The 71313-nt window shown below is 49.0% G+C and overlaps 1 protein-coding gene across 4 annotated transcripts; it reads right to left on the bottom strand.

Annotated features, from left to right (window-relative positions):
- Positions 1-17338: 17338 nt before the first annotated feature.
- On the bottom strand, positions 17339-61346 carry JDP2 (Jun dimerization protein 2). 4 transcript variants are annotated; one of them, XR_016392223.1, is made up of 6 exons: positions 61179-61346; positions 50529-50752; positions 30102-30206; positions 21331-22594; positions 19683-19744; positions 18110-19105 (listed from the first exon to the last, which is right to left on the bottom strand). XR_016392223.1 is itself a non-coding variant. In XM_022576516.3 (4 exons), exons 1-4 carry the CDS (start codon positions 61183-61185, stop codon positions 22409-22411), a joined length of 522 nt encoding a protein of 173 aa, XP_022432224.1. In that variant the 5' UTR covers positions 61186-61346; the 3' UTR covers positions 17339-22408. The 4 variants fall into 4 exon arrangements, 2 of the variants coding, with proteins under 2 accessions (XP_022432224.1, XP_022432225.1); XR_016392222.1 differs by having other exon boundaries at positions 17346-19105; positions 19683-22594; XM_022576516.3 differs by having other exon boundaries at positions 17339-22594.
- Between the last annotated feature and the right edge of the window lie 9967 nt (positions 61347-71313).

The following is a 71313-nucleotide window of genomic DNA, read 5'->3' as shown; positions in this document are numbered from 1 at the left end:
GAGGCACATTGATGTTAAGTAAGGCATTCAAGTGATAAGTGGTAGAGCAGGGGTTTAAATCCAGACAGGCGTGGTCACAATTCCCTTGTTACAGATGAAGGAACAGAGAAGTGACACAATTTGCTTAAAGCCACACAATCTCAACGAGTCCCAGGTTGGGGCCCTGGAACCAGCCATTACTTACTGTGATTCCGTGGGAGTACAGGGCGTTCTCGGACCGTGAGAAGCACCATCCTTTTGCGTTTCAGCAGGTGTGCCGGTGGCTTTACAGTAATGATACTGACCAAAACCAAATACTGCTTTGATCGACTGTTAGAAAGCAGCAGGTGAGTGCGCACCAGGGCCCTTCAAATGATGTAGCTCAAGCCCTCTGGCTGTGCAATCAAGGCTGAGGGGGCTTTGGTCTTGACAAGAATGACATTTTCACAAGAGCTTTAAAGAAGCTTGCACTGGAGCAAATCTCATTCAGTTTAATAAGGATGCTCAACCTCAGGGGGTAAAAAACAGTTATAAGAAATGGGACTTGGGCTTCCCTGGTGGCACAGTGGTTAAGAATCAGCCTGCCAACGCAGGGGACGCGGGTTCAAGCCCTGGTCCGGGAAGATCCCGCATGCCGTGGAGCACCTAAGCCCATGTGCCACAACTACTGAGCCTGTGTGCCGCAGCTACTGAAGCCCGCGCACCTAGAGCCCGTGCTCCGCAACAAGAGAAGCCACCGCAATGAGAAGCCTGCGCATCGCAACGAAAAGTAGCCCCCGCTCGCCGCAACCAGAGAAGAGCCTGCGCGCAGCAACGAAGACCCAACGCAACCAAAAATAAAAAGAAATTAAAAAAAAAAAAGAAATGGGACTTAGGAAGGCAAACTTGGTTATTGGACTTGCTGAGGTCTCAAATGACCACCAGAGGGCAGCAAAGACATTGGTCAGAGGCAGGGAACTTCTGTTTGAGGTTCTGCCTAGAACCGTCCTCCAAGGATGGGAGGTGGACAAGAAGAGAAAAGGCCTCTTCTTTCACGCAGAAAGCATCCCCTAGACTTGGAATCCCAGCCTTTTAAAAGAGGATGGGCTTTGAACTTGTTCTTCAGATCATGTAACTAATGCATGATAATAGTAGAAAAATTGGAAAATACAGAGACATGTCAATCAAGCCATTATAATCCCACCATCTAGAGAAAACTGCCATCAGTTAGTATTTCAATGAATATCCTTCTGGATAGATGTAGAGTTACATATATATACATATAAAGGTATACATTTACACATATTTTGGCTTCATGAAACTATTGGTCAGCATACTGGCATACCTTGGAGATATTGTGGGTTCAGTTCCAGACCACTGCAATAAAGTGAGTACTATACATACTTTGGTGATTGACTTTTAAACCCAACAAGAAAAAAAATGTGTGTATGTATATGTATATATGTGTCGTTCTTTTGTCCAAGTGTCTCTCATTTGCTCACCTGTGAGCTCCTTTGAAACCCAGTCCCCACTGCACCCAGCACGGGGATGAGAGATGGCTGGAACAGGAGCAGTGTCCTCTGAGCCTCACTGGTCACTCTGCTTTGTCTCTTCACAGTCTGGGTCTAAGCTTCCTGAATCTTGGGGGAGGGGAATCGTGGAGATTTCTAGCTAAAAAAGACTCTACTTGGTAAGCAGGTGCTCAGAGTTCGCTGAATTTCATCAAAATGAGTCACACTGAAGATGTGAAGCAGTGACAAGGTTTAAGGAGTTACCACTTCCTGGATCCACAGCAGCACATCATGCTTTTACCCCGACACAGGCACCATGATGGTGGGAATCCAGGCAGCAGCCACAGGTGTGCCTGTTCTCCCCCAATGCAGAGCCTCCACACCATTTCTTTGTCTTTGGGTATGACCATCTCTCCCTAGAGAAACGCATCAGCGACACACTCTGCGACCCCCTTGATCACTATGAGGTGAACGTCAAATCTAAAAAAACCCACTGAAAGTACAGCGGTGCTTGAATTGAGTCTTAAATGAGACACAAGTGTTCACCAGGTGAAGGGAGGGAGTATCACACCGCCTGGATTTCTAACACTTGCTTCATTCACAGGAATAGATGGTACACCACTGAGCCCCCAAGAGAATTCTCTTTGGCAAGTGCTTCGGAGTGAGACCGATCTGGTTTTGAATCAACTCCATCACTTCCTGATTGTGTGTTCTTGGGCATGTCATCATATAACCCTGGGCGTTCTAGGGAAGGACCAAGGTAAGAATGTCGGAATAGTTTTGGGGGGAGCATCTGCTCTTCAGTCTGGCTGGAGTCCAGGATGAGAGGAGCCAGAGCAGGAGGGAGCCAGGAGGATGGCCTTGATTGCCACACCAGGCAAGGCCACCAGGAGCTATGGCCGGATTTTAAGTAAAGGCTAAATCATGCAATAATATATATATTACCAATTGTAAAGCACTGGAGAATTTAAAGAATCTTTCATTCCATTTAAAAAATATATATTTAGGGAATTCCCTGACGGCCTAGTGGTTAGAACTCCATGCTTCCACTGCAGAGGGCCGGGGTTCAATCCCTGGTTGGGGAACTAAGATTCCACAAGCCACACAGCATGGCCAAAAAATAAAAATAAAAATAAGAAAAAATATTTTTATATATTTAATAAATCAATATTTGTTTATTAATATTTATATATAAATATGCATTTAATATATTACCTGTTTTACCAATCTCACAAGGGTCTTGGTAAAAACCAACAAAATGCATTGGAGGAAGAGCTTTGTAAACTAGAAATATACTTGTCACTGGCATTGTTCTCTTATTTGAGTGACCATTATTGGCTCCCAGGTGCAGCCTGGAGGGTCCCCACCCTGACTCTCCATCCTAGTCACGCCCATGAAACACTTCCAGTGTATGTGTTTCCTGCCCTCTCAGATCCACTGCGGTCACGGTTCACAGCTCAGAGGGTGTTTCTTAACCTTTTTCAGTCCTGCTTAAGCCTAGTCAAGTTGGTGTGGCAGAGCGGGGAGGTAAGCCAGAGGGAGGAAAGGAAAGAGGCTTCCTGCCTGGCATTTGGGGACATCTGGGCACTGAACAGAGAGATGATGGTCAGGGGCAGTTTCCCCCAGATCTAAGTGCACCCAGGCCTCTCCCCATGCTCTGTCGGCACCCATCATTAAGTTGCAGCATTTCGCTGGCGCCTCTACTGCAGTGGGTCCTTCATCCTGCCTTCCCTGCTGTAGATGGGAAGCAGGGCTCCAGACAGGGAAGTATCCAGGCATGTGGTCGCAGACCTGGGTCTGAATCCTGCCCCTGTCCCTGACGAGTTCATCACTGTGGGCAAGTGATGGCAACCCTCTGGGACTCCATCTCCTTGCCTGCCAAGGGAAAAATAATGTTATTTCTTTACTAATAAATTTTGTATTTTTTATTTACTAATAAATTTTATTATTAATATAATATTTGCTAATATTATATTATTTACTAATTCTTAGGTTATTGGGAGACTTAAATGAGATAAGCAAGCACTCAATACATCTGAGCTAGAATTATTGTTAATATTAGTCATTTTGTTCTTATAGCTTCCATTGAACTGGAAGCTCCCTGGCGGTCCAGAATCATATGGTACCATACTCAGCTTGTGCGATCAGCTGTGTGGACAGGGCCTGTGGCCCACAATACTTTTAGGAGCCCCTGAAAATGTTTTACTTTCTTTTATGATCAAAAGGAAAAAAATGAATATAACCCAATCTTGGTTATATTTGTTTTTATATCAATGAGGTTGTAAACATATGATTTTTAATATATTTTTTTTAATGGAGGAAGGGGCCCACAGAGGCAAAGTGCATTCCACTCAGGAATGTCACAATGTGGTCCTGAATGCAAGGGCTTGGAGTGAGACAGATCAGGTTTGAACCCCAGCTCCACCACGTAGCTAAGAGAGAGATCTAGAGAAAGGTACTTAATTTTCCTGAGTCCCAGTTTCCTCATCCGAAGAAAGGTTCATCTGATAAATCCAACCTCCTAGGTCACTGAATTCTACTTCCCTCCTTTTCTGTCACGTCACATTTCTAATTATGTATTCCATGTCTGTCTTTCCCCACTAAGCTGTAAGCTCCGCAGAGGCGGGAATCCCGTCTAATTTCATGCTTCCTACCCACAACCTTTACAGTGCTCTACGTGCTGTGCATTGTTCTGAAGGTTTTAAATGTGTGACATCAGTTATGAAGGGTTTTAGCCCCATTTTACAGGTGAAGAAGCTAAATGGTTAAGTGACTTGTTCAAAATCACACAGTAGGAAGTGGCAGGGTGTGTGTGTGTGTGTGTGTTTGAACCCCAGAACCTGTGCTCTTAACCAGGGCCTCTAGCTGTGATATGGAGCTCAGAGCCTGGCAGACAAGACAGGGAAAGAAGCAGGTACCTGAGGATGCACGGAGGAGAGGAAACCACCCCTCAATGCGATTCTGATAAACTGAAATGAAGATTTGTTCATTTTAGTGAGTAGGTGGCTGTGAAATCGAGGAGACAGGAAATCATTAGGGAGAAGTCTTCCCCATAGACAAATGCTTTCCATTCATGAAGGGGGGGAAAGTTTAGGTAGAGAGAATAATCTGACCACATCAAGCATGATAGTGATTGTGGCCGCAGTGAATCAAAGGTTCAGTCACCCTGGGGAGCCGGTCAGTTCAGGTCTCCCCGAGGTAGGGGAACTGACAAGCCGAGACGGGGCTCCCCAGAGTTCAAGTGTGGTCCAGGCTCAACCCGAACAGAATAGGTGCTTCTCAGCTGTAACCCCACCCCTGCCTGCTCACTTTGTGCGGCTCTCACACAGAGGAATTGGCTTTTTGTTTTTTATCATCATTATTTATATTGTTTTTATTTTATCGTCTTTATTTTTATAATTTTCTTTGCTTTTATAATTATCTTTTCTGATTATAAAATAACACACATATCTTCATCTTGGAAAAATTGGATAATACAAATACACATGCACACAAAATAAGTGAAAGTCAGTGATCATCTCACCACGTAGGAATAACATGTTTAATATTTTGTATATTTCTTTCCAATCCCTTTTAATGGCATATGAATACATGTTTATTCTTGCAACATTGAGATCATAAATAATACAATTGTTTGTGTAGACAATTTTTCAGAAGCTTTAAGAAAAACAATCAATAATACAATTAGAATTATTGGTCTAAAATTTAAATATATAAAATAAAATGTAAATTTGGGTTTAGCATTCCTTACTTCCTTCTAGATATCCAAGGCTGTTGTAATGCACCTAAAACAGGCAATGAGTAGTCAAATGTGAAACCTTTTGCTCTTATCATCACCCAGGAGTTGATGGACTTGACTTTTTTTCCTGCCAAGTGGGAGAGGAATCCTGGGAGTTCCATGAAGTAATAGACACAGGTTAGCTGTTCACCACATCTATTTCTCTTTCTTCCTGGGGACACACCTAGGCTGTATTTCCCAGCCTCTCTTGCAGTTATGTGACCATGTGACTGAGTTCTAGCCAATGAAATGCAGGTGGATATGTATATTAGTTATCTATTGCTGTGTAACAAAGTATCCCCAAACTCAGCAATCTAAAGCAAGTTATTTATTTGCTCTATAAAAAATTATCCCCAAAGTTAACAGTTTAAAACAACAAATAATTACTACCTCACACAGTTTCTGAGAGTCAGGAACCCAGGAGTGGCTTACCTGGATGGTTCTGGCTGAGGGTCTCTCATCAATCTATTGGCTGGGGCTGCAGCCTCTGAAGATTTGATTGAGACTGGGGGTTCTTCCATTCCTCGCTGCATGGGCTCCCACAGAACTGCTCAAGACGGGGCTTCCTCCAGGGTGAGTGATGGTAGAGAAAGAGTGACAGCACCTGGGACGGAAGCTGCAGTCTCTTTATAACCTAATCTTGAAATTGACCTTCACTTCTGAACTCTATTTGTTAGAAGTAGGTCACTCATTAAGTCCAGCCTGCGCTCAAGGGGAAGAGAATTAAACTCCACCTCTTGAAAGAAGGTATAGCAAAGAATTTGTGGATTTTTTTTTTTGGCCACACCGTGCGGCATGTGGGATCTTAGTTCCCCAGCCAGGGATTGAACCTGTGCCCTCTGTATTGGGAGTGCAGAGTCTTAACCACTGGTCCACCAGGGAAGTCCCTGTGGATATATTTTTAAACCACCACAATCTGCTGCACATTCCGGCTTGTGTGGCTCTCCTCTCTTTCTCCATCTGCTGGCTGAGCGGAGAGGACTCTAAAGTTCTAGAGGAGGAGAAGGGCACAAAATGGAAGGAACTTGGATCCCTGAGCAGGGCGTAAAGAGCTCCCCACTCTGCAGCAGTGTGGGCTTAGAAGAGGGGCATTGAACTCTCCTGATGTTAAGCCATTGAGATTTGGAGCTTCTCTGTTACAGCAGCTAATTAGCACATAAAGTAGATTTGTTTTGCTTTGTTTTCCTTAGGCTCATGCTTGTGGGTGCAGGTTCTATCAGGAAAAGTCTACTTTCAAAATAATAGAAGTGCCTTAGAGAAACGATCCCTTTTACTGTGCAGAGAGATTGAGAGCCCTGACCTATGAGAGAAGTAATCACATTCTTTGGAGGAAAAGTGTGGGAGAATTGAGAGGCAGAAAGCCAGAGGACAGTGGGGGTCCCAGTGCAGGTGCAGAGGCTGAAGTTGAAGCTGGCTCTTTAGGGAATCTGTAGTGAGCACAGCAAAACCCTAACAGGAATGGGAACATCTGAGCCCAGCAGTGCCACACAGTGAGTCCCCATCCTCCTGAAACACAGGGAAAGAAGACAGGAGAGACAGATCAAGAAGGGCAAAGGAAAGTGACTCATTTGAGAGCTGTGTGCTGCAGAAATGAACATACGATACGTGTAGGCATATATGTATGAGAATGTTCACTGCGACCAGGTTTATGATAGCGGTTGGGGTGGGACATGGAATGGGGGAGAGGAATAGACTAAATACTCATCAACGTGGGAATGGTTGAATAGAGTATGTTCATACATACCATGGTGTATTGTGAGGGTTAATTCAAGCAGGACTGAAATTAGCGGAAGCTGATTTACTGAAATAAGAGACGTTTGTGCATAGCACAGACCCCTGGCCAAGTCATTAAATGTACTGATTGTGTTGCTTTGTAACCATGGGTCTGAGGAATTGGTACCAGCTTGTCAGCAGGGTTTATTTTTTATTTTTACTTTTACTTTGTTCATCATTGTTTGTTGACAATAGTGAAATGGATGATTTGTACCTAGTTTTGGCAAGACCCCTGAAGGTCTCTGCTGCTGGGGATGGTAAACCAGCAAGAAATATGCCTATGTGACCAGCAGGGTGTAAGAAGCCCTGGTGGAAACTCCATGTGGGGCTTCCTAGGTCTGAGGTGTTTTGTGGCACACCTGTGACCCAAAAGAGAAAGTGTCTGGTATGGCTCTTACAGAGGGAGGACAGTAGGAAATTTATACCTGGCCTCTCTGGATCCCTTGCTGTCTTACTTCAATGTTTTTAATACTTTTCCTGCAATAAACTGTAGATTTGCAAGCACTGTCTATTGGATTCTGTGAATCTTCTTTAACAGGCAAACTCTGCCTAATGACCACGGTGAGTGTCCATGAGATGGTAACAGCCGTGGTTGCCAAGAAAGAGTGAGATCTACATGCACGTCCTGGAAAGAGGTCCTTAATGTAAGTGCAATAAGCAAGCTGCAGACTAATATGTAAAACATGATTTCATCTTTTTTTTTTGATGTGTGATGCTAGATAGGTATAAATATCAATATATTTGTAGAAACTTAGGGAAAGAATCAGGAAGCATATACATCAAGTTATAAACAATGGTTACCTTATTGGGAATGTGTAGAGTGGGGAATGAAATAGGCTGGAATATCTACTTCTAACTTTATGTGATTAAAAAAGTGGAATTACAGATCTTTTTTTAAATGAATAGACTATTTTTTAGAGCAGTTTTACGTTTATAGAAAAAGTGAGCAGAGTATAGAGAGTTCCATATATTCCCTTTCCTTCCCCCAGAGTCCCTTCCAGACACTTTCCTCCATAATTAATACCTTGTACTGGTGTGGTATATTTCTTATAATTGATGAACAAATACTGATATATTATTATTAGTTAAAGCCCTTAGTTTCACATTAGGGTTCACTCTTCGTGTTGTACGGTACTTAGAGTTTTGGGGGGTTTTCTGTTTTTTTATTCTTTGTTCATTTTTTGGCCTCGCGGTGCGGCATTCGGGATCTTAGCTCCCCAGCCAGGGATCGAACCTGTACCCTCTGTATTGGGAACACAGAGTCTTAACCACTGGACCGCCAGGGAAGTGCCAGTACTTTGAGTTTTGACAAATGTATAATGTCACGTGTACACCATTACAATATCATACAGAATAGTTTTACCACCCTAATCATACCCTGGGCTCACCTATTCATCTCTCCCCACCTCCCCTCTGAATCCCTGGCAACCACTGATCTTTTTACTGTCTCTCTTGCCTTCTTCAGGATGCCCTATAACTGAAACTATATATACGTAGCCTTTTCACACTGGCTTCTTTCCGTTAGTAATATGCACCTCAGGCTCCTCAATGTCTTTTCATGGATTGAGAGCTCATTTCTTTTTATTGCTAAATAATATTCCACCGTCAGGCTGTACCGCAGTTTGTTTATCCATTCGCCCACTGAAGGACATCTGGATTGCTGTCAGTTTTTGGCAATGGTGAATAAAGCTGCCATAAACTTTTGGGTGGACATATGTTTTCAACTCATTTGGGTAAGTACCAAGGAGGGCAACTGCTGGATTGTACGGTGAGAGTATGTTTAGCTTTGTAAGAAACCACCAAACTGTCTTCCGAGAAGCTATACAATTTTGCATTCCCCCAGCACTAAATGAGAGTTCCTGTTGCTCCGCATTTTCACCAGGATTTGGTGTGGCCATTGTTTTGGAGTTTGGTCATTCTAATAGGTGTGTAGTTATATCTCATTGTTTTAATTTGTGATTCTCTAAAACATGTGGCGTGGAGCATCTTTTCATATGCTTATTTGCCGTCTGTATACCTTCTTTGATGAGGTGCCGGTTCAGATCTTTTGCCCATTTTTAATTGTTTGTTTACTTACTGTTGAGTTTTAAGAATTCTTTGTATATTCTGGATACATGTCCTTTCTCAGATACGTGTCTTGCAAATATTTTCTCCCAGTCTGTGGCTTTCATTCTCTTAATTATAAGCCATTTTTCACTTTTGTATTTTTCAAGTAAATGTTTAAATAAAGAAGAGGACAGTGAACAGGAATGACTTAGTTTAGCCTCTCTTGCCTGGTTACATGACTAGAACTAATTCCTAGTGAGGAGGAATCCACGCCTATGTGTTATACTTTTAAACAGTTTTCGTATTTCTATAACTAATTTACTAAATCCCATTCATTGTTTATCTATAGTTTATGATGAAAAAACCCTCCCCCCACTTTTTTTAGCAAGGCCTAATTAAAGAACTGCTGTCTAGTATGGGGGAGGGGTAGAAACTGTGGACCCCAGGTCACCTTTGTGGGTCAACTTCTCCTTGGTGGGGAGCCCAGTCAGGGATGGAGGGTGAGTGAGGGGCTACCTGTCCCTCCACCTACTTGATGCAGAGTGTGTGTGTGGGTACCTGACCAGGCCCCCCAAATCAGTTCCCTAAGAAGCTGAATGTTTCACTTGACCTTATTTCATGAGACCCACAGTGGTGACCTTGGACTCCCCCTCTCCTCAGGGAAGGGATTCTGTAGAGATTGGGCTGGAAGCTGCTTAGAAATGCAAAGGTTCAGCTACTTGAAGGGAAAGCATTTGATGGAAGTCTCTCCTGATTCCCCCTGTGCCTTCAAAGAGGAAGAGAACTTTTTCAGAAGCCCTGTATAAAGACGGAGAGTTCAGAGGCTCTGGTCTCTGGGCCCTGAGGAGGTTTCTTCTCAGGCAGTGTTATGCAAATCTGGCTTAATAGAAGGGTGGACTGATTCTTATTTTAAGCAAGGAAAGGAAGGGAAGGAGAGTGAATACCCTTCACCTTTGGACTATAAATACCACAGTAAATAGGACTGAAAGGGAAGGATTTGGGGCCTTTGGGGAGCTTGAGTCAGCTGTGAGACCTACAGCTGGTGTGTCAGCGGTACTTCTCACAGGAAGGACAGGAGAAGCTGGGATTGAGTGACTGGAATGGGAACCAATTAGAACATCCTCCCTGAGGACATGGCCACCACTACCAGGGGATGAAGAAAGGGTTCCTGCCCTGTTGGCTGACCATCAGGGTTCAGAGGGGCCAGGACTGCTGTCAAAGATTAAAACACTGGGGCTTCCCTGGTGGTGCAGTGGTTGAGAGTCCGCCTGCCGATGCAGGGGACATGGGTTCGTGCCCCGGTCCGGGAAGATCCCACATGCCGCGGAGCAGCTGGGCCCGTGAGCCATGGCCGCTGAGCCTGCGCGTCCAGAGCCTGTGCTCCGCAACGGGAGAGGCCACAACAGTGAGAGGCCCACGTACCGCAAAAAAAAAAAAAAAAAAAAAAAGATTAAAACACTGACATGAAAACTACATTTGGGGAAGCAAACTAAGATGGTCCCACACCAAGGTGTATGCTCAGCCAAAATGGAGTATTATTTTCCCTCAGAAGGAAAGAGCACAGGCCCGAGGGTCACCTGACCCAAGGTAGAATCTCCCTACCTTTTGCCCTAGACCTGCCCCTGCCACCTTCCCAAAGGACTGTGACCTCCTTAAAGGCAGGGATTCTGTCAGGTCCCTATTTGTCTTCCAACCTGGTTCAATAAAATGTTCTTGGACTGAATCCGGTAGTGCTACCTGCCTCAGTTTCCTCATCATTAAAATGGGACATAAAATTATAAGAACTTAGCACGTGGTACATACTCAGTAAAAATTAGTATCTGTTCTTTAGTTCATTGTGAAGTCATGCTACCTGCTGCAGTCGTGCAGTAATTTCTTTTTTGCAGCTATGGAATCGTGAGTCTGTGAAACTTTATAATCAATACCTACCCTTTAACTCAGAAAACAATGTATCAAGATATTAAAGTTTTGACTGAGACACCAAAACACAACATATGTGAGGTCACATCACCAAGTGCAGACTTCGCACAAAAAATTTTTTTAATAAATTTATGTTATTTATTTATTTTTGGCTGCATTGGGTCTTCATTGCTGCGCGTGAGCTTTCTCTAGTTGCGGCGAGCGGGGGCTACCCTTCGTTGCAGTGTGCAGGCTTCTCATTGCAGTGGCTTCTCTTGTTGCGGAGCACAGGCTCTAGGCGCGCGGGCTTCAGTAGTTGTGGCTCGCGGGCTCTAGAGAGCAGGCTCAGTAGTTGTGGCGCACGGGCTTGGCTGCTCCGCGGCATGTGGATCTTCCCAGACCAGAGATCGAACTCGTGTCCCCTGCACTGGCAGACAGATTCTTAACTACTGCACCACCAGGGAAGCCCAGACTTCACAAATTTTAAAGAACTGGTTTCAAGATGACTGGACCTTTATCCAATTTGTGAATATAAAAGGGGGTCCAGGCATGGAGAGATGGGGAAAGCATTTGTAGAATGCCATTTCTTTGAAAACAGAAAACTGTTGTGGTGCGGAGTCCTTGTTTCCACCAGGCCAGAGGGAGGGGCTGCTGCCTCCTTTTCCTACAGCCAGGTGAGAAGGGGGCTGCCATGGGGCCCCTTGAAGAACGGTTGTACCAGGCTGGGTCTATATGCCCTAGTATTTCTGGGCAGGAGATGATTGAGAGCTTCCTAAGGCCAGTGTGGGCTGGTGTGGGCCAGCTGGAGACTGTCTAATAAGGCCATCTAGAAGATCCTGGATGTGCCAGCAAGAAGCTGGAGGTGAGAGACAGTCTCCTGGGCCTCAGGAAAGGGCTCGCTGCAGATATATCTGCCCAGGTGGAGGGACATGCAGGAGAGGTCCCTGGAGACAGAACCTATGAAGAAAGAATCAGCTTTAAACATTTGCCAGGCCCAGTGCACCCAAAGCCAGCTTAGGACCCTGACAGCTCTAGGACGGTAGGCCATTCCTACCCCTTCACCAGTGCTCCAAGCTCCTGCTCCATCCCTGGGAGGGGCCAGAAACTGGCCAGTCAGCCTGGGGTGAAGGAAGGGAAAAGAGAGACAGGCGAGGGGAGAAATGGAGAAGAGACACCCAGCTGTCTCTCCCCGCTACAGGCTGTCAGCCTGAAGCAGGCCTGTGCTGGCGAGGGGAGAGGACTTGAGCAGATGAAGTTTGGCATTTCCATTTTTTTCTTTGACTGGACCTTCGTTTTTTGGGTTATTTATTTATTTATTTTTGGCTGTGGCGGGTCTTTGTTGCGGTGCGCGAGTTTCTCATTGCGGTGGCTTCTCTTGTTGCGGAGCATGGGTTCTAGGCGCGCAGGCTTCAGTAGTTGTGGTGTGTGGGCTCAGTAGTTGTGGCTCGTGGGCCCTAGAGCACGGGCTTCAGTAGCTGTGGCACACGGGCTCAGTTGCTCCGTGACATGTGGGATCTTCCCAGACCAGGGCTCGAACCCGTGTCCCCCTGCATTGGCAGGCGGATTCTTAACCAGTGCGCCACCAGGGAAGTCCTAGACTGGACCTTCTAATGAACGAGCTGAAGACTTAGAATGGCACAGGACTGTCTCTCACCTGAGAGTCAGCAGAAAAGTTCCTGACCTGCTGGAATTTTCACCTGGGGCAAGGAAAGATGATCCTCCTTGGATACATTTCAAGGAGACCGTGGGAGATAACATATTACGTTGTGAATTTAGCTTGAGTTGTGCGTTCAAAACAGCCAGCACCTTATGGTCCACGGTACCTCTTAGCCTCACTGGGTCTGCCAGGTGATATGGTGGCAGCGGCAGAGCAGCCGGTGCTGCAGCCTGGCCCTGATGCGCAGCCTTTCTTGCTCTAGGTCCCACTCAAAACTAGCAGCTTTCTAAGCCACTGAGAAGTGGGTCAGAGCAGTGTTCCCACGTGAGGTATATATATGCTGCCTCCAAAATTCCGAAGCGGCCCACTAGGCCCTGTGCCTCTTTCTCAGTAGCGGAGTGCCAGGTGCAGTTACTTATCCTTTGTCTTGAAAGGGATGCTTCCAAATGCCCTAGACCGCAGGACCACTAAAAATACCATCCATGCGGCAGGCCGCTGAATCCTCATGGGGTTTCTTTCCAATCCTCTCTCATGCTCATGTACCTTCCTAGGGTATTAGACACTTCTGCTCCGCAGGTCCTATCAACACCGTTATCAATATAATGGGAGCAGCTGGATTCTTTGGAATGTCAAGGGGATCAAAGTTCCTGTGGATTATATTCTGATGGGGGGCAAGAGAGTTAATATAGCCCTTGGGCTAGACAGTAAATGGGCACTTCTGCCTTTCTCATGTAAAAGTGAGCTGGTTCTGATTTTCTTTATGGATGGGAATTGAGTAGAACGCATTTATCAATTAATAGCTGCTTACCAAAGGCCGGGTACTGTATAACCTGTTCTAATCATGATAACACCCCAAGCATGGCAGTAGTGAGAGGGAATACCACTTGGTCAGGTCCACCATCACTCACCACTACGCATCTGATTTCACAGACATCAAATGAGTGAATTCTACAGGGAGATGATAAGGACAGCCAGCAGCCTCTTGCATCCTTTAAGCCTTTGCTGGTGGTGCTGTCCCCTGCAGCTGCACCTAGGATGCAGAGTCATTTCTGATTTGCCATCTTGGCTGGGGATGGTATAGTTTCAAGCACTTCCATTCAGCTTTTCCTACCAAAACCCTCTTATCAGTAGGAGCTGGGGAAAGAGCCACAGGGAGGGTCTGTGGGCCCATTAAACCCACTAGAGGCAGACTTGGGCCAGAACATCTTTTATCTCCTGGCCTCCTCAAACCGATCTCCAGCTACTCCGGAAGAGCATAATAGCAGGTGCCCTGGTATCAGTGTCATCTCATACCCTTAATTTTAACGGGGATGTTGGGGTTCAATGCTCCTCAAAAGATGTGAGAATTCCTTGCCCCACTATATATAGTTACCCTTTAGGGAAGGATCAGGGAAATGTTTACTGAATAAATGTATTGTTTATTAAATAATGTATTGAATACATGTGATGGTAACACAGGGGGTTTCCTCAAGGGGAGCCAGCCTATCCTTCAATCAGTGGGCTCTGGGTCTGTGAACCGACTTAGATCTAGCAAGTACATGAGGCCCTGCTGTCCATGATACCAGTTAATTGCCTTCACCTGGCCTCTACTATTCTAGAATTGCATAATCCCCATTGACACTAGGGAACCCCAGTTCTACGGTAGCAACTCCTGCTGTCCAGCCTGGCCTGCAGAGGTGGCCAGTTCAGGGCCTCTCCAAGGATCTAGTGGCCCCTCTCCAGTACCTCATCACTGCCTTAGTGACACTCTGGTTCTCCTGAGGAGCGTGGTCAGGTGATGGGGCCCCCAGTCTCACATAACAAATCCATCTAACTATGGCCTCCTCCTTGGACCATCTGACTCTTCCTTAATTCTCAGCCAAGGCAGTGCAGCATCTCCACCCCATTTACTGTATAAGTTCATATCATGGGTAAGCCTCAAGGAGCAATACTGGCCGTGTACTAAGATACATTCCAGGTGTCAATGCCATGGCATTGAACCTTGAGTCACAAGTGAGTTTTTCCATGTAAAAAACTTATCCCCTTCCCAGTTGTATTCTGGGCCCCTAAAGACCCAGTCATTCTTATATGTCTTCTGCTGCTGCTTGCTAAGATGGATCAGCCACATCCTGTAGTTCCTTCAACAGATAAGTGATTTCCCTCCGGAGCAGGGACTGTATTTCCCCTACTTGGGCTGAACTGAGATGTGACCCTATTTATCTGCCTGGCAGTAATGAGTGTGGCAGCAATGGATCTTGAGGGTAAACATCACGCTGCAGGGTACCTGCTTCGAGTGCAATCTTTCCACGGTCTCCAAGCAAGGGAAGGCTGCTTTTAAGGGGCAGGGGGCCACTTTTGCCAGTCCAGAGGGCTCAAGGGATCCTAGAGGTTCAAGTCTCATTTACACAGATGCCCCATTTTAGGTCTCAAGGTCCTACATTTTTCCCTTTTAGCATCCTGACTTTGATACTGAAAATTTGTCAAGGATGGACATTGGTTCTCCTTAATGGGTCTGCCACCCTTACAATTAGATTCTGGGCCTGATTCTCAGCACAGTGTGCCCTGGGACTGGGAGAGACAAGTGTCTCCTTAAATACTGCCAGAGATGCAGTCTGGTTTTCACAGCACATCTTGAGATTATAGTTGTCTGAACTGTTTTGCATTTTCTTTTTCTGAGGTTTCCAAAATGGTTAACAAAAGGCAACTAACTCAAGCTTTATAACTTATCCCCATACCATTCAGATGCCACAGCAATCACTTCCCTTCCCATCTGTATCACATCTCAATCCACACAGGAGAGTCTGAGTAAATACAGTAGGTCAGGGATTCTCCCCACCCCACTCGCTATCACTGCCACCCGACTGGCAAATAGACTCAGCTCTAAATATCCCATCCTAAATATCCCTGAGGGTCTGATTTCTAGGGTTACTTCTGATACCACCTCTTTTCACTTGGGTGCCCCCCCGAAGCAGAACCTGAGACAAATGCTTGTGCTCAGGTAGTTTATGTGGGAGTGAGAGGAGTGAAACAGAGAAAGAGAGGAAACCAACACAAAGTGTGTTATTGAATTGGGTACCTCTATCAGTCACTTCTGCAGGTCTTGCTTAATCCTGCCCTGCAAGACCTTTTGAGGAACCTAGGAAACGTGCCTCAGAACTCTCCACCTGGAGGATGAAAGGGGAGAGCATCTATCCGTTGATTCTTCCCCCCAATTAGTCAAAGGGGACCCTATGGGCATTGAGTCCCCCGAATTTCCAAGTTGCATATGTGTAAGTGCCAAGGGGGTAGTCATGGATGTCCCCGGGACAGAGGTGGGAGGCACAATCTGTGTGCAATCTGCACACAGATTGCACCTGTGTGAAGTTGCTCACACCTGCTCAGAACTGGTCACGTGATAGAGCTGGGGTCAGAGGACTTAACATGGGGCACAACGGGTGCCCGGTACAGTCCACCCAGGTGAGCATTGTCCTTCCGAACAGCAGAAACTGATGCTTAAGTATAACTTCACTGAAGTTGTTCCAAAGCACTGGGAGTCGTTTCTTTAGGAATAACCCACAGAGCCAGTTTAGGACCTAAATGAGAAACTCAGTCTCTTACTGTATTTAGTTTTTAAGCCAAAACAGTATGCCTGGATTAATTAACCTGATCATTAACCATAATTTAGCTCTTACCAAAGAAAGACAATTTGCCCGTATGGAGAACAAGCTCATTTCAAAGTTACAGAAATGTAATATAAAGGAATAAGATTGGCATCAATCTCATTGCTTTATACTTAGTCACACCTTATATGAAAAAATGTGTGTCTATATATCTGTGTGTTGTGTATGTAACTGTGTCTGCCTCTGCCTATATTGTGTCACATGTCTGAGTATATCTGTGGATTTGTGTGTGGTGTCTGTGTTCATTGTGTTGTGCGTGTTGACCATCCACTAAGTGCCAAGCACTGGGCATGCCTGTATAGAGACTCCATCCTTATGGCACTTACTTGGAAAACAGTCTATCTTGCCAGGGAGTGAGGAGGGCCGCCGTTAAGAATCTCCAACTCTTGGGACTTCCCTGGTGGTCCAATAGGTTAAGACTCCATGCTCCCAATGCAGGGAGCCCGGGTTTAATCCCTGGTGGGGGAACTAGATCCCACACGCATGCCACAACTGGGAGTCCACACGCTGCAACTAAAAAGATCCCGCATGCCACAACGAGGATTCCGCATGTCGCGACTAAGACCTGGCGCAGCCTAAATAAATTTTAAAAAAAAAAGGAAAAAAAAGTTTCTCCAACTCGTAAATTCCTACTGTGGTAGGCAGAATAATGGCCTTCCAAAGACGGAAACTGTGACTATGTTATGTCACGTGGCAAGGGGGAATTAAGGTTGCAGGTGGAATTAAAGTTGCTAATCAGTTGACCTTAAAATAAGATTATCCAGCGTTATTCAGGTGGGGCCAGTATAATCACAAGGGTCCTTAAAGGATGTAAGGCAGAAGAGTCAGTGTCAGAGTGATCAACAGGAGAAAGACACAAGCAGCCAGTGCTGGCTTTGAAGTTGGAAGGGGCCATGAGCCCAAGGAATGTGGGCAGCCTCCATAAACTGGAAAAGGCCAGAAAACAGATTCTCCCCCAGAGCCTGCAAAAAGGAACACAACCTGCTGGCACCTTGATTTTAACCCAGTGAGACCCATTTTGGACTTCTGACCTCCAGAACGCTAAGATATTAAAATTTGTATTGTTTTAAGCCACTAAATCTGTGGTACTTGGTTATAGTGGCAACAGGAATCCGATACACCTGTGACACCTGGGTCTTTAAAAGGTTCCCCCTTTGCTTTAAAGCTGCACTTAAAGGTGTGGTGGAGTTGCATTCTACACAGGGATTGGGTTGAATATTCAGGATGTAACAAGAAAAGGTAGAGTCGGAATTAACCTTGAACATAACTTGCATGGCTCATTATGTAGAGGGCAGGGACCAGGACCCACTGAAGTGGTACAGATAAACACTCCCCAAGGTGCCCTCACCACGGGGTACCCTCACCACCAGGCACTCGGCTTATTAACTGGAAGGACCAGCTAAACAAACCACACGTTTTGAATCATCTTTCTCTCCCTCAAGGCATGCAATTAAATTTGCATAAATTCAAAGAACGTATGCTGCAACTCTATTGTAATTTCAGATTTTGTTTTATTTTCTGAGTTTGCCAAGGAAAGGATAGAAAAACAAAACCTTCTATTTGTGGTGTTTGTGGCTTGTTCTTTTTATTAGGAAATATACCAAGCATACAGAGAAGCATGAAGAAGATAACCCGCGTCTGTGTGCATATCCCTCACCCCTGACAAATTCTAAGATTATTCTACATTTGATTCAAATTTTTAAAAATAAATGAAATGTTACACATACAGTTGAAACCCAGTGTCCTCTTTAGCCTTGCAGATACCATCCCCAAACCCCTTCCTCCCCACCCCCCAGGAGTAATTCCCTATTACTTCTTTTTTCTTTTCTTTTTTTTTTTTTTTTTTGCGGTACGCAGGCCTCTCACTGTTGTGGCCTCTCCCGTTGCGGAGCACAGGCTCCGGAAGCGCAGGCTCAGCGGCCATGGCTCACGGGCCCAGCCGCTCCACGGCACGTGGGATCTTCCCGGACCGGGGCACGAACCCGTGTCCCCTGCATCGGCAGGCAGACTCTCAACCACTGCGCCACCACGGGAGCCTCCCTATTACTTATTTTTGATGTTGACAGGATTCCTGTGCATGCTTTTGTACCTCTATTACCCAGATCTGTGTGTACCTATAAAGAATAAAGTATCAATTTCCATGTTTGGAAACACTGTATAAATGGTGTACCGCATACATGCTTCAGCAGCTGGCTCCCCATCCTCCAGTTCAACAGTGTGTTTCTGAGGTTCACCCACACTGATACCTGTAGCTCCGATTCATTCTTTATAACTGCTGAATAATACTCGATTTTATGAAAACACAATTTGTTGACCTGCTCTTCTGTTCATAGGTATTTAGGCTGTTTGCAACTTATCTTTATTACAGACGAAGATTCAGTAAACGTGCTTGTACTTTTCCTTGTGCCCCTATGCCAGGGTTCCTCCAAGGTGTATCCTTAGGAGGGAAATTGCGAGGTCAAAGATGTGTGTAGCTTTAGTGTCACCGCTTATTGCCAAGCTGCTTTACACGGTAGTCACACCAGTTTCCCACTGGCAGTGTAGGTAAGTTCCCTTTAACCTGAATCCTGACCAATACATACTAGTTGCTGTCTCTCTGATTGCTAATGGTCTTGTCCTTCTCGGGTTGCCCAGCTGATTCTCACAGCAACCCTGGGCAGATGTGGCGCAAGTCTCATATATGACCACCTGGCAGGAGGGCACAAGGAAGCCCAGGGAGAGGACGATGAGCCCAACACAGCTGGCTGTGGCGGTTCAGGAGCCGAAAGAACTCAGGAGTCTTGGATCCCGGGCATCCATCATCACAGGAACCAGATACATGGCCAGAACAGTAACTCTGCAGCCACTTTTAGAGAATAAAAGATATTCAAGTAATTAGTACTATGTGGTAAATAACAACCATCCACGCTAACAGAGGGCAAGATAATTACCATTTTGTGGAGCTTTGTATTTCACCAAACACTTTTACATGCATTCCATATTTGACCTTGACAACAACCCCATAAGGGGGTTGTCGGATTACTGTTCCTACTGTACAGATAAGGGGTTGGATTACTGTTCCTACTGTACAGATAAGAAAAGTGAGGCTCACGGCTGGTCAGTAGAAATTGGATCTTGAACCTACTTGCCTTTAAAGTTATGTCTTCTGTATGTACACTTGGAGATGGGTGTCTGAGGGTTGGGAATTCTCAACCTGTGCCATCTCTCCTGGCCCTCTGCACACAAGTTCTCCCAGTAACTGAGGTCACACCACAAACACAGAGCATTTCCCCCAGGGTGAGGCCCAGGCCAGCTTTTTACACCTGGAGTCAGACTGTAAGAACATCCTAACTCTGTCACTCAAAGGACTGTGATTTGGGGCAAGTTACTTCGTCTCTGTGCCTCGGTTTTCTCATCTGTAACATGGGAATGATGGCACCTACCTCCCAGCAAGGTCGTAGTGCGGACCGGACTGAAGTCCACATCTTCACTTTTCTCATCTAACCTGTCAGGCACACAGAAAACATGTGAACATTAGCCCTTATGAGGCAGACTGTGACTGACTTCTGGCTTCCCACAGCAGGGAGCGGTGGTCCTGATGAGGAAAGGTGGGCCGCAGCATAGCACATGCCACGGATTCCGGGAGACAGCCCGTCCTCGGAGGCGAAGGAGGGCTCTGTCCTGGAGGTACAGGCTCGCGGCACCCAGCACAGGACCAGAGGAACCACAGCCAAGGGCAGGCGGTGGTCCTGCAGGAACGTCCACCAGGTCACATGAGGGGCCTGTAAGTCCACATCTTCACTTTTCTCAAGGTTTGGTAAATGTCAAAGGATTACAGCCTGAGGGTTCGCCGTGTGCCACCACAGCTGCCAGTGAGCTGACCAGGCACTGCTTCCAAGGCAGGGCTCGGAGGGTGAGGGCTGGGTGCGGCGCACCAAGCGTGTTGGGTAGAGGGGAGCTGAGATGAGGCAGTAAGGAACCAGAGGTGTATTAATGACCTATTCTTGGTTCCTGTCCATCCCAGAAGGAATCGTTCAAGATCTGAGAAGCAACCCAGGCTCACTGCTGTCCTTGCCACGAAGCCTGACCATCAGCAACTAGTTATCTAGCCCCAGTAGTGGAGAAGAGAGAACACACAAGTCTAAGGAGGACAGTACGGTTCCGCTCCTGGGTCTGCCTGTTTACAGCTGGGCGAACGTTAATCTTCGTAAGCCTCAGTTTGCACAGCAGCGCAATGGGACTAAAACACCTGTCCCACCTGCCTCATAGAGCTGGAACATCAGAGGAGTAACCTGCATGGAAGTGCCCTGTGAACCATCACATGCCACGTAAATGGTAGCTCTTGCCTATGGCGCTGAGCTGTTCTTGTTCTTGGTGGTGGGGGGGGGGCAGGTAGTATTCATTCACGCCATTTGCTCACATCACTGGTTCACTCCATGACCGTGGCACAGCCTGGAACTCTATCCAGCCCTCCCAGAAACTAGATCTGTAACCATGGCCTCATAGGCCTCCTGTTCTAATCAGGCGAGACATTCCACCACGGGGACAATCACACAGTCAGCTGGCCACAGGTGGAGAGAGTCATGGGCCTTTGGAAGCAGAGTTCAAACGTCAGCTCTGCTCCTCACTAGCTGGGTGATCTTGGATGAGCCACTTACCCTCTCTGAGCCTCAGTTATTTTTAAAATGGGGGTAATGAGGCCTATTTTGTGCTGTTGAGAGAAGTGAATGAGACTATATATGCTGGTCACCCAGTAAGTCCTCAACAAGGCAAGTTTAAACTCCCTGGGCCTAGAATTCCCCATCTACAAATGGGGGCAACGGCTGCTCTCTGATAAGGCCGTTGTGAAGATGAACAGAGACAGTGTATGGAGCACACACAGGATTTAGCTCATGACCGTCAGCTCCATAAGCGCAGGGCCTAGGTTTGTTTTATTCCCAGGGACTACCCAGCCCCTTGTAGCGTACCTGGCACACACCCAGCTGGCACTCAGGAAACACTTGTTGAGTGAACGAGCAAAGTAAGTACTGCAGATTTAACTTCTCTGAGCCTCGACTTCCTCGTCTATAAAATGGGCATGTAAATACTTACCTGGGAGGGCTGTTGTGAAAACCAAGGGCCCACGGCAGATGCTCCAAACATTCTCCGACACCGCACACCGGGAGGTCACCAAGTGTGCCTTGCACCCCATTCCCCAGGCAGACAGCACAAGAGGCGGCTGGGTAAGTAAGAGTAACGTTTACTGAGCGATACAGGACTGAGTACTATGAAGGGTTTACCAGGATGGAAACGCACCCCACCCCCTCCCCGGACACCCCGCAACACCCAGAGACTACAGTACTTAGGAGTTACACACAACGGCCATAACTGCTGGATATCCGTTCGTAACAGACAAACCATAACATATTTATACTGTATCACATCGAGTGATTATAGAAATCCATATATATATTGCTTGTATAAAATCTTTTTTTTTGTAAAAAATATTAAAAAAAAAAAAAAGAAAGATAAAAAACATGTGCAGTTGAAAGCCCTGCCAGGACAGCCAGTCTGTAAACATTCAGTGAGTATGTGCTTTGGAAGGGCGCCCGCGCCTCGTGCCCGCAGCAAACTCCAGCAGGGCCGGCGAGGGTGCACCCGGCTGCTACTCCCCAGCAAGGCCGCACCGGGCCCCGCATCACTGCCCTCTCCGGCCTCGCATCAGGGTCAGGGGTCAGGGCTGGGGCAGGCAGATGGCAGTGTTACTCAGCTCCATCCTCAGCCGTGTTTGGTTGTAACTCATGGCTTTTCCTGGCTGCTCGGAGGTCCCTGGGGTAGGTGGCCTGGCGGAGAGGCCGGAGAAGTGCCCAAGGCTGCCTGGCTGGGCGTCTCTCCGGCCTGGGTGCCTCTGTCCTGCCTCGTTTGAGCTGGGCCCCAGCAGGACAGCCCCACCCTCAAGTCTACTTTGGTCTCAGCGCTTGGTCCTTCTGGGTTTCGTCAGCCTGCTCTTCCCCTTATGCGGCTGATCTGAGTTTCACAAAAAAGCCCCACTAATTACTGGCTGTGCTGAGCCTTGTTGTAAAGTTTTTCATGCACCAAGGAAGGGCCCTCTGGTGGCCTCCTCCTCCTCTTCCTCCTCTTCCTCCTCTTCCTCCTCTTCCTCCTCTTCCTCCTCCTCCCAAGCCCACGGTCACTTCTTCTCTAGCTGCTCAAGCAGCGGGTTGCCTTCCGACTCGGGCGTCTTGACGCTGTCCGTCCGAACGATACAGGTGGGGCGATGCCGGTTCAGCATCAGAATGAGCTGCTGTCGCTCCTGCTTTAGCTCCTCAATCTGGGTCTTTAGCTCTGCGTTCATGAGTTCCAGCCGCTCGGATTCCTGCATGCAAAACAGACACATGGCTTTAGGCTCTCATGGGGAACCAGCTCCGGGAAGAGACTCTCCCTCTGGGTAGGCACAGGGCACAGCAGGCTGGCGTTTGCCTGTTTTCTGTCTGCCAGGTTCCCACTAGAGGAAGCACAGAATCTGCTATTGAGTCCCCCGGGGTAACTGACTTTCTTTAGGCCGTGCCTGTCACACCTGTGACACTGGCCTGTGTTGCTAGTGGGATGAACCCAGGTTATATCCTGGGGCCAGCCTGGCTCATGTCCCACCTCTCTTCCCCACTCAATCCACTCCAGCCACAGTGGCTTCCTTGCTGTTTGCTCAAATACGCCAAATACTCTCCTGCCTCAGGGCCTTTGCACAAGAAACAAAGGGTGGGACAAGAACGGAGGCCAAGCGGATCCAGAACAGATGCATGGAGGGTCCACGGAGGGGTTAAAGGTGGCCCACGATGGCAGTGCAATGGCAAGGTGCTTTATGTATGATAAATGTATGTTGGGGATATATTGGCCTGTAGGGTCCACAAGCCCAGTGTGGTCACGTAATTCCTCCTAAAACATGTGCTTCCTGGTTATTAGTCTATAATTATTTAAACAGCCTCTTCCTTATCCCCTGATATCTAGAACCTCTGCCCACTGGGAGGCAATCAATAGTCATCCTTCTGGATCCAAAATGTGGCTTTAAATAGACTTCAAGTGAGATTTCCAGAGAACTTCCTGCTCAGCTGGAGAGGCTCCAGGGCAAGGAAGCAACGTTGATTTGATTTAGGGTGGCTTACCTGTTCATGATGACAGGTGATGGGCATACCAATTCAAGGCTCTGGGGGTCAACACAGGAAAATACAGAGGCACCGGAATGGTATTTCTTGGACTCTGTCTAAAAACTTATGACCAGTTTGGAGGTTGGAATTTACTCAAGGGCCAGCAAAGGTTGACCAGTGGTTCTCAACTAGAAGCAATTTTTGCCTCCCAGGAGACATTTGATAATATCTGGAGACATCTTTGTTTGTCACAACTGGGGAGGGTGGGTGCCCTTGGAATCCAGTGGGTAGGGATCAGGGATGATCCTAGATATCCTTCAATGCACAGGACCCCACAACAAGAACTATCAATCCAAAACGTCCACGGTGCCAAGGCTGGGCAACCTGCATCAGACCGAGTGTGGGCTGTGGTTGCGATGGGCTGAGCGGCCCCGCCTGGGGGCCCAGCCGGGCAGCCTCCCTCGGGGCTCTCCAGGGCCCCAGGGCTGCTGTCTTCCCCACACCAGCCAGGCTGACTGAGTTGTTCCTTTTGCTCATGTCTGCGGAGGCAGCCCAGTGCTGGGGACTCAGAACTGCTGACATATACAGTCCTCGTGACCAGACGCTGAGGGAGAACAGCCTCAAAGAAGGAAAAAGTGCTCAGGGGAAAATATTAAAAGCCAGCTAGGGTGGTTTTGGATTCAGCCGGATAAAGCGCGACAGGGAGGCCGGCCTGGTCCATGGTTCTCCAAATTCCGAGAGAAGAGCATCGCTGCGGGCCAGGAGAGACCCCACTTGAAACCATGAGTCTGGGGCAGGTAGGTGCCCATCTTAGCTGCCTGCTCACTGGGTCAACAACCTGGTGACCTTGGGAATGTCTCTGACCATGCGGTTCCCCCCAGTCAAGGTTTTAGCTCCAACTTCTAAGCCTCTGAGCCTCTTGCCTCCAGGAGTTTCGCTTCAATCCACCCACCCACAAGCGTGTGCTGAGAACCTGCTGTGTACAGTCAATGCTCTAGGGGGTCCAGAGGCCCATGAGCCCCTAACAAGAGCTTATCATGTGTCCATCAGCCATCCAGGGTCTAGAAGACCATGAGAGAGTGGGCTAAATGGCCGGATCTGACCTTGCGTTTGAATAATGGGTTGACTCTGGTTGGGCAGAGAAAGTCGGTAGGAGTGGGGGGCATTTCAAGAAGCAAGCCCTGAGTGAACAAGGAGGCAGACAGGGGAAAGCTTAAGATGTGTTTAGGAGATAAAAATCCTCCATTGTGACCATAGGTCACTTTAGGATATAGTAGGGTACAAAGCTGGGAAGGTGGATTTATAGCCAGAACCAGAAAAGCTGGTGGGGTTTGGAATCAGAGTCAAGAGTAAGTTTCCCAACTTCCCTGAGCCTCAGTTATCTCATCGGTAAAAAGATGATGATCCTGGGGATTAAATGACTGCACATGGGAAAAGCATTTTGTAAACTGAAGGGTTAGGGAGGCTTAAGGAATTTTTACTTTAAGCCATGAGCAAGGGAATATGAAGACAAGAAGGAGGAGAAGCAGAGGAGGAGGCCGTTTCCAAGAAAACTTGGCAGGTCTTGGAGACTGCCTGCATTTGCAGAATGGGCAGCTGGGAGGAGAGCTGCCCTTGAGCCTGGGGTCGGGGGGTATCCAAGGAAGCAGGGAGGTGGGAGTTGTTCTGGAGAGCAGTGGGGAGGGCAAGGAACGAGTTGGGTTGCACAGTGAATGGAAGTTACAATGGACATGCAAGGGGCAGGGTCCAGCAGCCCTGCATACGCAGCCGTGTCCTTGAAAAGACTGCACGTCAAACCCACCTTACACGTGAACACCTGTATCGCACAAAAAGACCCAGTGGGTATGTGGCGACTTGCTTCCCTGTGTGTGTATCATAGGAATGGCATGATGTTTTGCTGGTTTGAAAATGTATGGGTACCTCATAGACTATCCTGACCTCTGACAGTCTGGCTATCTGCTTTTTCATTTTATTTTCTTCTGTTTTATTAGTTGGTGCTATGTATTTATTTAATGTGTAAGTATAAGTTAAGCTCAGAGGAATTTTTTTTTTAAAACCATGATTGTAGAAGTGGTTTGTGGTTTTAGAACAGCAATTGCCTGATCTGTTTTCCTAATAAATTCAGGAACGTGGGCTAGGATCTTCGCACCTTAAGTATGAAATGAATAACCCTTCTTGCATTTTTGTTTATCGTTTTGCCTCTGGTAGATATTTACTGCCCCAGAGAAAATGAAACCATTTGTCGTTTCAGAATGGAATTAATGCAAGTGAAGGAGGTTAATGTCTCCTCCACGGTGGTCAGTGAAAGGAGCACAAAAAACACAGGGTGACGGGGCTTGCCTGGTGGCGCAGTGGTTAAGAATCCACCTGCCAATGCAGGGGACACGGGTTTGATCCCTGGTCTGGGAAGATCCCACATGCCACGGAGCAACTAAGCCCGTGCGCCACAACTGCTGAGTCTGTGCTCTAGAGCCTGTGAGCCACGACTACCGAGCCCACGTGCCACAACTACTGAAGCCCACGCGCCTAGAGCCCGTGCTCCACAACAAGAGAAGCCACCGCAATGAGAAGCCCATGCACAGCAACGAAGAGTAGCCACCACTCGCCGCAACTAGAGAAAGTCTGCGTGCAGCAACGAGGACCCAAAGCAGCCGAAAATGAAAATTAATTAATTAATTAATTAAAAAAAAAAAACCCACAGGGTGAGGGGCTGGGCATCCTTCTGTGTGCCCTTGGACTAGTCACTTCCCTTCTCCGGACCTCATTTTCCCCCTTAAAATATAATAATTGGCCCAGGGAACTTTAAGCATTAAGATTCTCTGACTCTATTATTTTAAAAAGTTACCCTAATGCACTTAAAATAGGGCTCCACTTCCCAACTCTTTCTGTTAAAAAAAAAAAAAAAAAAAAAAGCCTGGTGCAGACTTCTGAGCCCAAAAGCCCTGAGTTAAAATCTTGACTCTGCCACTGGCCAGCTACACTGCTGTGAACAAGATTCCCAAGTCCTGGAGCCTGGGCACCTGAATAGAGTGCTGGGCCACAGAGGAAGCTCTGGGCTCCCGTCCTGACTTGGCCACTGTGTGACGCTGAGCAACTTTCATCCCTCCGAACCTCAGATGCCAGTCAGTGGAATGGGGCTGCCTTGCCTCCTCCAGAGTCACTGTGACGATCAGGGAGAGAGTGGCTATGAAGAGTAAGGAACGCTGTGGGGGTGTGAGACTGTGTCACTGATGCCCACACCCAGGGAGCTGTGTCGGACACAGCAGGGTTACAGAGGCCAGTTGTACAGCCGTGGGGAGCCAAGGGGCCGCTGCTCCCGAATGCAGGCAGCGGAGGTGGCCTGGGGCCTGCAGGGCGTGGATCTGACCCCCACAAAGGCCTGCCTCCTTCAGGGATGTGGCTGGTCCTGGCAGGTGAACTCTGAGAGGCTACAGGAATCTCCCAGGGTGGCTCTGAGTGTCCAGGGGCCAAGGATGGGAGGGTAACTTTTTACATTATACGTATATGTGTGTATGCGTATATGTGTGTGTGTGTGTGTGTGTGTGCGTGTGTGCACACATACACATACATATACCTTTGTACCTTCGAGCCTTGTAAATATTTGACGTGTTCAAAATAAATTACAGAAATGCAAATCAAATCTACAGTGAGGTATCACCTCACACCAGTCAGAACGGCCATCATCAAAAAGGCTACAAACAGGGCTTCCCTGGTGGCACAGTGGTTGAGAGTCCGCCTGCCGATGCAGGGGACACGGATTCGTGCCCCGGTCCGGGAAGATCCCACGTGCCACGGAGCGGCAGGGCCCGCGAGCCAGGGCCGCTGAGTCTGCGCGTCCAGAACCTGTGCTCCGCAACGGAAGAGGCCACAACAGTGAGAGGCCCGCGTACCACAAAGGAAAAAAAAATCTAGAAACAATAAATGCTGGAGAGGGTGTGGAGAAAAGGGAACCCTCTTGCACTGTTGGTGGGAATGTAAATTGATACAGCCACTATGGAGAATAGTACGGAGGTTCCTTAAAAAACTAAAAATAGAACTACCATATGACCCAGCAATCCCACTACTGGGCATATATCCTGAGAAAACCGTAATTCAAAAAGAGTCATGTACCAAAATGTTCATTGCAGCTCTATTTACAATAGCCAGGACATGGAAGCAACCTAAGTGTCCATCAAAAGATGAATGGATAAAGAAGATGTGGCACATACATACAATGGAATATTACTCAGCCATAAAAAGAAACGAAACTGAGTTATTTGTAGTGAGGTGGATGGACCTAGAGTCTGTCATACAGAGTGAAGTAAGTCAGAAAGAGAAAAACAAATACCGTATGCTAACACATATATATGGAATCTAAGGGAAAAAAAAAAAGGTCATGAAGAACCTAGGGGTAAGACGGGAATAAAGACACAGACCTACTAGAGAATGGACTTGAGGATATGGGGGGGGGAAGGGTAAGCTGTGACAAAGTGAGAGAGTGGCATGGACATATATACACTACCAAATGTAAAATAGATAGCTAGTGGGAAGCAGCCGCATGGCACAGGGAGATCAGCTCGGTGCTTTGTGACCACCTAGAGGGGTGGGATAGGGAGGGTGGGAGGGAGAGGCAAGAGGGAGGGGATATGGGGATATATGTATACGTATAGCTGATTCACTTTGTTGTACAGCAGAAACTAACACAACATTGGAAAGCAGTTATACTCCAATAAAGATGTTAAATAAATAAATAAATAAACTAATTACTTAATTACAAGAGAATCCCCCATGTCTTCAGGTACTGACTGTGCACACAGCCATCTGCCTTCACGCCCTAAACCTCACACCTGGCCTCTGCTTCCAAGGCCAGAGGGGAGGAGGAGGTGGGCGTGGGGATGAGGGGGGCTGGACTTGAGCCCCGACAGACTTCCCGAAACCTCCCTCCTCGAGGCCTGCACTTCTCTTGGTCCACAGCTGCCTGCTCCTCTCACCAGAACAGCACCACCGCCACATAACCGGTCTTCCCACTCTACTCTCAGCTCCCCATTCCGTGCCCCGCGCTGCAGCCACAGCGACAGGGTGTATCTCTCTCCTCCCGAAACCCTCCCATAGCTCTCCATGACCAACACACTTCATCATCCTAATAGGGACACGTGAGAGAGTGAAAGAATGTGCCATTAATAATCAGGCCAGGCCAACAGGCACAAACCGGGACTGCCCCAGACAACCCAGCACAGGGATTACCTGACAGGTGAAGGCTCTGGGGCCCTATTCTCTCCATGGACTGTACACTCCAGCTACACTGGTATTTTTTTCACTCCCTTCACCACATCCTTAAACAACACCTCTTGCCTCTGGCCTTTGCTTTGGCTTTGGTGGTGACTGACCTCTCCAGCCCTGTCCTTCCACGCGTTGCCTCCCGCTCCTGTCTTATGTCTCAATCAGCAGTCTTTCCGCGGCCTAGACTCAGACAGGGCCCCTCCGTCTGTGCTCACAGCCCGCCGCGCTTGCCCAACCTAACGCTCAGCACATATCCCATCCCTGTTTCCTGCCTGCCACCCCACTGCAGCCATGGCCTGAGGGCCCACTGTGTGGCGGGCACTCACTCAGCGCTAAGGATGGACAGATGGGTCAGCGAACAGCTGGGTGAGTCCCGGCTCCACCGCACACTAGCAGTGTGACCTCAGGCAAGTAACCTGACTCTGCGCTACGGGTCCGTGTCTAAAATGGGGATCATCAATGTCTAGCTCAGTGGAATGTTGTAAGATTAAACGAGATACGGGAAATGCCTGGCACACAGTAGGTGTTCAGCCGGTGGTACTGGAATGTGCGGAGCAGCTCGTCCCGCTCACTTGGTGCTGACCATTCGCTGCACTAGTGTGTTACTGGTGTGCGTTCACTTGGCCCTTCTTGCCTGCTGGCTGGCTGACAGGCCCTTGAAGGCGGGGATGGGATGTGAGATTCTCTGTTCCCTGCTATGCCTCGCCCAACTCCACAGGCACTCAGGGCTGGAAATGAGGGGTGTGACACTCCATCTATCTTAAAGGCCTATGTGAGACCCATGTCTTAGAATTTTCTTGAAAACTTCCCTCCTGGTGTTGGTCCACCATCTCTTCCAAGGGGCTCCCAGCTCCAGGAGTCTAACTCCACCTCCACTGACCTTTCCCCTGCCCTAGATGCTCACAGCCGGAGATGTACACACTGCCCCACGCAGAGCTGACCTCTGGTCCCAGAGGCAACAGCCAAGAGCTCGGGGGTCAGCTTCGGTGGGGCTGAGGCCAGGCAGATGGGAGGCAGAGCCAGAAGAGCCTGCTGCACGTGAGGGAGGAACTTTTCTCTGCCCCATCGCTACGCCCACTGCCCACGTGCAGGGAGCTCTCACTGACTTCATCTGCACCCGCGCCAGACAACTCTGACAGCCCTCAGCGCACCGGCATGGGTAGTGCCAGTCCTGGGCCCTCTGGGCCCATTAGCATCGCGGGTCTGACCTCAGTTAGAGGCGGGGAACTTGGCTCCTCCCACCTTCTCTGGCGGTTCAGGGATCTGGGTGGGCGGAACGGCTGCTGGCTGCCCCTGGGCGTCTTGGCTCAGGGAGGGGGCATCGGAGAGAAGGCAGGGAAGGCAGAGGGGTCGAGGCTGGTTGGGCAGATGCCAAAGAGTACACATTGATTGTGCAGGCATTCGATGGCGTCTCCTGGTCTATAAGCACACTAGCCACTAAAGGACAAGGCCCGGGTCCCCCCTGGCCACTGCCCTGCTCACCCGCTGCAGAAATTCCGTCCGTTCCTTCTTCTTGTTCCGGCATCGGGCGGCCGCGACTTTGTTCTTCTCCCGACGCCTTTTCCTTCGCTCTTCTTCCTCGTCTAGCTGTGAGGGCAAAGAGCCACGGATAAGACATTGAGGCAAGCCTGGCGTACAGCTTCCCTCCTTACGCTCAGACCGGCAGATGGACAACTTAACCCACACCTCGCCGTGAGTGAGCCACACTGCCAGCCCGCTGGCCTCTTGGCGGGTGGGATGGCAGCGTTTCCCAGCCGGCCTGAGGATGCTCTCGGAGTAGATGGGCATCCCTGGGAGAAGTCAGTGCCCCAGGAGGGCAGGGCCACCTGGGTTCTGCCAGAGTTCAGGAGGCCCAGAGCCTGGCACTCTCCTCACACAGAGGTGACACCCCATGGGCATGGGCGGTGGCGGTCTGTTCTCTTGCCTGGCCCAAGCCCTCTGGGCATTATTTTCCAGGTCAGTGGCTCCCTGGCACTTTCAAAACACCTTGGGCATGAGTGTTGATTTCACCTTCTGCCCCCACTGTCACCTCCCTGAGGTATTCTGTCCTCCCTCTCGGTCCTTCCAAACCCTCAGATCTATCTCCTGGTGATGGAAAACTCTCCTCAGCCCCCTCACCTAGGTTCATCCTTCTCTCTGCCTCTGCATGTTCTTCCCCCAGGACACCCACTTGCATCCCAGGATCCCATGGGCTCCTTAAAGTGCCCTGCTTGGGACACAGGCACAGGGGCCTTTGGAGTCTCCAGGCTTGCTTCTCCCCGAGACACACTAGGAAATTTACCATGCATGAAACAGGGCCCGTAGAATGGGAAGGAGAAGGCTCGCTGTCCGCCAACACGGACTTTCAAAGCTGCAGTTATTGTTGTTTCATTAATAATAATAACAAGAGCTGCCATTTGTTGCCTACTTTGCTAAAGGCTTTAAACACAGGTCATGTAATCCTTACAGAGTCTGATGAGGAAGGTACTATGACTGCCCCATCTCACAGATGGTGAGACTGAGGCTCACCAGCTCAGTTTGCCCAAGGCGCTACAGCGAGGAAGCGGTAGAGTCAGGCTTCCAACTCAAGATTTCTCTGACTTTAGCCTTCCTGCTCTTGACCACAGCCCCAGCCCATTAGGATCACTTTGACGTGATGTCTCTCACTGTCCATTACCCACCAGGAGAATCTGGAGGATACACAGGACCAGCCGGTCTGGGAACGGCCTAGAGTCCGAGGCCTCTGGAGAAGTGTTGGGTTGCCAACTCTCTCACTTCTGGAGCCAGTTGTGGGTGCTTCTGGCAGCCTGAGGCCTGGAATAAGGTCTCAGCTGAAAGGGCTTCAGGCCAGGAAAATAAACAGCCTCTCTGCCTGCACTCCCGGCATGCTCTAGGAGCTCAAGACCGAGGGCCTGGGCTGGAGACCAGCACCCACGGCCCTCAGCACAGGCCCTGGCAGGGCAGCCCCTTCTCCTTCTCCACCACCTTGGAGCTTCTCCCTGACCCACTCCCACCCTGCCTGGGAGGCTGGCTGGAGAGGCGCCTTGTCAACACGGCCGCACCCAAGCACCTCCCAGCCCCTTGGCCTCCTTTGAAACAGAACCAGAAGTGACAGCTCCTCTGGCTGACCCGCATCTGGGGAAATAGAAACCCGGACAAAGTTGATTCCAACCAACCTCTACCTCACCCCCAACGAGGCCGAGGTAACCGTGACGACAGGCAGAGGGAAGGAACTGGAGGAAGTGGCTGGCAGTGCAATCTCCCCTCGGCCGAGAGGGTTTGCCCACAAACTGCCAAGGTGATGTGTACAACCTGGGCCCTGCCAGGCTCACAGGGTTCTGGGGTTCTGGCAGAGCTGCCGTTTCCTAGGAGACACAACCTCTGTCCTCCAGGACCCACCTCCCCACCCCACCCCTGTGCAGGGCCTCATCCTACATAAAGCTGGAAGCCAACGGAAGCTGCGCTAGCAGCAGACGCAAAGAGGCTCAACGCTGGAAGTTTAAGAGATCAGCTGGGCCAGGATGACACCCAGATGGGGGGCTGCTCCACGCTGCCTCTGCAGCCACATCAATTCCCTCCTGCCATTCCTCTCGACTCCAAACGTCTCACCCTTCTCCAAGCCAGCCAGGCCCTTCCTTTCCTATTTGTAAACTCTTACAACCCTCAAGAGCAAATGCCACCTCCTCCAGGAAGGCTCCTTTGACTCCCCAGATAGAATTAACTGCTTTTTCTATGCTGCTACAGCACTTTGAGTTCCCCACTGTAAGAGTCTCTATCATACCCCACGGTAACTCTCTGCTTATGTAGTAGCTGCCTTCCCTGCTAATCTGGAGAATGGGGGACCTGGGTATCCCCAGCACCTGGCATAGAACATGGCACTGAGTAGGGGCACAGCAAATGTTAGTCAAATGAATGAATGGAATAAAAGATTCAAGAGAAACATGCCACAGGCTTGGATTCTATAATTATAAAAGTGATTTATTGCCTACATTTGCATCTGCATAACCTTTTCTCCAGTGCTTATAAGGAACTGTCTCTACTGAGCCTGCGCTCTAGAGCCCACGAGCCACAACTACTGAGCCCATGTGCCACAACTACTGAAGCCCGCGCACCTAGAGCCTGCGCTCCGCAACAAAGAGAAGCCACTGTGATGAGAAGCCCGTGCACCGCAAGGAAGAGTAGCCCCCGCTCGCCACAACTAGAGAAAGCCTGAGCGTAGCAACGAAGACCCAACGCAGCCAAATAAGAAAAAAAAAAAAAAATTCAGGGTGCAGGCCACCGATGGCTGTGGTGGGTGCACAAATCCCAAGCAGGCCCTGGAAGGATCCAGGCTGTGCACTTAAGCCTAAAGCCCCCAGCACCACAGCACCACCGGCTTCCACGTCCATCCCTGGGCCTTTCCTGTACCCATGCCTTGGCTAATATCTCCCAATAAAGCAAGAAATGGCCCCAAAACCCCATCGTCACACTTTCCCCTTTGAAACTCTGCTGCCTCTCCCCCAAATCCTCCTTCTGCTATTTAAGAGCCTCCCACAGGGCACACAGAAAACGGATGCTGAGGTCCTGCTGGAAATAAGACAGAGGCTGGGCAGTGCCCTCGGCCTTCTCCATCCCCACGGGCTCACTCTGGCTCCTTTCGCTGGGCCTGCATGGTCTGCGTCCTCTGACGGGAGCTGCCTGGACCGGCGCAGCCCTCCCCCAGGCCTTTGCCCATCCCCGGAGTTGAGGCTGCTGCCTTCTCCTTGCTGCTCCGCGGATTCTCCGAAGCATTTGGTCCCGCGTGGGTGAGAGGCAGCAGAGTGTTTTCACCACCCGCAGCTCAGACACCTAAAACCGGAGCCCCAAAGGGGAGATACGACTTCTGCAGATACAGCGGGAAGACCCAGCATGTTTGAGGAAGAGGCAGCTTGAGGCTCAAGACGTTTAAAAACCATGAGATGGGGGCAGGGGTGGAGTAAGCATGTCATTCCCTCTTTTCAAACTGGATCCTGGCTCTGTTTATCCCCAATTCCCAGGAAGGCCCAAGGACAAAGCTGTCTGTGTTCTGGCAGTGAGGGGGGCCCCTGCATCACCCTTCACATTGGAGGGACAGACCTGGGGATCCACAGCCAAGGGTGCCCTCCTGTTGAGCAGTCCCTCCTCAGACAGCCTGTTCCCAAGCCCCTGCTGAGGGCCAGGGTGACCCCAGCCCCTGGCCCAGCTGACTGGATGAGGTGTGAGCGGCTGACCCAAGCTGGGAAAGTGGCAGAACCTGGATGCAGAAGAGCCCTTGAACAAACAGAGGTGGGTCACCTCAGCAGGTAGAAAATCTCGGGTATCAGGGGTCCCAGGGGGTTAAATGGTCTCAGTAAACCAATCAGGACAGGCCTATTATCTTCCTCACTTTCACAGATGAGGAAACTAAAGATATCAAGGCTGTCCAGAAGGTCAGTGACAGCTTTGAATCCAGGCCTTTTGGCCCCAGGGCCTGAGCGTCTTCTGCTCTTGGAAGGGCAGGTGGCCTAGCTAACAAGCCCCCCACCCTTTCAGCTCCACCCTGATGATGGGACCCTAAAGCAGCAGCAGAAGCGTCTGACTCTGAGCACGATGACCGTTTTGTTTTTTCCTACCTGGGTATGTTTAAATAAAAAATATTTTTTGCACAGTTAACATTAAATGTGTAACGCTGAAAGCAGGAGGGGGGCCTCCCCTCACCCTGGTCATGTTTCTCAGGCCCCGTCTGCCAGCCACGTGGCTCTCACACGGTGGCAACAGTCACCCAGATGTGATTTTGAATTCTGACATTTCATAAGCATTTCCAAATATGTATCTTGCGAGACCCACAAAAAGACAGGATGAGAAAGAGCAATGACACTTTTTAACCCCAGGCGCTGCAAGTACAGAAACTCACATGGACAAAACAACAGAGAAAAGAGCAATATAGCAGGTGACAAGCAGAAATAGAGAGCTGGGCAAAAACCAAATCAAACCCCCAGCACTAAGCAGAGCAGTGAAGGTCTGAGAGGCTCATTCAGGCCAAGAACTGTCTCATGGGCAGAGAGAAGTAGGCTTATCTGAGACTCAGGGCATCAGGGTCGTCAGCATGAACTTTGGTGTCTAAGAGGCCTGGGTCGCCCTCAGCAGCTCTGCTGTGTGCTCCTGGGCAAGTCACTCCGCCTCTCTGAGCCTCCGTCCCTCACTTGTACAAGGAAGGCACTGAGCCCTGCTGCACAGGGTCGTCATGGGGACTAAGTTCCAGCCCAGAGCTGGGGACCCAGGAAGGGCTCTGAAAATGCCAGCTTCCCTGCCTGTCTTCCCAGGTGAGGCCAGGGCTGCCCGGGGCCCACCCAGCCTCCCGCACAGGCAGAATCTGGCATAAAAGGAGACCTGGGGGTGGGGGGGGTCGGGTGCAGAGTGGAGGTGCTTCAGGGCACGCGAGCTGTCAATGGGCAGGCCTGGAGTGACTGCCCTGCTGCCTCCAAATCTAGCCCTGGCCACGCCCACTGAGGGCCCTCCCCCCTGCATGGAGGAGCCACATTTCAACACCAGGGACCCAGGAGCACCCTGGGAAGTAAACACCCAGATACCAAACATACCAGACATTCTCCCACATAAGCACGGCTGCTCGGAGCCAGGGGCTGCAGAACCTCCCCACCCCCTGCCTCCACCACCCTACCCTTCAGACATCAACAAAGCGGGCCAGTCCAGGGGCAAGACCTCGGCCAGGCCGGCCAGGCTGGGCCCACAGTCCCCTCTGCCTCCTGCCACCCCTGCAGGGAGGAATGAGGAAATGCCAGGGGCCCTTGTCCAGCACCCTTGCTGACCCCCTGCAGCCTGCAGGGCACAGGCCCTCTCCCCAGTATCTCTCCTGGGGCTGAGCCGTAGGAGACTCCACCCTCCTCTCTGTCCCATCTTCTCCAGCCAGGCCCTCTCACTCCGAATGGCCAAGGTATGGACCTCAGCTATGAAATACCGGACAGTTTTAGTAAACAGTGGGCCAGGCTGTAAGAAAATTCAGGACAAATGGTCAGTCAAAGGGCTGGCGTTGCAAACTCAAGCCACCCCCAGAAGCCAAGCAAGTCAAGGTTAGTGAGGGAGGATGGCTGGATGAGGGTCTGGCCCCCAGAGGGGACACCCCCCACTCGTCCCAGGGCAGAGAGGGCTCAGTGTGGCCAAATCCTCCAAGTTTTCAAGTCTAGCTGAAAATGTGAGCTTGTGGGTAAAATCTCCCCATTTTTAATGTTGGCAACGAATTCCATTTTGAAAAGAACGCTGCAGGAGCCAAGCAAAACACATCTGTGGGCTGCCCCGGCCGTGGGCTACTAATTTATGAGCCCTGGCAAGAGACAGACCCCGGTGGGGTTGGTCACCAGACACCCGGTTCCAGTCACCACGCTGCCCCCTCTCTCTGACCTTGGGCCAATCAGCCCACCTCCCGTCCCGTGGCTCATCTTTAATAAACACAAAGGCTCCCACTTCCCCTAACCTTCAAACATTTCTACAGGGTGGGTGCTAGGGGCCTCATTTTACAGGTGAGGAACCAAGGCAAAGTGTCTGCCCAAGGCCACCAAGCTGGGGAAAAACAGGGATTCAGTTCCCATACATCGCACTGCCTTCCAACACTGGGCCAGACCAAGAGCTCCCCAAACCCCAGCCAGCTCCGACTCCCTGGGGTTTCATTCGTGTGACCCTCAGGGGTCACGAGTGCAGTGTTGGCTTTACTGAGGGGGGAGGGAGGGCCGTGTGGGAAGGGACTCTTGGCAACACTGAGGCCAAGATGATGAAACCAAGGCCCAGGGGAGGGAGCGCTCTCTCCAAGGCTCACGCTGGAGGGCAGGGCCTGGGTCCTCACAAAGTCCAAGGGACACTGAGGGTCAGTCCCTGGGCCTCCTGGCTCCACCGACTGTGCATCACACCCTCTTTCTGGAATTCTCTCCACCCTGGACGCTCAACACTGACCTTGTGTGGTCTCCTACTTCTCTGACTCTCCTTTCCCGTCTCTTGCCCGGGACCCTCTATACATACTGCCTCCAGATCACCGTTTCCATCTACTCGTGTGGTTTCAGCCACCACCTCTTCTCAAATGCCAAACAAATCTTTATTTTCAGACCAAAAGCTCCACTGCCAGCTGGACATTCAATCCGGATGTCCCTCAGCCCCTCAAAGTCTTTATCCTCAATTGGTGGCTTCACCTCTATTCTCCACCCCACCTGGCACCACTGCCGAGTCATTCAAGGAGGCAGAAACTCAGGCCTCGCCCCTCACCTGTCCCTCTCCTTATCTCCAGTTTTGACCAGACAGGCCATCCAATTCTACATCCTAAATCTTCCTCAGATTTGCTCCCCACTCTCCATCTCCCCTGCCACTTTCCAGGCTCTCTCTCTTCTCGCTGTCTCTGTCTCTGTTTCTGTTTCTCTCTGTCTCTCCACTTCTGTCTCTCTCTCCTGCATCACCTCCTAGGAGGCCTCCTGACCCTGCACAACCATCCTCTATCCCAGCCATTGGAGGGAACTTTCTAAAATGCAAATATGATCAGGTTACTGGCCTTCAGGGGCCTCCTCAATACCCTCAGGATAAAGTCCAAGCTCCTAATGTACCCAGCAAGGCTCCCCGTGACTGGGCCCCACCTGCCGTGGTCTCACCTCCTATCTATTCCTACCCTACACGCCATGTTCCTGCAACCTGGAGCCTCTATTATACCTCACACTTCCCTGGCCTCATGCCTTTGCCTCTGCTGTCCCCTTGGCTTACTCTCACGCTGTACCTTCAGCTCAAGCATCACCTCCTACAGGAAGTCCTCCCTGATTCTCATCGCCTCCAAGTTGGGGAGGTGTCCCTCTGCTCCGGGCTCTCATAGAACCTTGAGTTTATCCTGGCCTCTACTGTGCTATATACTAGCCTCAGTTTCTGCCCCCACTGAACTGGGAGTTCCATGAGGGCAAAGTCCATGTCTTGTTGACTTTCTGTGTGCCCAGCATCTTGTAGAGTTTATGGCCATCAGTAGCACTCAATAAATGTTTGCTTAAGGGAGGCCTGATCCACAGAGATGGTGACCTGGACAAGAAGCCAGGACTCCTGACTCCCAGTCCAGTGCCCTTTTCAACTGCTCCCAATGCCAGGCTGTAATCCAACACTTTCACCTATGAACAAACCCACACATCTGGACGCCCTGTTCACTCAAAGCTCCAGCCCAGCCAACCACCAGTTGAAGGCTCTGAACAAGAGCTGGCAGAGGCAATGGCTCCACCTGCCAAGACGATGCACTCGGCTCTCCCGGCTGGGGGCACGTGCAGGTGGAGAAGCGATGGCTCGGTGCGCTGGGCCTCTGCAGGAAAGCGTGGGGAGCAGCAGGGCTGAAAACTAAGCTCCAGTCTGAGGTTCTGGAACTAAGAAGACCTAGAGATCCTTGATTCCTGCTGCATCCGCAGGCCTGGGAACTCTAGTTCAGGGAAGGAGAGTGAGTCTGCCCAGGTCTCTGGATCAGACAGCAGTGAGACCAAGCAGAACACCACTGCTTTCTGGAAAGAAGCAGGGAACACCTCCTTTACAAACTGAAAGCCTGCCCCCACTCTGGTTGCATTAGAGCCATGGGGGATCCATCCAAACTGACCTGAGTGCTCACATCTCAGCAAGAAGAAGCAACTCTGGACCTCGGCCTTCCCAACCCCCGCCCTTACACCCGTGGTCCTCAGAAAATCCTCCTCCTGGATTAAGAGAACCCATAAAACAATAGGCTGCCCAAGGCTTGGGCCTGGTTTATATGCACAGAGTAGGAAAGGGCCATTCTCTCAGAAAGCAGTGGAGAACAGCCCATTTCCACTGCTAAGAAAAGGCAGCACTGTGTTTGGAACAAAGCCTGAAAAAGCCGGCTGGGCAGGGTGGCAGCCATCTGTGGACCGCCCTGCTAAGCGAAGAGCAAACACTGTTACTGCAAAAGTGAGGGGGAGGCCAGGAGACAGGAAAAATCACCTTGGCTCCGGCAGCAACGTTAACATTGAAGAGAAAAGGGACAATGGCTGCCAGGATATCCTTCTGTGGACAAGAGCTATCTGAAGAATGATGGCTCTTTTTTGTTGAAATACGTCTATTACAGGCCCGTTTCATATCTATGGTTTAGGGAGGTTTGGTTTCCCACTAGGCAATCCATCAATTTTCTTGCCCAATTGACACTCACTTCAAAAAGATGAGAAAAGGAGAGAAATAGTGGCCCCCACAAGATTCTCCCCACCCCCAAAAGACTGGTAAGAAGCAGAATATATCTGGCAGGGAAAAATCCATTTTCTTCTCAAAAAGAGTTAACCATACAGTTGAAACTGGGTCTTTAACAACAGCAACAAGAAGCGGTGTAGCATGCCTTTACACCAGGGCAAAAACAAAAAAAACAAAACACCAATAACAACAACAAAAAAACAGAGACAAGAGCTCCTGCAAAATGACTGTCTACAATTAAATGAAAATGCAGTTGTTGCAAAGAATATTTATGAACAGGGCTGTTCTGAACGTCCCAAGCTGGCCAAAGTAGAAGAACATTTCAAGTGTCACCATCCTATTAAAGCCTTGGAAGTCATTTGTCTTTCATCATGAAGGTGAAAAACAAGGTCCTTGGCTTAATTATTCTCCACCAACGCGGTTCTGTTTAATCTGTACGCAGGGTGTGCAGCTGAAATACAGATTTCGGCCAATTTCTTTCAGGCACGAGGCACAGACAACAAATCGCTAAGCAGAATGGCGAACTCTACTTCAAGGGAACAGAACGCCAGCTAATAAGAATCCCACTCAGATGACAATGGTCAAAGGAACTCACGACCAGAGATGCCCGGCCTGGAGGATGGAAGGGTGATTTTCACCATGCGTGACTTATGCAATGAAATGGATGCAGCTAAAGTTCATAGAGGGGGGAAGGAGGGGTTTCACAGCACCCAGACAGATGAGGGGGGCAGAGAGCAGCCCCCTGCCCCAGTTTTCAGACCAGAGCTGCTGAGACTCTGGGCCAGATTCAGCAAACGAAGGCTCCTTTGGCATCAGAACAGTTTATCTGATTCTCCCTCTTCTAAAACAATAAAGGAGCTGGCCTACTGACAAGCTCAGCTGCTTTATTAATTGGAAAGTCCCTTCGGGTGTGAATGCTGGCAGCAGGAGCATCTCAAGACCTGGAAATAACTGGTTTGGAAATGCTAAGGTGTTTGCAGACTCAGAGAGCAACCCTGCCTAACACAGATTCAGGTACCACGTGATGGCACGCGGGTTGCTCCAGGAAGCTTGAGATAGGTTTGGAGAAAAATGTGGCTTTAGACCCTAGTAGCCATTCTCAGAGAGAATCATTGCCAGTCAGAGCTGGAAGGGACGTTCAGTTCTGAGAGCATCAGAACCCACTGGAGGGCTTATAACATCACACATTTGGGGGGCTCTACCCTCTAGAGAGTCTGCTTTAGTAGGTTTAGGGTGAGACTCAAGAGTCTGTGCTCCTCACATGTTCCCAGATGCCAGCTGGTCTGTGCACCCGACTTTGAATAGGGCTGATGTAAACCAGTGGACTTCAGATCGGTTTCAGCAGAAGTCTCTTCTCCAAAGGATACTGCAATATACTAAATAGATAAAGGTGGTATTTTATTAAGGGGCTCATATTGTATCATATACTTATTATAGTCATTCAGTGAGGACATTAAGATGTGGTTGATGCCAAATCTTTAACTCAGAGGTTATGAGGGACATTTGCAGGTTTCTGACAGCTTCAAGATCCAGATTATTCCTGTCTTATGTTTTCCCTGCACACACAGATCAGTAGTTACAAACGGTGTTTATGCGTATATATGTGTATACATATATACACATACACACACAGATGTAAATAATGTTTTTTTCAGTTTGCCTTGCACTTTCAGGATGCTCATCAGTAAAGAGAAGTAGCAGAAAGAGCTCTGTTCCGAAATCTATGCAAAACAGATTAACCTGGCACCAGACGTCACCTTGGCAGCGCTCTCCAAAGTGTTAGATTTGATAACTAATAGGTATGAGCATGGGTGTGGATCTTGCTTTTTCTAAAAAACAGATTAGATAAAATTATGCCTTAAAAATGAGACCCTGGGGGCTTCCCTGGTGGTGCAGTGGTTAAGAATCCGCCTGCCAGTGCAGGGGACATGGGTTTGAGCCCTAGTCTGGGAAGGATCCCACATGCCGTGGAACAACTAAGCCCGTGCGTCACAACTACTGAGCCTGCTCTCTAGAGCCCGTGAGCCACAACTACTGAGCCCATGTGCCACAACTACTGAAGCCCACGCGCCTAGAGCCCGTGCTCCACAACAAGAGACGCCACCGCAATGAGAAGCCTGCGCACCGCAACGAAGAGTAGCCCCCACTCGCCGCAACTAGAGAAAGCCCGCATGCAGCAACGAAGACCAAACGCAGCCAAAAATAAAATAAATAAAATAAAATAAAATAAATTTAAGAAATGAGACCATGGCAAGTTACTTAATCTCTCTGAGCCCTGGTTCCCTAACAACTAATGGTACTAAAAGCACCTACCTCACAAGGTTTTTGAACAGATCAAAGGAGATAATCTCTACAAAAGCAGTTGTCAAACCATAAAGTGCACTGCTCACGTGATCCTTCTGTCCTGAAGGCAAATGTCCTCACTCCTTCAAAGACCTGGGCTGGTTTATAAGGTACCACGGGCCTCAACCAATGGCTACAGATTAGAACCACCAGCCCGCCCCACCCAGACCAACTGAACCAGAATCTCTGGGCTGAATGTCAGTATTTTTTTAAACACTCTCCAGGGGATGCTAATGAGTAACCAAGATTATTCCATATTTCCTCCCGAGTTCCACACAAAACCCTGCCAGGCTGCTCCCATTGCTTCTGGATGGCCACTAGCAACAAAAGAGAAAGAGAGAAAAAATGTCCCTAACCAGACCCTGACTTTTTCACTGCTGTTGGCCTAAAAGGGGGGCTTTAATCACCACAGCTACTAATTCTGGAGCACCGATACGTGCTGGGTGATTTACATACATTATCACTTTTAATCCTCCCTGTACCTGGGTGAGGTAGATATTATTCTTGCTCATTTTTACAATAGCTTTATTGAGATAAAATTCACACGTACTGTACAATTCACCCACTAAAACTAGACAAATTCAACAACTTTAAGTATATTCACAAAGTTGTGCAACCATCACCACAATCAATTCTAGAGCATTTTCATCACCCCCCCCCCAAAGAAACTCCATACCCTTTAGCCATCACCCCTGACTCCTCCCATCTCCCTCAGCCCTGGGCACCAGGAACCTGGTTCTCCTTCTTGTCTCTATAGATTAGCCTATTCTGGACATTTCATATCAATGGAATCATACAATATGTGGTCTTTTGTGACTGGCTTCTTTCTTTTTTTTTGGCTGCGTTGGGTCTTCGTTGCTGCACGCAGGCTTTCTCTAGTTGCGGCGAGCAGGGGCTACTCTTCGTTGCGGTGTGCGGGCTTCTCATCGCGGTGGCTTCTCTTGTTGCGGAGCACGGGCTCTAGGTGTGCGGGCTTCAGCAGTTGTGGCATGTGAGCTCAGTAGTTGTGGGTCATGAGCTCTAGAGCACAGGCTCAGCAGTTGTGGCGCACGGGCTTGGCTGCTCCGTGGCATGTGGGATCTTCCCGGACCAGGGCTTGAACCCGTGTCCCCTGAATTGGCAGGTGGATTCTTAACCACTGCGCCACCAGGGAAGTCCCATGACTGGCTTCTTTCACTTAATGTTTTCAAGGTTCACCATGTTGTAGCATGTACTTTATTCCCTTTTATGGCCAAATGATATTCCATTGTATGGATATAGCACGTTTTATTTATCCATTCATCAACTGAGGGACATTTGGGTTGTTTCCACTTTTGAGATATTATGAACATTCCTGAACAACTTTCTGTGTGGACATATGTTTTAATTTCTCTTGGTCATATATACCTAGGAGTGGAATTGCTGGGTCATATGGTAACGCTATGTTTAGCCTTTTGAGGAACTGCCCGATTGTTTTCCATAGTGTCTGCACCATTTTACATTCCCAACAGCAGTCTATGAGGATTACAACTTCTTTACATCCTTTACTAATACTTGTTATTATCTGTCCTTTTTGTTATAGCCATCCTAGTGGATGTGAAGTGGTATCTCACCATGGTTTTGATTTGCATTTCTTTGATAGCTAATGACGTTGAGCATCTTTTTATGTGCTTATACTTCTTTGGAGAAACGTGCATTGAGATACTTTGCCCACTTTTTAATTGGGCTATTTGTCTTTTTATTAGAGTTGTAATAGTTCTTTATATATTCTAGATACAAGTCCTTTATCAGATCTATAATTTGAGAAAATTCTCATTCTGGGGATTGTCTTTTCACTTTTTGTCCTTTGAAGCACAACAGTTTTTAATTTGGATGATGTCCAATTTATTTTTTGTTGCTCGTGCTTTTGGTGTCATATCTGATCCAAGGTCACAAATATTTGTGGCTTTTTCTTCCAAGAGTTTTGTGGTTTTAGCTCTTACAGTAGGTCTTTGATCCAACTTGAGCTAGTTTTTGTATATGTTTGGAGTTAGGGAGGAAGCTGAAGCTCAGATGTCCAGTAACCTCCAGAGCCAGACCGTTCCAAGCAGCAGTCCTGCCTGGCTACATGGCTTCCAAAGAGCCACGGCTCTGTACTGGCGGTGGCTCGTGGTAGAGGCAGGGAGAAGGGCCACGGAAGCAAGCCGTGGAGGAGCTTGTCACCCAAGACAGGCACAGGCAGTGCACTCAGTAAAGGGGGACCCTGCGGCCAAAAAGCAGAGCACAGTCAATGAGCCCCACAGACGGCAGGACATGTGCAGGCTCACGGGGTCGCTAAACCCAGAGGTGACCCATCGACCTCACTCCAGTTATCTCTGCAGCCTACCCGAATCTGCCCCAGTGTCCTTCTAGGTCTCCGAGCTCCAAGCTCAAGTGAAGTTGTCTTATGTCTTTTGGGCACAGTTGAAGGGAAAGAGATTTGGCTGGCTCCAGAGGTGTTCAGCCAGAGAAGGACCCGAGAGGGGACTCAGTTTCCCAACTCTGAGTCCATATTACCAGTGGGTCTGGGGACACCAACGTAAGATGACCAGCATTGATAGAAGAGGCCACTTCATAGGGCTGCTAAAAAAACTGAGGATTCATGAGAATCCTTAACACCACAGGAAACAAGATAAGGGGTCACACAGGGCAGCTTAGTGGAAATCACAGGGTTGAAGGGCCTTTTCATTCACAGTTTGTGATGGTAACTAAAACTGTGGCTGCATCTAAACTATCAATACATAAACAGTGAGAAACAGGAAGGTCTGCTTGCTTCCCTGAAACCCAGGTCACGGGTACAAGACATTGGAAAGACAAGTGCTGTCAGAATTTGTAGTGTGATTCACTGCAAGTGGGCTCAGTCCCTAGTAAAGGTGATTTACAGGCGTAATGCACTGTAGTCAAGGTTATCTTTACACACAGTAAACTTCACAATGAAATTCCATGAGCATCAGTTTCCCCCTTTTGCAAATGAGGAAACTGCGCTCAAAAAAGACCAGCTGGGCTTCCCTGGTGGCGCAGTGATTGAGAGTCCGCCTGCTGATGCAGGGGACACGGGTTCGTGTCCCGGTCCGGGAAGATCCCACATTCCGCAGAGCACCTGGGCCCGTGAGCCATGGCCGCTGAGCCTACGCGGCCGGAGCCTGTGCTCCACAACGGGAGAGGCCACAACAGTGAGAGGCCCGCGTACCGCAAAAAAAAAAAAAAACTAACTTGCCCGATCCACGCATATGAAAAGTAATCCCAATCATGTCTTACATTTGTTGTGTATCTTATTAAGTGCCAGGCATATGTAAAGCCCTTCTTTACCTGCATTAGTTCACTTAATTATCACAGCAGCACTAGAAGGTAGGTGCTATCATTATCCCCATCTTAAAACAGAGATCTAAGAAGGCAGCATGGAACTCCTTGAACTTTTCAGAAGCGTCTGATTTCTGCTAAGAACATACAGATCCAGCCATGTCCCTACGACCACCTCTCCAAGGGACCCAGTGCTAGGACAACAGCGGGTGTGACCAACCTATGATGTTAAATAAGAGATTTGGAACCCTCGTGAATGCTCAGGGTATGGTATCAAATAAGACTCAATACCACAGGGACCAAAGTTAAACACACGCATGGTTGCCTTTAGCTATCACTCGTTTGCCCTCAAATTACATGATTAAAGATAAAAAAAAAAAAAAGCTAACAGCTTTGGAAAATGTGCTAACAAAGTGACGGAACTAAAGTGGGAATTTAGGATTTCAAAGATGAGTTGGGAGACTCTATTCCAAGAAGGGACAGATTGGATCTCTCTGCCAAGCAAGTATGAGACAGAAAAAGCGTCTGAGTCAGAGGGAAGAAGGCCAATGCTATTCCAAAGAGCCACAAATTAAAAACCAATTATGCAAGGCTTGCTAAAAAAATGTCAGTGGGCTGCCTTTATGTTTTAAATCACTAAAAACATAAGCATGCTTATGCCAACATTTACCCAGCACATCAGCTGGTTTGGGGAAACTTTTTATGCTCAGGCTAAACATGGATGAACATTTTGGTCTTTTTGGTGAGCAAACTCCTAGGGTGAGCACACCTTCCAAGACCACACTGTAGTTCATGGATTCGAAGTCCCACTTCTTCCAAAGGTGAAAGCCTTCTAAATGTTCTCTAGGGCCCCTGGAGAAGTTGGGAGATGGCCAATGTGAAATCCACGAACAGCTAAGTCTGTTCTCAAGAGGAGAGGAGAAGGATCTTGTCGCCACATGCAGTATGTGCTGGAGAGACAGAATCCACGATGGAATGCACACACTGATTCCTCAGGGGGACACCCTCAGAAGCCTCCCTGATAGGGATCAGAAGAGAACAAGAAGTACAAATAGATAAAGTCAGGTTCCCAAATGTAGCCAAGTACTCTCTGGGCCTACTAAAAACACAGATTCCCTGGACTCTGCCCTCTGAGATTCTGAGTTCATGGGCCCAAGGTTGGGTCTGGAAATCTGGATTCATAAGAAGTTTGCCAAGTGGTTTTGATGATCAACCAAGTTTGGGAATGGTTGGTTTGATTTTCATTGTGTCCTCTTGTCTTTGGCCTGAAGTCGCTTATGTTCAGAAATAGAAAAAGAAAGGGACAAATGCTTGGAGGTGAGAACTGGGAGATATAGAAACCAAGGGATGGAAAGTGTAAGTGACTTGCCAAGTTGACACAGCTAATTAATGTTCAAACCAACAAGCATGTGTTAAACAGTCTACAGGCCAGGCACTGTCCACCGACTGGTGGAAGTAAAAAGGAATGGAAGATGTAGTCCCCATCCTTGGGACCTAAGCACAGGACACAAACTCAAAAGCCGGCTGGTGACAATAGGCATTGTGAAGCGGGCTGGGAAAGGCAACAGGAGGCGGTGGGGACTGCGGAGAAATGAGGACCACATGCCAATACAGTGAGCTCAGCTCCAGCTTCTCGTTGCATATAAGGGTGTGGGTCTAGAGTGCCCAGATATTCTGGGTTTTTTAAAGAAGCCAAAAAGTCCACATTTCCTGGCTTTTAAATTTAGCAACTCATTCAATAAAAAAAAAACCCCACACTGTGAGGGCCAAACAAGATTCATCTGTAGGCTGACTCCTGCCCATGGAATGACAGTTTGCAATCTCTTTCTTAAAAGGTCATCCAGACTCTCTTGAACTTGAGTACCCTCTAGAGCACTGCAGAGTGACACAGAGGGTGAGGGGTCCCATCCAGCAGGCTGTTAGGTCATTGCTTGCTCTGCGTGTGTGTATGCGTGCTTGCGCGCGCACGTGCACACACACAAGGGCAGGGCTTCTGGCCTCCCTCCGCCACTACTGGAAATGCATTCCAGGCCCAGAGGCAGGGCATGGCCACTGCAGCCCACTCGGAGATGACCCACCCAGGAAGGGCCGAGATCTCCAGGACAACAGGGGGTGCTTGGTGGAGGACTCCAGCTTAAGGGGCTGCAGAACAAAAAGTGGAGGAAGGAAGGAAAGCTCTGGAGAAAGCCAGAGAGCAAAGCTGTCTTGAAAAGGAGTATTGAAAAGGAAAGAAGAACAAAGAGAAAGAGAGAAGCATCGGCTCTAAAAATCCCATAAGCCACAATATAACGTGCCCAGATTCCCTAGCCAACCCTCACAACGAGCAGTCTGGCCACTTCCCATCCACTTGGTTTTCTTAGCTTTTCTTCGTGACACTGACCACTACCTGGCCTTTTATATTGTATATGAATTTGCTTATTTTTGGATATCCCCACTCCAATACATAGTCCAAGAGAAGGTGGACTTTGTCGACTTTGCTTATGGTTCAGTTCCCAGTGTCTGGCCCGGTGCTTGGCACATGGTAGGTGCTTAGCATGTATCTGTTGGACAAATGGACTGCGGGGAAGCACCTCCACAAAAATGGTTTAACGTGATGTGACAACCCTATAATATTGGGTTGGCCAAAAAGTTCGTTCAGGTTTTTCGTAACATCCTACGGAAAAACCCGAACGAACTTTTTGGCCAAGCCAATAAAAACATCAGCACAAAGCATTTCATCATTTACAAAACCCGTCCTTTAACTTAATTCCTCTGATTTTCTTTTACCCAAGTGCTTCATGTATTTGGACATGGCCCAAGAGGCTGCTGGCCTCTATAAGGCGGACAGCCCAAGAGCCAGCTGGGACAGAGCTGCCTGCACAGCGGCTCGGCCCGTCCTCTCTCCGGGGGCCTGGGAGATGATACGGCTGCAGAACTGACGGGCTCAGCGTTAATCTGGGTGTGTCATCAAAATGATGGAGGATTCTGGGGCCAGGTTCATCCGGCTTCCCCAGCCCAACAGAGTACTGATTAGAGCTTGGAAGTCTGGCAGAGAGCACAGGAGGCAGCATAGCATAAGGTTTAAGCTTTGGCTGCAAAGTCAGACTGCCTGGCCTCGTTTTGCAGCTGCGTGACCTTGGATGTCCCCAAGACTTGTTGACTGCATCCACAATGTGGACATAACAATAACAACAGCAATAATAATGACCTCAAAAGGGTTCTCATGCGAGTTCAACAAGATGCTGCACAGAGAGCACCCAGCACTGTGCCTGGTGCACACCGCTATCCCAGCAGCAGCGTCTTGCCCACGCAGGGCCCAGCTCTGCCACCTTCCAGCCGTGCGACCCTGAGTGACTTGACCTCCTCCTCCCTGGACCTCAAATTCCTCTTCTTTATTTTTTTATTTATTTTTCATTTTTTTAATTTTATTATTATTATTTTTGGCCGTGCCGCGCGGCTTGCAGGATCTCAGTTCCCTGACCAGGGATTGAACCCGGGCCACAGCAGTGAAATAGCTGAGTCCTAACCACTGGACCACCAGGGAATTCCCAAATTCCTCTTCCTTAAAATGAGGAGAACCAGATCACCAGGATCTGGTAAGGAATAAACAAGACTCTACATGTTGAGCCCTTAGCACAGGGCCTGCTACATATTAAACGTTTAATAAATGTGAGCTCATATCTTATTATTATTCAAGAAAGTTTTAGTAGTCCAAAATGCCAGTGTGAAAATCCACCAAAGGCAGTGTGCCATATGCAAATAAATCTTCGGGACATAAGGTTCTCCAGCTGCAAGTTTCTCTCCCAACCCCCTTTATCTTTCAGTTGCTCTCAGAATGAACCCCCACCCATCTTGGGTCTGACCTAGAACATCGGAGGTCGGTTCCCAGTGCAGGGCTGACCTTACTCCACGCCAGCACCCACTACACTGCAGTCTGACAGCGAGGGAGGGGACATGCAAATATGCCCTAAAAATGGCTTGTTATTTTCACAGCCTGGATGGTGTGTGTTTGTGGGTGCCTGGGAGGATGGCACGTCACTGTCAGGTACAGGGCATATGTCACCAATTTGGGGGAGGCTGTGAAATGTAAAAATACCCAATCCAAATAAAGGCCTTTTCAAAAAAAAAAGAAAGAAAGAAAGAAAGGAAGGAAGAAAGAAAGAAAGAAAGGAAGAAAGAAAGAAAGGAAGAAAGAAAGAAAGCTCCTCTGGTACCTTTTGCGGAGGGGGGAGGTGGTAACTCAGCCCCTGCCTCCAGGCAGATCTCAGAAACCAAAGCACCGGCCCCTCATCAACCCCACAGCCTCAGTGCCCCTGCTCAGCTACTGGTTTTAAATACTATGGAATGACCCAGAAATGAATGCTTTCAAGTTCTGGGCCTGGGAAGGCAAAATAGCACAAGACCAAAGATAAGGGCTCTCCACAAAGAACACAGAGCACTAACTAAGCCAGGAAGTGCTATCCACAGCACGCTCATTGACAAAATCAATTCAGAAGAATATAATTACCCGTCAACTCTCATCTTGTAATCAACCGTCTTTAGTGGGCATCTACAGGGCACCTAATCCAGGTGTCTCCAGCACAAATGTCTACAGTAGGGGCCACGCGGTCCAAGGTAAATGAAGGCAGCCGGCGGCAACAAAAGCAAAACTGACAGTGTAAGCAAAATCGAGAGGAACAGGGAGGCGCCGGGCCTGTGGGAGACTGGAGAGAGCAAAGAAGTGAAGCGGCTCCCCCGCTCCTGGCCGTGCCAGAACAGGGCACGGTGTGGCCACATCTTCCCGCTTTGTAATCAAAGATTAAAATCCAAATTTTCAAGTGAAATGTCGGTTCCAGCTTCTTTTAAAACACTGCGCAGGCCAAACAAAACACACCTGAGAGCCACATCCGGCCCGCCAACAGCCAGTGTGCCACCCCCGGCCGAGCTCCCCAGCAGCCCTTCTGTGCAATTTTTATGGTACTTATGGGGAGAGGGAAGGCAGAGCAGGAATGGCATTAAAATACCCAACTCCCCCCTGCTGGTACCCAGACACCTTTCTCCACTAAGAGTCCCCCTTTCTGGGACGTCCAGCCCTGTGAGCTCCATCCTACAGGCTGAGCCCCCATCCGGGCGCACCTCTGTCTGTGAATGCTCCCTCCCCGCAGGGCGGCCCAGCACCTGCCGTTCAGCTGCCTCCCCCCAGGCCTCTGGCCCAGCCGCCTCTCCAGCTCTCCAGCTCCCACCACCGGCTCCTTCTCCCTTCCGGGCGGGCAGCTACTCTGTCTGGCCTCTGAAGAAATGGCCCTGCTGGGGACCTCACTGGGGCAGGCCTTTGGACAAATCACCAGCCCTGGGGAAGTGACCGGGGGCGTGCCCAGCACTGATGCTCACCCACGCTGGGGACTTCTGCTTCTCTCCGGTCCCCAGGGAAAAGCTACTCTTCTACAAGTACGGCTCAAGAGCACTGCAGCTCCAAGGGACCCGAGGATGGTGTGCTCCATGTGTGGGTCCTCTGCAAACACCAGCTAAGGCAGATGGTGGCAGGCCACTGAGGCCAAGTCCAGCTCTGGCAGCAGCTTGGGAAGGGAGCCCACACCACCCCTCCTCCAAGTTCCTGCTTTCAGCTCCAGCCTGGGGCCAAGAGCAATAGAGACAACGATGTGACTAATGATAATAATTGTTAAAGCTAACCCAATATTGGCATTGCCTTATATACTTTTCAAAGCATGTGCACATTCCCATTATCTCCCCTGACCCCACCCCCAGCACCCCAGAGAGATGGCCAAATGTTATTATTCAATACTTTTATTATTAATCACTCTTCCCTTGCCCCTCAAAGAACCAGAGATAGGTTGGGCATCCTGCCCTAGCCCAGTGCCTCTCAAACGCTAACATGGCCCTGAATACCCCAGGGGAGCTTGTTGAACCGCAGAGTCGGATTCCGACAGTCTGGGGTGGGGCCTGAGATCCTGCACTTCTAACAACCTCAAGATGTTACTGACATGGATGCTACTGGTCCTCAGACCCCATGTTAAACAGCAAGGCTTAGGTCACACGGTGAGTTTAGGGCTAGACCTAGGACACTAATCCAGGCGTCCTACCCTCCCCCCAGGATCCTGCCCTGGGGGAACAAGGCTCGCTCACCTCACTCTTCACGGGTTGGGGCCTCTTGCCCAGTTTCACCTCCAGGAAGTGCAAAGGGGCAATCATGGCCCCAATGTTGCGGATGTCGGCGTATTTCAGCTCCTCTGCAGTCAGAGCCGAGCTGGGGAGTCCGGTCAGGGGGCCGAGCCCTGGCAGAGAGCCCGCAGTCATGGAAGGGTCTGGGATCTGCCCAGGCATCATAGCAGGAGGAGCGGCAGTCCAGCCTGGAGTGGACAGGAGAAGAGCAGGACAGGCACTGTCAGCCGGGTGAGAGGTTCCATGAGGGGTTTAAGTCCCTGTGTCTCACCAGGACCTCACCCTTTCTTTCACCAATGTCCCCCTAAACCCCTTCCCCACCTTAAGGTGCTCTTCCTGCCCTTAAGTCCATTCTGTTATTGAGGGAAACTTGATCAGTTAATTCACACCAAGGTTATTGTTGGCACTTAGGCAATGCTTAACCCAATCACAGGCCACATTGATTCAGCATTTGCTATGGGCTGGGCACTGTGGTAATCCTTCCATCAGTCCCATAAGACTGGGTCAGAGGCCATGACACGGAGGAAGAAGCCAAGGCTTAGAAAAAAGAACTCGCTCCAGACTGTACACAGTTAAAACTGGAGGAGCTGGATTTAGACTGCAACACGCTGCCTCCGAAGAGAATGGATCAGAATGGAGGCATCTCAAGCACCTTTGCACCTGTTTAAGAGGGAGCTATTTTGGGGCTGTCATGGTGCTTCCCCTCAAATCACACATCCCATTCCGCATACTTGTTAAGACACCCTGAATACGAGATGAAGCAGATCTAAGTTAACAGTGAATGTGTGTGTGAGTGTGTGCATCTGGCATCTATGAGGAAGAGACTGAGGCACGGGAGATGGAATTCATTAGCATGTGCTTCCCCAGTGGAGCCCAGTACGAGAAAAGTTCTCCACGGGCTCTTCACTTTCAAAGCAAACACATATTCTAGCTCCACCAGACCCAGAAGGTTTGCAAAGGAAGGCAGATTCAGGCATGAAAGAAAGACATAAAGTAGACAGGTCAACACTAAGGGAATTCTTTTTCCTTCTTTTCACTGGGGGAAGCTCATGGGTAAGAAACTATCCCTTCAAGCCACAGATGGCAGGGAAGAAAGCTTGTCTGCTAATAAAGCCAGACTTTCTGGCCACTTACAGGGCTCCTACCTATCCATCCATCCATCCGTCCGTCCAATTGTCAACCACTTACTATGAGCCAAGCAGCACTGAGAGCACTACAGGTCAGTTGTGCACAGTCTTGGCTTCTAAACAGCCTTGTAAGTAGCATTTCAGTACAAAACTGCCTCTGGATTCTCACCCTAAGGAAAAAAAAATCATTTCTCGGGCTTCCCTGGTGGCGCAGTGGTTAAGAATCTGCCTGCCGATGCAGGAGACACGAGTTCGAGCCCTGGTCCAGGAAGATCCCACATGCCGTGGAGCAGCTACGCCCGTGCGCCACAGCTACTGAGTCTGTGCTCTAGAGCCCGTGACCCACAACTACTGAGCCCGTGTGCCACAACTATTGAGTTCACGTGCTGCAACTACTGAAGCCCGTGAGCCTAGAGCCTGCGCTCCACAACAAGAGAAGCCACCACAGTGAGAAGCACGTGCACAGCAATGAAGAGTAGCCCCCGCTCGCCGCAACTAGAGAAAGCCCGCGTGCGGCAACGAAGACCAACGCAGTCAAAAATTAAAAAAAAAAAAAAAAAAAAAATCATTTCTCCCCCTTCCCGCCTCGCTGCACAGGGCTATAAAATTAAAACTTCATCTGTCTTGGAAATCCTGGGGGAGAAGCTTTGACCTATCTTTCTATCTTCACTCTCTCTTCCCATAGAAAGGGGTGCATTTGGCAAGACAGAGAAGATGTGATGTCCGTCAGACCACTTTCAGTGAGAAAGTCACTCCCTCCACCCTCTGGAGCCAGGCCTGCAATGCAGAGAGGGCTGCAGGCTGCCACGCCAGGAGGCTGCTCTGGGGCATGGTGGATGAGCTACATGCCTCCCCGGAACTCCTCCAGGGAGAATAAGAAAGGGGCCAGTGTAAGGACTCACTCTTCTGTGGCGAAATGATGCCTGGACCCAGCCATGTGGGTATTTGGCAGGCGGTGGGGGTGGGGAGCGGAGGGGGGTGATTTCAGGCTACCTGAGTCAAACTGACAAAGGAAACTCATATCTTTTCCTCAGAAGAGGGAAAAAAAAACCTACAAAACTCCCCCTTCTAGACCTGAACTGGTGCTACAAGGAGTCAGCAACCCCAGGAAGGATGTTTAACTGAGCTAGTCAAAATGGACAGGAGATGGGAAGCTTGAAAATGTCCTATGCCTGGTGTTTCATCTGGACACAAAGCCCTACCAGGGGAGAGAGGCATCACACCTCAGGTATGGAGCAAAGCAAAAATATAGTGCAAAATCCCCTCCTTGGTCAGGAGCCCCAGAACCTCCCGATACTGTAAGGACCCATTCATGTGGGGCAAAACGTGCCATGTGGCCACTTAGCGAGTGGAGGGGTGATTTCAAGGGGTGAGTAATGCACATTTCTGGCGCAGAAAGGATAATCAACAAATACTTGACGAATGAATGAACGAAGAAACGAATGATAAATTCATGGCGGAGCAAAATTCAGTGAGTAGGGTAAGGATGTGTCTCTGGAAGTTTATATGCTTGTTATCCACCTCCAGATTATTCGTTCCCACGGTAGACCCCAAGAAAAATCCTCCAGAGGCTTCTGTATGTTTCCCCGCCAGAGCCATCTCAGGAGATGGAAGCCAGACCCCACTCTGTTCTGGGAATGATAGGCTCGGCTTGCAGCTTCTGTTTATTTTCAAACAGAAGGTATAAATGAGATACTAACAAATGACCCCAAAATATAATGAATTCTCTGCTACTGTGAGAACCCCCCTGCCAGAGGGAGCACCCACTGGGAGCTGCAGCCCCATGAATTCTTACCATTCCTGCTCCCCTGTGAACCTGTCCCACTGACAAGCCTCACCCAGGGAATTAGGCACCAGGTTTTCCTCTACAGAAACAAAAAATCCCCCTCTCCTGCCTTTCCTCTCAAGGGTGCCCCTAACTGCTCAGATACAAACCACAAAGTCCTTAACACATGCCATTCCTAGGAGACAACCACAACAGCTGACATTCACCAGTGAGAAGTCATCCTAAAGGGCTCCGGGGGTGGGGGGCCGAAGATGGAGGAGCTAAAGCAGCTGCCTTTCATAACTGGATCCCCATTAACTGGAAGGAGCTGACTGATGAGCCAAGGCTGAAAGGCAACTTGGGTGATTTGAAAAATAAAACAATTTGATGTGATTTAGGAATCTATAAAAGGCAGGGGGTGGGTGACAGGGCACCAATAACAGCCAGGAGGAATTTACCCACTTCAAGGAAGACAGAGGAAAGATGACAAGATGTGAAATCATCTCCCAAACTGGTTATTCCATACAGAAACAATTTAGTGGGAGAAAGAGAAGTACACACTAAAAGTTGTAAGGGAAGAACCCAGAGTTTCTTCCCTCTGGGGCCCAGAAGTCCATAAGGAAGATAAACACCCTCCATGTCTCCATTAGTAACTGGGATGCATAAATAAAGAGCAAACGCTATACACTGGCAGAAGATCCATATCGGCAAATAGTGCCTGTGCTTCAAAAGACAGGCCTAGAATCCAAAAAGACTTTGGCACCCCAACGTTCACTGCAGCACTATTACCATAGCCAGGTCATGGAAGCGACCTAAATGCCCACAACAGACGAATGGATAAAGAAGATGTGGCACATATATACAATGGAATATTACTCAGCCATAAAAAGGAATGAAACTGGATCATTTGTAGAGACGTGGATGGACCTAGAGACTGTCACACAGAGTGAAGAAAGTCAGAAAGAGAAAAATTTCGTATATTAACGCATATATGTGGAATCTAGAAAAATGGTACAGCTGAACCGGTTTGCAAGGCAGAAATAGAGACACAGATGTAGAGAACAAACGAATGGACACCAAGGGGGGAAAGCGGGGAGGGGGGTGGTGGTGGGATGATTTGGGAGATTGGGATTGACATATATACACTAATATGTATAAAATAGGTAACTAATAAGAACCTGCCGTATAAAAATAAATTTAGGGCTTCCCTGGTGGCGCAGTGGTTGAGAGTCCACCTGCCGATGCAGGGGACGCGGGTTCGTGCCCCGGTCCAGGAAGATCCCATATGCCGCGGAGCGGCTGGTCCCATGAGCCATGGCCGCTGAGCCTGCACGTCCGGAGCCTGTGCTCCGAAACGGGAGAGGCCACAACAGTGAGAGGCCCGCGTACCTCAAAAAATAAATAAATAAATAAATAAATAAACAAATAAATAAATATAAATAATAAATTCAAAAAAAAGACTGGCAATTCAGGACACTGACCAGGAACAACTTGGAAAACAGCCAATGAAGAAAAACCGGGTAATGCACAGATCAAAGATGAGACTGACAAGCAAGGCATGAATAAGACAGAAAGCATTCTGGAGGTCACAAGTGGACCCTAAGCTGCTGCTGAGACTAAGATTTGGGGTGGTTTGATGCAGCTTCCTGAGAGGCAGCTTGAAAGAAACAGGGACCAGGTGGATCCGAGGGAAAAGAACCTAAAGAAAAAATCTGATATCTGTATCTCTCTATCCTGACTTCCTCAGGGACTTGTAGGCACACGATTTGGGATGCTGCCTTGTACAAGTAGAAAAAAAAGTCACAAAACACTTCAAGTCCAGAAAATGGGCCCTGATGGGAGATATTAAGATGAAGTCATTTCAGCCAAAAGAATGAAGAGATAACTTAAAAACTTAAGTTTTTCCCTCTTATTTTCTTCTCTTGTTTACTGTATGTAAATCTGTAAGATATTATCATATTCTTTAATGGGAGTATCTATAAATAAACAATAGTCTTGCTTTGATGTGTCAAAATCGTAAAAGGCTACTCGTATTAGAAAGTGCCCAGTAATTGGCATCTTCATCTAGAATGGCAAAGATAGATTTTCTTTTTTAAAGGCAGATCAAGAGAAAGTTAGGATCTGCATCATGAACTTTCTGTCCGTCCATAGGAAAAAAAGTTTAAGGAAGGCTCTAAAATCCCTGGGTCTCTTTGAGAAGGTTTGCTCCCCTCCAGGCAAACAGCTGGCCTGGACTGGCATCAGGAGGCAGGAATGGGTGTGCAAATGAGCGCAGATAGCCTAAGGCTGCAAGGCTTGGTGCTAAAAGAAAGTGGAGGTGAGTGAGGGCAGCTCAAGGAGCAAGGGAGTTCATAGGGTCAGGCCCCAGGAGCACTAGTGCGGTTGGAAGTCAAGAGCAAGTAACTGGCAACTGAAATCAACGGGTGGGAGGTCTTGGGAGCTGGAGCCTGGGAAGATTCCCAGGAGAAAGATGTGAAGGGCAGCAGTCCATGGCAGGGGCCGGGGCGCAGAGAGGGCAGAAAGGTGCCAGGCCAGTCATCACAGAGCATAGTACTAACTACCATGAATCTCGGAGAATTAAACACCAAATCTGTTCTTGGAGCTAAGGAATCACCTGGGATGACCTCTCTCCTGGAATCTGATGTGATGCAGGTCACCCAGCTTCCAAAAGTCAAGGAGATCCAGGAGGCAGGGAGCAAAAGGATGGTGAAGCTCCAAGAGGGAGAAAAGGGCAAGCAGCAAAAGACCATCTCCGATGGCTGGTTCAGCTCTGCAGGCAGGAGAGTGAGGCAGGTTAAAGTGGAAACTCCAGAGCCAGATCATCTGGGTGTGAATCCTAGCTCTGCCCCTACTAGCTGTGTGACCTTGGGCAAGTTCCCGAGACTCTCTGTGCCTCACTTTCCTCAGCTGCAAAATGGGACTAATAACATTATTTGCCCTGTAAGGCTAAAAAGAAGATTAAATTCGTTAATACTTGGAAAGCACCTGGAACGGCACCCGCACTTGGTGAGTGTGAAGTCAGCGTAGCTTCAAGGGCCTTCCTTCCTGGAGCAACACTAGTGCTTGATGACACCTCAAGGTCCCTTCTGCACAGTTCCCAGTTCCCATCTAATACCGGTCTCCCGTTCCTATGGCCATGAGGAGGATCCCCGGAGGATTCTCTGGAGATCCAGCCCAGAGAATTCTCTGCTCTCCCACTTTCCAACTCTAAATCTCAAGGAGGCAGGACCATCCTGCATCCACGCAGTTACTGCAGAAGAGAAACAACAGGTGGCAGATCAGGGCTGGGTACAAAGGTGCAGAAATGAGACCCAGCACCTGCCCTCTGCCTCAGTTTCTCCTAAGTCCTCCTCCATCTCACAGGCCAGAAGACAACTGCATAGATCACTGGCAACAGGGCACTCCCAGCTGGCTGGGTTTCCACGCCCGCCTCCAGAAGCAGAGCGCCAGCATCTCCTGTGTCCTTCAATCCACTGTAACCCTGCACTGCTTAGAAGGAGTCACTCCTCAGATCTTCATAAGAGAATGCGATGTGGTGGGTGTCAGGAGAAGCCACCGACACAACCTGATCCCTGCATAGCCATCCCAGCCATAGAAGAAACTGGAACCTCTCCCCAAGAAAGATTCTTCTCTGGAGACCAGGGAAATGCTTTTGACAAGCCCTGCCTGTAAACACAGCTTTCTCCCCTGCCTAATGTAGGTGCTCAATAAAAACACAGTAAGTCATTTCTGCCAGGATCCTTATCCTGAGCAGCGAGAATAAGCTGGGAAAGAACTGCCGGCAGGCCAGACTTCTCGACTCTCTTCCCACCTCACCCCATCTCTGTTCCTTGGTGCCAGGAGTTCATAGCATCATACATAATACAGACACACACACAGAATGTGACCGATCCGTTGGCCCTTTGTAAAAAATATGCCATTGGCCAGTTAAAGCTTTGGAAATGGAGCTCCACGAATGGAATCCCAAGGGCTACAGCAAGAAAACAGACTGAAAAAAACCCAGAATGGTGGGCTCTGGCCGGGCCCCCCGCAGCGATTAGTGTAAAGAAACACAGGCTGAAAATTCCAACCGGGGGTCGCTAACGCGTTTGTCTCCGCTGAGCTTTGGGAGGCCAAACCACACACCCACGCACAAGAGCAAGCGTGCGCACACACGTATGTGCACACACACACAGGCACATGGAGCTTGGCAGCCTGTAAGTTCCAGAGCTGGTAACACAAGCCACAGAACCGACTGCCAAGACAAGCAACAGATTGAGCCAGGCCCAGTTTCATTGGCCACCATACACTGCATATGGCCCAGGACGCAGCCAAAACAGTGTTCTCACCCTCCTCAAAGGCATAGGAGACCCTCTGTTTTCAAACACACCTCCACAGAGCCTTAATTAAAGGAAAATGGAAAAATAATGTGCCCGCTGCTCTCCCCCTGCCTGTATAGGGTATGCACACACACATACCCACATACACTCACTCTATTTTTCTCTTCCTCCCATTTCGGTTTCCAACATAATTCATTCACATGGAAAAAAAGCAAACTGCATCCTGCAGCAGAAAAGCAGAAAAGAATGTAGCTTGCCCTCAGCCCTGGCTCTGATCGCTCAAGTTGAGCTGGGGCTGAATGAATACAGAGCAGGCCAACCTAGAGTCTGCACTGGCCCCTTTCTTCCAGAACAGAGCTGGAAACAGAGACACTTGTGCGAGGGACAGTCACAACACCAGCAGCCCCATGACAAACAAGGCCTGGAGAGCCTAGCCCTTCTCAGCCTTCTGCCGAGTTTTCTGCAGGTTGGAAAAGATGCCCACACATCCTGCAAACAGGTGGTAGCTGCAAAAGCCAGGTGGCGAGTGAGTGGAGAGATCCTTGTCCAGATTCTTCCTTAGGGGACACTGTTATCAGTTATCAACACATCTCCTTGGAGGTGGCTGCAGCCCACCCAGGAGAAAAGTCAGAAGCCTCCACATCCATGCCTTCCAGCTGCCCTTCAGATCTCACAGCGCCCAGCTCTTCAGGAAAATTCTGGAACTGCCTGCAACTCTGAACTGAAGCCAAAGTAGAAGGGAAACAGAAGAGTCTTTGAGAAATCCGTCCTCCCTGTTTTAAACAAGGCAAAACCTTAACCAGCCAGAGGCACGAGAATAGATCTTGCTTCTCTTCCCTGGTCGTCAGGTTTATATAAAATCAGAGCCATGCTCACACCTGATACCTAGTTAAACTCTCCCCTAGAAACCTGCAACGGAAGATAAGGCGTCCATCCAAACTGCAGCCAGATTGGCTGGAAAGATGAAAACAGTGGGAGGTGTTTTAAAAAACCCTCAGGGAAGGGAGGTTGGGGGGAAGGGAGATAACATGTGAACACAGTTCACTGCAAGGCCTTAAAGGACAAGCAGGCACCCAAGCATGGTTCAAAGCTTCAGTTTCTCACAGTTCCTCAAACTAAGACCCTGAGGAGTCCACGAAGATTTGAACCTGGGAACACACACCCACACAGTCTGCAAGCCCTTTTTAGAGAGGCAGACCTGAGCCCAGCTGCCCTGAGCACATGTGGTCAGGCCACAGCCCAATGCCCTGGATGCGGGGGGAGGTGGGGGGGGAGAGGCCCAGTGCAAGGGTCAGGCAATTTTGCTATGGGAGCTGACCCGAGGGGTCAGTTGAGCTCCTCTTTTACCTGCCTCTCCATCTCCAGCCGCAGGGATGGCCCATCCATCCCTGCAGAGGTGCAGAGGCCTCCCTGTCCCCCCTACCCCACCACTGACCCAGGCAAAACCGGGTCTGCAACCGCAGGGTCAGGGGTCCACAGCCACTCAGGCTCCTTTTGGTGGTGGGGGGGGGGGCAGAAGACAGCCGTCTGGGCTCGTTACCTAGAGGAGCCGGCTGGCCTTCTTATGTAACCTGGCTTGGGAGCTGGGGGAGACCAAAGGGGACCCAGCCACCCCGAGACCCCCTCCCAGAGGGGGAATCCCAGAGCAATGGCCCTGAGAGAAGCCCTCTTCATTGTATGCAGAGCCCCAGCCCTTCTCAGTGCCTTCCTCCAGGTCCTCAGGCGGCCGTGCTTCCTCCCTGCGACGGGGTTGGGGCGGGCAAAACTTGCCAGCAGGTCCCTGTCATCCCTCCACCACCAGCACCCTGCACTTCCCTGGCCTTTCACCCTCCATCTCCACCCCGCGGCTCATCTCCCTGGGCAGTTTTCTCCCCCACTCACCCGCCTTCCCCGCCGCGCAAGGAGAGCACCTCCCTGCAAACGGACGGGGGAGGAGAGCACGGGAGGGAGACGGAGAGAGAGTCTCGGCTGCCCCGGGAGCGGACGGAGCCTCCCGTCCCAGGGTGGGAACCAAAGGGAAGCCACCGGCTCGCGGACCCTTGGCGGGAGGGGCCGGACTGCAGCGTCCCCCTCCGGGGCAGCGCGGGGTCCCGGAGCTGCGGGAGCCTCCCCGCGGGGCTCGGGTTTCGGGGCCCGGCGCTCTCCGCCCGCGCGGGGGCGGCAGTCCCAGGTGCCCGCGGCCAGCGCGCCCCACCCAGCCCGGCCCGGCGCCCCCAGCGCGTGCCCTCGCACCCACCGAGCAGAAGCCGAGGGCGGAGGCTGCGGCCCCGGGACCGGGACCCGGCTGCAGGCGCCGTGCCCGCTCAGCGCCGCTGCCGCCCGGCCGCGGAGCTCCGCCCGGTGCCCAGGCCCGTCCCGGCCCGGGAGCCGCCGCGGCGCCAGCCCCGCCGCCGCTGCAGCGTCCGCCGCCGCCAGCGCCCCCCCGTCGCGGCCGCCGAGCGTCCCTCCCGCAGGCTGTGGCGGGCGGCGGGACGGGTTGCATCAGCCCCGGCTATATAGCGGCCCCTGGGCGGCGGGGAGGGGTCGGGAATGCGGAACCGGCCGAGCTGCCAGCTCCAGACGTCAGAGGGGGACGGAGAGGAAGGGAAGGAGGGGACAGGGGAGGAGGGGGGTGTGGATCCGGCTCTTCACACCCACTGACCTTCACCTCCCCCGCCGCATTTCGCGCCCTCCTCCCGCGGCTCCTCGCGGTCCGCTCCCCGCGGGGGCGCCCCCGGCCCCGCAGCAGCGGCCCTGACTCCATCGCGGCTCCCGGCTCTCCCAGCCGGCGGTGCAGGAGCGCGCGAGGAAGCAGGACGCGGCGGGCGGTTATGTAAGAGCATCCCCAGCGCACAGCCGCCCGGCTTCCACCCCGAGACACAGCTCGGGCCGAAAGCAATGAGAAGGTGGCGGCCGGACAAGTCAAAAGGCCCTGGAAGCAGACATAGCCTGTGTTGAACCATCTTCCTCAGTCCTTAGCTCTTTTTTCCCAAACCGAGAAAGAGAGAGAGAGAGAGAGATTTCAACACATTTTCATCCTTGGACACTTAAGCACTGAGTGAGGAAATGATCTCGCAAGCCTGTTTCGTTTTTCTGGGCAGAAGGATGGGCAGAGGATCAAGGCGTTTGGGTGCCTCTACCCCCGCCTACTAGCCCACCTGGCCACCACAGCCGCCCTTCAGCCCTGGGGTGGTTCACTGCAAAAGACCTGCCCTCCTTGGACTGCAGCCTGAGCCCCCCACCCCTTTCCCTTTCCCCATGGCTTGCACAGTTTGACCCCTGGGCTTTTTATCACACTCCAGCAGGCTTCTCCTTTCTGCTCACGGACGTGCGGGCGGACACCCGTGTGAGCAGCCGCCGCCCTCAGCCCACCCCGAATGGCCTTCTTTCCCTTTACAACTTCCATTGCCAACTGAACTCCTACCTTTCATCCTCCTAAGAGTGGCAGATGGTTAAGGGTGACTCCAGAGGAAATGCGTCCTCCACGGTGCCTTCAGTATGTAAAGGCACAGAGACACCGAGCCCTCAAGCACACGTGTGGCACCTGAGACCTTGGCATTCTGGTTTGCATCTCCTTCCTCCAGATCCCCTGGTTGCTCAGCCAACCCCCTGCCTTTCTGCCTCAGCCAGGGAGGAGTGACAGTGTTTATATTCAGTGACCTTCAGCCTCCTTCTCAGAGTGATGTCAGATCATCACCCACAGAAGAAAGGAAGTGAAAGAAAAAGTTCATGCCTTCTTGGAGTGCAAGAAACAACCAGCCTTGAGACCGATGGAAGCAAGTGAGCAGAGCCCAGTGAGCAGGTCTCTTCAATTTGAGGACAGTGAGCTCCTTTTCTTATTCCCAGTGCAGGGAAATCTTTCTGCATCAGAGGACTGGTCTTATGGAGGGAAAGACAGAGCAGGTCCCAATGACATCGACTGACCATTTTCACCTTCACTGTCAGCTCTCTCCCGTGAAGCATTGAAGTTAGCAAGTAAAAAGAAAGTAAGGTCCTAAGAGAAGGTACAGTAGAAAATGAGTAGTAATTTGACAGTCTTGTGGAAGAACATGACTCTCAGCCCCAGAAAGGCCAACTACACCTTTACTACAGCAGAAATATCAAACCTGGGTACTATGAAGCCGCCTTACAATGTTTCCCCCATGAGCCTGAGGTTTGGACGTTTATATGGAAGAAAACACTGAATGGGGGCAATGTTACTTTATGCGTCTTCGTCTGGAACTTTGGAAAAACTACACTGGCCTATGTGTAGGGACCAATAATTAGTGTGCGTGGTTAGAGCAATCCTTTCCAGGGCTGCCTTTGGACGTGGTTAGGCCACCGGCAGGCTGACTGGGCCTTTGCTTCACTCACAAATTAAATATACTACAGGGGGTGCACCGAGGGGTAACCTGGAGGTCTTTAGCCCCTTCAATCTCCCTATAATATCCATTAGGTCTCCTCCATTATTTGATATGGATGCTTTTTAACTTTATATAAAATGCTATGTAAACACAGCTTCAAGACCTACAGCCACATTGTCCCCTACTAGGCCCCTCTACGTAGTTATTGCCCCTGGAAGTGGCTGGAGAGAGAGACCATAAATTGGCCCGTTTATGTTGACATTGGTCTGCTTCTCCCTGCCTTGCTGGTTGAAGCTGATCTACCACTGGCTCTTAGAGATGGACGAGTGGCCCAGCCTAAGGCAGTTTAAATTTAGGTTTCCTATTGCTTGCAACTAAAGAAGTCCCAATTAATACACCCAGCCCTGGCCAGTGGGCTGCCTCAGAGATTGCCATATGTCCAAGTGAGCCTGATGACACTAGGAATTTTGTGGATCTGCTAGGAAGAGAAGCGGACAGAAGCTGGACCTGAAAATGCCTGAAGCTACCACGTGGAAAGGGTCTTCTGAGAGTGAAGCTAATGCAAAGAAGAGTAGAGTTTAGCCAAGCAACAGAGGGGAAGACGGATCAAGTTCAGATGTCGTTGTCTGCGTTCCTGAATCCAGACATGCCTGACATCATCCCTACCTCTGGAGTTTTTAGTTATAGGAAACTATATTATAATTTATATAATATAATATAATTTCTATATTACAGAAATTATATCTTACCTGAGGCAGTTTGAATTTAGGTTTCCGATTACTTGCAACTAGAAAAGTCCTGATTACTACACTGGGTTTTGTGTCTCTGACTTATTTAGATATTGCCTTTTAAAGCTTAACGGACATTGATGAATCCCAACCTCTTTACAAACAGGAAAAAGGGAACCAGCAAGGTAAAATAATTATTTCCCCACACCTGTTTCTCCAGTATCAATGGAGGAAGTGGTAGTTCTGAGTAAACAACCAATTGACTTATCTTTATGCTAGGATTTATGGAAACTATATTTTGTGCCTGTGAGATACACAAACTTTAAGACATGATCCCTCACCTGTCCCCATTTCCCATCTAGTTAGGAAGAATAACTTGAACACTAATACACAGCTAGACCAAGAGTAACTAAAAGCTACTAAGTGACACCAACTATAAGCACTGTAGGAGTTCAGACAGGATTGTTGCACAATAGAAAAATCATTTGTTAATTGTTCCATTCTCTACTCAAACTGTGTAGACCCAAAATTGCAAGCTAGCAGCTGCCAGGCTGAACTTGGCTTTGATGGCCAATTTTTTTTTTTTAACTTGAAGATTACACACAAAAATCTAGATTTCTATTCTCTTGAAAAAAATCAGTCAGGTAACATATAATAGTCAGTTTAAGAAACAGACTCACAGACTTACAGAATGAATTTATGGCTATGGGTGTGGGGGGAAGGGACAGTTAGGGAGTTAGGGATTGACATGCACACACTGCTATATTTAAAATGGATAACCAACAAGGGCCTACTGTATAGCACAGGGAATTCTGCTCAATATTATATAACAACCGAAGAAATGGGAAAAGAATTTGAAAAAGAATAGATACATGTATATGTATAACTGAATCACTTTGCTGTACACCTGAAATGAACACAACATTGTTAATCAACTATACTCCAATATAAAATTAAAAAGTTATTTCCTGAAAAAAAAAATCAAAAGGACTAGATTCTTCCTCCAGAAGAAAAAAAAAAAAAAAAGTCAGTTTAGGACAGGTTATGCTGCAGTAGCAGACATCCTCCAAAACTCAGTGGCTTAACACGATAAGGGTTTATTTCTCACCCTCACAAGACAACTGTGGATTGAGGTGACTGTTCAAGGCAGCTGTCCTGCAGGTGTTGGCTCAGTATGGCACCTCCATAGCAGCAAGTGTATCCCTGGTCAGGATGGCATGGAAAGAGAGAGAGGTAGAGAGGGCCAGGCACCAGCAGTTAAATATTTCCTCCTGGAGTAACATTTAACACTTTAGCTTACATCTCATTGGCCAAAACAAGTCACATGGCCATTTCCCTTAATTTCAAAGAGGCAGGGAAGTTCAGTCCTCCTATGTACCAGGAGGAGAAGGGAACTACATATTAGTGAACAGTTAATATTTGCCACATCATGCACTCCCTAATGGCAACAATGGGCCGTAGCCCACTTGAAGCTGCCGCCTTGCATGGGACTTAAACACCCCAGTCTGACACAGTTTCCACCCAGCCTGCCAGGGCATTTACATGGCCTGCCTAGCCTCTGGGGGCATTTGATTTTGCAGCTTCTGTTATAAACAAAGCCAATCTCAATATCAGTGTTTCAGTGTCCCTGGTGATCCATGGGGTTATCACAAATTTTTCAAAAACAGGGTTTTAAAAATTTGCTAATTAAAAAAAAAAATGCCACAGAGAATTCTTAGGTGAAGGGCAGGATGGTACAACAAAATCAAACAAGAAGTTGAGACTAGCTGTTATATAGTCTGCAAATTATGGAGACCTGTGTATGATAGTTTCTTCCTCCTACTCTTCCCTCACTCAATCAAATACCTACCAGGAGAGACCAGGAGAAATGAGACTTCCACTCTCTCCCTTAGGGTAGGAGGAGAAGATACATGGTAGTAATTTCGTGGGGAGGTCTGTTTTAAAGTTTTTTAAATTTCCCATATATATGTATGTATATATATTCATGACTGAAGTATTTGAGAAGAAAATTTGAGTTGGGAACAGAACTGCTTCTCTTCCAATAACCACCAATGAGACTTTTATAAAACAACAGGCAACATGTCTAAAGGTTTAATAATAAATCCGCACCCATGGAAATACAGCCATCTCTGGGGAAAGCCCAGCATCTTCTCCTTAATCTCCTAACACAATTCGCTAGTTAAAATTCTGGGCCAGGTGGGGTTAGGAGAGGAGGGGTGTAGTGGAGGTATGTTGCTCTCCTCAGCATTCCTTTCTTTGGAAAACCACTTCTCCCCCTCTCCCTGAGGCCCTGGAAGGATGCCAATCCTGGTGCCTCATCATCCCCACCCAAGTGTGGGTGTGTGGCCTCAGCTGGCCAATTAAAACAGACCATTTCCAAAGCTACAGTGATTGGTTCAGGGATGGGCACATGACCCAAACAGAGCCAATCATAGTCTTCCCTGAGACTTGATATGTGAATGTTAAGGAAGAGGGGAGCTTCTTTCCTTTAAACATCAGTGTAAGGATGTAGTTTGTGGCCATTGGTGGCCATTTTTCTTATCATGTGAAAAGAGCCTGACTGAGAATGGGATCAACGCACAGATGAAAAGAGAGCCAAGACACGTAAAGACAGAAAAACCATGAGATCATCATTTGAGTTCCTGAACCTAACATGTCATGAGAACATGCTGAATTGGTCTTTGGACTTCATGGTGATGGAGTCAATACATCCGCTTTCTCTTTCTTACTAAGGTAGTTTGAGGGTTTTCTGCCTCTTAACCACAAAAGAAGGTTGAAAAAATCATGAATAAAATGGCCCAAAGTCAAGCTTATAAAAGGTTGCTGAAATGACACTGTAGAATTTTATCTGCTTAGTATTCTTGCCCCATCCATCAAATGCCACTCAACCACCTGAGACTGAATACAGAACTACACTGAGCTGCTTTCTTACAGTTCAGGGTTTGGTTAGTCATTTAAATAATTTAGTCAGACAACCTTGTTTGAATGTTTGCTATATGCCACCTTATTTGAGGGGGCAAAGCAAAAAGAAGATATCATCTGTGCCCATAAAGATGACAGAGTAGAGGGCCAGGAAGACAGATGATGTTCATTAACATGGGGAAATGAGGACTTGAGTGATCTAGGGAAATGCTGATTCATTCTGCTCCCAGAATATTATGTTTCAAAACATGTCTTGAAAACACCTGGGAGAAGATGAAAGGTCCATGTGGGGATGTCATTGCGTAAGTCATCCATATACATAGGTGCTCCCTGAAGTTGACACCAGGATTGTAGGTAGAATCACCGAACTCCTTTAGATTAAAGATGATCTTTAGATATATTAAATTTCAAATAATAGGTGATCAACAAATTTTGAGTTAATGAATGAGTAAACAGAAGCTGGCCTAGGACTCAGTCTTAGGAGATGCTGATAATTAACAAACTGGAGATATAAGAGGAGGCAAAGAATTTAGCAGACAAAGAGTACCCCAGAAGCTAGCAGAAAGGAAGGCACAGACAGAAGCACAGAACCTCAGCGTCCCTCAGCTTCCCTCTCCCTTAACACAGGAGTGGGCTTCCCCACTGCCATGGAAGCCAAAATGGGTTGTTGTATGGTCAAATGTAACACAGAGAAAATCTGAGATGAGTCCACTGTATTCGTTCAGATCTAGAAAGTACATTATAAACATAGGGATGTATATTCAAGAGGTCTCAAGTCATTCTTTTTTTTTTTTTTTTTTTTTTGCTGTACGCGGGCCTCTTACTGCTGTGGTCTCTCCTGTTGCAGAGCACAGGCTCTGGACACGCAGGCTCCGCGGCCATGGCTCACGGGCCCAGCCGCTCCACGGCATGTGGGATCTTCCCGGACCGGGGCACGAACCCGTGTCCCCTGCATCGGCAGGCAGACTCCCAACCACTGTGCCACCAGGGAAGCCCCTCAAGTCATTCTTAAAAGAAGGAGTTTAATCCGAAAATGTAGACATTACGCTATGAAGATGTTTCCACTTAGCACCCACAGAATGCTGCTTCTAGAGGGATTGAGGACCCTTCTCCACTCTTTCCTTTCTTCTTAATCCCTGTCCCCCCAAACCTAGAAGGTGTTACGATGGTATTGGTCAGATTCCCAAATAAAATGTTTGGACCTCGGTTTCCCCAACTGCTAAATGGGGACAATAATGGTGCCTACATTAGAGTGTTGATATGAGGATTAAATGTGATACTTATAAAGCACCCTATCAATACCTGCCACATGCTAAGAGTTCAATAAATTTGGCTGTATTCATCACCACAATCATCACCAAACATTAAGTTTTAGCCAACCCAAGCCCTGCTGCTAGGTAGCCTTCTCAGATCTGTCAAAGCCAGAGTGACTTCTCCCTCTTCCAACCCTAAGTAGCACATCCCTGCCCATCTAACAGTAATCACGTGCTATTTTAAAATCTTCTCTTTACTTCATACATGTAGTGTCATTCCAATGTGCTTGAGTTTACCTTAGATGCAGAGACAACAGCTTACATTTTTAAAACTCCTATAGCACCTACTGTATTGACTTTATAGTTGGCATTTAATGGATACTTAAATAAATGATGGGCAAGGGCCAGAAAATCATTTCTTTGGTATCCCCAATAATGTCAAAAGCAATCTGCGCTCCTGACACTTAAAGAATATTCATCAAACAGGTGCTGAGCAGAATGCAATGATCAGTCACTCCTTCTACAGCACACTTGCAGAATATTGACGTGAGGAAGGGGCGCCATATTTTATAGATGAGGAAATTGAGGCCCACATTGATGACACAGATCTAGCTGAACAAAAGTTATGATGGGAATAATTCTCAGGACTCTTTTTATGCTCTGTGTTTTAAAACAACCACCAATAAAAGTTATTTCAGCAAATGTTTATTGAAGGGAAAAAAAAGTCCCCTAGGTTTTCTGTGGAAGGTGGCATTTCCTCTTACACTCAATAATTTTGGTGGTGTGGTAGAGAGAGGTGTGGGAAGGAGCTAAGGGGGACCTATGACTGGGCTGTTGTGTGAGCCCCAGTGTCGGGGGCAGGGGTGGTATTTTCACTTCTAGAAAAGCTCTTCCAGCTCCAGGCAATCCAGGCCAGGTTTTGACACCTGCTTTCCTAAGCACACCGCCCTAAGTTGGCCCAAGGGTGCCTTCCAAAGAGCTCCCAGCTTTGTACCTGTCCCCAGGCCAGGCTAACAGAAACTCAGCCCAAGAAGCATAAAAGTTCCCCACACTTGGAACCTGGGGGGATCTGCTGTCCTGGGGCAATGAAGATAAAACATTTACAGTTAGAACTCACTGCTGTTACAGGGAGACATCTGGAGGCTGGCCTCAGGACGAGGCTCTGAGGGAGGCTGCGCGTCCTGCAGAGGGAGGCCTCTGGACAAGGCGTCTTTGGTAGCCCTGGCCAGGCTCACAGGCTCCCTTCCAGGTTTTAGGCCCACATTTCCCTACCCTAGCCTCCTGCCAGTGTTTCCCTATCTCTTAAATACACCTCCCTAATCCTCTCCTTCCTCCCTTTTAAAGCCTGCCTTTCCTTTCAAATACTTCCTCAAATGCCAACTTGTTATTTTTGTGCCCTCCCCTTCAAGAACCTTCCCAAGAGCTCTGACTGAAAGTATACTTTAGATCACAGGGCCGGATTTTCATTCATTTCTTCATTCATTCATTCACTCAACAAATATTTGATTATATGTGCAGGGCTGTGGCAATACAATCCTGAAAGAGGCTGGCCCAATTCTTTGGTGAGAGAATAATTAGCTAATTAACTAAGTAATTATAACTGTGCAAAGGAGAATTAAGGAGTGTTACGAGATAGGTAGAAAAACCATCAGAATCAACTTTCTCTACTTGTCAGGGACTCTTATCCAAATCAGCTTGGTGCCCCAGGCCTGTTCCTCTCAAACACAGGAGCCGGTGTCCTATAAAAACTTGTTCCCTCCTCCCATATGTCAAAGTTTCAGTGCTCCAGGGGGACTCCTGAGACTCCATCGCCTAGCCCTAACTCTCCCAGACTTCTTCATTATCTTGGGGTCTCAGGTTGTCATCCATGGCCATCCATATACAAGGTTTTCATCTAGTTACCTGGTCTGAGGTTAATGCGTCGTGCAGGGCAGTAGACCACAGTGGCAAAGAGCATGGACTCTGGAACCAGACTGTCCCCATCTCTGATACATACTAACTGTGTGGCCTTGGGCAAGTTAATTAATGGATCTGTGCTCAATTTCATCATCATTAAAACGGGGTGTGTGTGTGTGGGGGGGGTGTGTAATACCCAACCCATAGGGGTATTATAAAGATTTAAATATATAAATATACAAAGAGGTACTGCCTATAAAGCACTTGGAACAGTGCTTAGCACAAGTAAGGGCTCAGCAAGGGAGCTCTTGGATGCTGTAGTTTGAATCTTCCCCGACAAAGGTGTCCAGGTTTGGTCTGAACCCAGCCAAGGTCAGAGGCTCAGGCTGCTGCTTGCCTGGGAGGAGAGGCTGGACCTTTTTAAAGAGATGAGATACTGACAGCAATGAAGACTACCTGGAAGCTAGACAGACAAGGGCAGTGAAGCCAGATGGATGTGGGGCATGTTGATCTCAACTCCCTAAGACGGGGAGCCACTCCCACTGTCTGTTCCTCGAGCAATGAGAAGGGAGCCCAGAGACCTTGTTTTGAGCGGGCTCACCTACCTCCAGCTTCTTATGTGGCCCCGAACAAAGATAATTTCTATGCTTTGTTTCCATTTTTCAAACGCAGAGGATAATATTCATAGAATCCTAGAGTTTGAACTAAACTTGACCTTAGAGAGTCCATATGACAACACTTTTATCTTCTATCTAAGGAAACGGACACCCAGAAATATCATGTGACATAGGTGGCAGGGGCTAGATTCAAATCCCAGCCCCAGGATTTATGCTCTTCTCTGAGGTTCATTATACTCTGAGGTAAAGTGAAGGTAGGACTTCCTGCTGAATAGGGTCACCGTGAGAACTAAGCAAGACCACACATGATGCACCTAACCCAGAGCCTGGGTATAGTTGGGTAGGTACACATAAAGGTATTTCCCAGCGTCATGTGACTGGTTGGTAATCCCTTCCTTACCTTGTCCACTGGGTTGACAGAAGAATAAAGGAGGCAACGGAAGACTCACTCTGAAAATAGAAATGCCATGTACTCCTTCTGTGCTGTTAATGTTCCCCATCCAATTAAGATTTACTAAACCCATTCAGGCAGCTGGCCAAGGTACTAGAAACTAAGGAGTTAATGTCCATGTGTAAAAACTTCGTTTCTGGTTCTTGGCTTCTCACTTGGGACTTGGTCTCTCAAAGAAGAAAGGGCTTTTCCAAGCCACAGTGCTTAGTAATCATGGTCTCACAGAGAAAACTCGATTAAGGAGTCATCATTGCCCGTCACCCCTCCCCCGCGCTGTTCCTGAAGCATTGGAGTAAAGCGCATGTGTGGTCGGGGGCTTGGCTGCCAGCCTCCTCTGAGAGCAACCGGGGGGCCTGAGTCCACAAATGCTCCCACTGGGCCAGCCACTCAGGCTCATCCGACAGGGACAGCTGCACCCTCTCCCTGGGGTAGGCTCCCTGCCTTGGGCCAGTGCGGAACTGCAGCCAAGCGCCATCAAACCGCAGACCCAGTCTCGGTGTCATCAGAGATGAGCCAAGGCCCACAGGCCAAGTCAAAGGAAGTTAGCCAGGTGCTCTTTAAAAGAGATCATGATCAGTAAAATAGGAATCAAAATAAAACCGTGGAAAGACTGAGCTCTGCCCATCCGCGGAAGAAGAGTCAGAAAAACCCCTTCCTTAGACATCCCCTCGCAACTCATTGGCCAGATTTAGTCACATGCTCAACACTAGCCCAGTCCCTGGCCAGGGTGCTGCGTTGATGGTGACGGGCCTCATCACTTGGAGGCGGTGTGGATACGGGAACTAAATAAATTGAAGCTTTGCCAGCCGGGAAGGCAGAGGTGGGCTGTTAGATGCGCAAGTCCAGCCACCAGTTACAGCCAGCGAAGGGAGGAAGTGTTAAAACTTAAGGGATCGAGCGTGGCTTTGAAGCCAAAGAGCTGGGTCCAAATTGTGCCTCTTACCAACTGAAAAACCTTGGGTTCCCACCTTGGTCTCTGAGAGCCTCAGATTCCTCTACCAAGACTGTTGCGAGGGTTAAACAAGGTAATTTAACGTTCATGCAAGCCCTTGGCAGACTTTAACATCCCCTGAGATAGAGTGTCCTCTATCGCAGTTATCATTATCAATGAAATGGTGATGCAAACGTATCTTCTATGGAAGGGAAAGTGTCTGGAGTTGCCTGTTAGGGGCAGTCACTTCTTGGTCTCTACAGGAGGTGGCCAAGTGACCCTTTTTGGCCAAGGTCAACTATAGTACCTGTTCTTAAGTACATTAATACCTGGCTCATTCTTTATCTGAAAGCAATATATATCATTTAAGGTTCTTAGACCCTTTTAAAAAAAAAAAAATCCTGGGCTTCCCTCGTGG

The sequence above is a fragment of the Delphinapterus leucas genome, chromosome 2 (assembly GCF_059928025.1).
Source record: "Delphinapterus leucas isolate spDelLeu-1000000601 "Yukka" chromosome 2, BTC_Dleu_Yukka2, whole genome shotgun sequence".
In the NCBI taxonomy this organism is placed as follows: Eukaryota; Metazoa; Chordata; class Mammalia; order Artiodactyla; family Monodontidae; genus Delphinapterus; species Delphinapterus leucas.
Note: the sequence above shows the minus strand (reverse complement) of the source record. Positions and strands in the feature narration are given on the sequence as shown.

What these genes read in the sequence shown, in the direction of transcription:
- JDP2 (XM_022576516.3), bottom strand. An exon ending in CCCAACCCGTGAAGAGTGAG is followed by an intron (nt 30,207 to 50,528) that starts GTGAGCGAGCCT and finishes TTGCCCTCACAG; the next exon opens with CTAGACGAGGAAGAAGAGCG. An exon ending in GGACGGAATTTCTGCAGCGG is followed by an intron (nt 22,595 to 30,101) that starts GTGAGCAGGGCA and finishes TTTTGCATGCAG; the next exon opens with GAATCCGAGCGGCTGGAACT.